Genomic DNA, 72,089 nt, shown 5'->3' on the forward strand with positions numbered 1-72,089 from the left:
GAACAATATGTAGGTCGACATTGGTCAATTTTCAACCAACACATTTGGTAAATTAATAATTAAAAAAACTAAAGCTTATTCTAATTTTTATCTTCTAAAAACAAAATATAATTTAATCAACCTAAATTGTATCACTTGAAAATCAAAATTGATAATTGTATTATTAGAAGTCTACACATTTTTAATTGGATCAGGAGACCCTTTGTTAAAATTTCATTTTAAAAACTACTAATATATAATTTTCAGATGCATATAAGACTTCTTTAAATGCATGAATTAATGTAATATTAGAGACAAATGCTAAAATCAAACATATGATACTGACTATCGAGTGGAGTTTCATATTCTCGTCTATTTTTTGAGATTATAAAGAATTAGGGATATAAATCGATTTTTTCTCTTATATTGTATTTACATTTAAATCTAATCTTTCTTATACATCTTCCATTAGACAATATAAAAGTTACATGTGCAAAATCTACCATCAATAAGTTAGGTTGGATTTTATATATCACATTGAGCGAGAACTTTTGTGACATCCCAATTTTAACTTTTTTTATGTAAATTAATTCTAGTTATTTTGTATTCTTTAAGGATTATTTTAGATTTTTTTAAGGTTAAATTGAATTGTTGTCAAAGGATAATTCAATTTAAATATTTGGTTTGAGAAGGATTTTTGAATTTAAATTTGATTAAAGCAAAATTTGGGATTCATGTCAAATTGTTTCAATTTTAATTTAATTTTGAAAATTGAATTAAAATTGGGAGTTTGGAAATTCTTTTTAGTTTTATTTTTGGAGAAGATAATTGAATTAAATCGATTAATTGTGATAATTGGTTTAAAGTATTTCTTTTTCTAAAAGGATTGGGTTTTTAAATTAAAAAAAAAAAGTATTTGGATATTTGGATTTTTAGAAGGAAAAGGAAAGGGTTTAAGTTGCTATGAATAGGTGATTTGGGTTGAGGTTTTATTTGTGAGTTTGAAGGAAAAAGAAAAGAGAAATTAGGAAAGAAAGGAAAAAAGGAAATTAAAGTTTTTTTTCTCTCTCCTCTTCACGCACGCGCACCGGATGAACCGACACGCCGTAGCAAGTCGTCGCCAGTCGTCGATCAGTGCTGCTGCCACTGCCTTGGTCCTTATCAGAATCTTGAATTTTTTTTTTTGTAAGATTTGTTTTCTTTGGATATTGAGGAGTTTGATTTGGGTTAAATGAGTAACCTCTCTTTGCTTTGGAATTTAGATTCAAGATTTAGGAGTTTTAGGGATGTCGTTCATCGAAATAGAGACCATTCTTTTCGACAAAAAATTGTTGAAGTTTGGTAATTTTTGTGTAAGTTGTTGGTTGGTTATCTTTTGAATTTAGACCCCTAAGGATTAATTTAAATCTTGGACCCACTATTTTAGACTATAGTTGCTAAACTAAACTTGTGATTAATTTCATAGGACTGATTCAAGGTTATCCAAAGGTTTTTAAGAAGATTAATTGTCTGGACTTTTTGTAACCAATTTGAGGTAAGTGATACCATTATTGGTGCCAAGTGATACCATTATTGGTGCCTTCGTGCCAAGCACCTAGAAGCTAGATTTGGAAGTTGTCATACCTTCTTGTTGTATGAATATTTTTTAGGAGTTTGAGCATGTCTGAATTGTTATGATATGAGCTATGAGATTACTCATGAAATTTATGTATGTGATGCATGATTAAACCAGTAGGGGCTAACTAAAACATGCTCCTACAATAATAAGAGGGTTTGAAGAAATACCTTTGTAGAACCTTTAGAATATCGATTCTCAGCTGCAAACTTCTCGAAATCTAGCTGTGAACCACCTCAAGATCTTCCCCACTATTCTCTTGAGCTATAGATTGAGTTGTGGGACTCAAAATAAGCTCGAATGAAGGGAACTTGGAAGAACTCACTGCAACAACCCACTTGAAGAACACTTTTTTAACACGATTTTTTTCAGCAAAAACTCTATTGTTGCATGCTTCAATTCCACTCTAATCTTCTCTATTTATTGCAAGAATCTCATGCTTGTAGTATTGAACCTTGAGTCAACTGGGTTATGAAAGAGCAACATCATGATAGTGGAGAAATCCTATTTCTCCAATTTGTGTTTTTTCAATTTCAATTTCAATTTTGTTTTGTAAATTGATTTCTAAAATTAGTTTTTAGTTTTTCAAAATTAAAACTTTATTAATTTCATAAATTAATTGTTCTAAATAAAAATAAAAAATAAAAAAATAAATTAAATAATTTAATTAATTCTAATTAATTTAATATCAAATATTAAATTAATTTTACACAACTTCCACCTTCATGAATTTAATATTTAAAGCATATTTAAATATTAATTAATTCTCCAATTACGTTTAATTCTAAAATTAAACGTGTAATTATAACACATATAATTACTAATTCCCTTAATTCTAATTTGAACGTTTCAAATTAACTTATCACGCTATTCTAAAGCTAATCCATTTACGAACTAGTGGGGGACCTCGCGGACCTACAGATCATGGGCTCTAATGATCCGAGATTAATTGGCTAAACTCATTACACCGAATTAACTCCCATTTGTTAACTAATGGGTCACTCCACTAAAGCCCATAGTCCATAGTTGAACTCCTCTCACTATAGATATATTATGTCCACTCGATATAATTATGATTAGTAAGTTAATCTTTCACAGGTTATTCGTAATAACGACTGGTTCAAATGTCTATTTTACCCTCGAGATTACCTCTTGTTCCTTAAGTCCCATTGATCCTTTAACGAACAATTGATTTGTGATCTGATCAACAAATCAAGTCCCCCTCGGACCAACGAGAGGGTAGAGCCCATTGTTCAAGACCTGGAGTCAACACTTAAGGGAACAACCTCTCTACTATCCCTGAAAGCGGGTAGAAGTGAATTCCTTCTTGCACCCTATATCCCCAGCTATCTACCCAGTCTTACCCCTGAAATAGAGGTTTATTGAGTCGGTGCTATTGAGCCAACCTTCAACTTTGCAAATCTAAGGATAATACCGAATAAACAGGAGTTCATAGTTAGCTCAGGATTAAGGTCAAGTTACCTAGGTCATCGCTTTGAAATAGTCAGTCTTAAATAGTAAACAACGTTATAAAGTAAGGGTGACTGATTTCGTGGTCCGATCTTGTACAAACCTATTTGAACAGGATGCCCCCTTTCCTCATGTCATAACATGTATGAATTAGGATCACATCGTTTGTAGCACTTTACAACTCTTTGTAACAACTACAGAGTAGGCCGCATCCCATAGTGTTACCAGAATAAGGCACTCAACCTCATTCATATACTATAGATCATTTTGACTATTTACTCGAACACTTTTATGTCTCCACATAAAGTTCAAGTACTCATGTAATAGTCATGAGTCTTTTTAGTTTATTGGATTTCTAATAAGCAATCCATTTATTCAATAATAACTTATTGAATTTTAGAATAAGTATTATTGTTTACAAACCACAAGTTTTAGGACATAAAACCCAACACTCGTCTAGATGCTTTTTTAGTTATAGGGGACTGATGAGTCCAGTTTCATGTTTGATGGTAAGCCTTTGGGCCGCTAGACATGTATGAATCGATAGGTTCATGTTCATGTTACTTTTCTATGTTTGATGGTGTGCCTTTAGGCTGATAAATATGCATGAACCGATAGGTACATGTTCATGTTACTTTCCTCATGATTGACGATGTGCCATCAGGTCACTAGACATGCGAGTTAATGCGAGTAAGGTTATCCCCTTAGTTAGTCATTTAGGAATAGCTTCATTATGTATGTCCCACTAACCTCAGGCATTCACTACATATGAATGCACAACTTGATCCCGGTAATAAGATCACTTACTGAGTATTTTATATTTATCCTTTATGTCTACATATTTTTCAGGTAAGGGCAAGGATACTCGAGCGACTGACAAGAGGAATCCGTGATAGTGCCAATGGAACTAGAAAACGCTTCCGCATTTGAGTTTATATGTCTTCTCAAGTTTTACAGTTTCTTTTCATGAACTTTTTCTTGACCTAGTCTAGGTGTTAGAGATTTTTTTTTCCAGTTAATATTTTCTTTTATTTTTAAACTTATGCTTTAAGGGTACCCCGATTCAAATGGATTGGAATCTTGAGTTGAAATTTGGATAAATTCAATTTTTTTTTTTTAAAAGAAGCAATCCAATTTTCTTATTTTCAATGTAAACATTTATGCATGCATGTAGTAATGACTCTATTAGCTGTCTTAGAAAGTCGGGTCGTTACAATTGGTATCAGAGCCCATGTTTTAGGTTATGTAGACTAACTTACTATGTAAGTCCTTGTAGTTCCTTTGGCCATTAATGAATTCTTTGTCATCGCCAGGTATGCCCTTTAAGAAAAGTATTTAGGATAACATGCATCAGGTTATGTAGTACTTATGATCGTATTTGACATGTTTTACTGGTAAGGAAAGTTGTTAAAGGTTGATTACGAACAATTTCTAGGAAATGGTACCTGTTAGGGGAAGAGGCAGTCACAGGATTACCAGAAAAGGGGTGCGTTCCCGAGGGGCAGAATCCGATGGTTCAAGATCAAGACCCACATGATGAGGATCCACAAATTGAAGGTTCACAAGTTTAGGATCCTTCAATACCAGAGGATCCTTTGCTGCCTAGAGACCCCTCAAGGTTAGGGTGGCAGAGAACCCAGACATGGAGTCGAGCCTAACACACAGCTACGCCCTCACAGACACAGGCACCCTCAGTCGTCCCAGCGGAGTTCACTGATTGGGCAACAACTTTAAGGGAAGCAATCACATCAACAGTGCTGAATAAGGTGACGGACATGCTGGATGAGCGAATGGCTAGTTTGCCTAGTCCCAACAATTACCACTGCCGTAGGTTCAGATGTCGCAAGTTCAAACTTAGAATATAGTGGAGGCCAAACACTTGCGAGATTTCAGGAAGTACAACCCCAACACCTTCAACGGGTCACTGAAGGACCCTACCAATGCAGAATTATGGATGTTGACTATTGAAACGATTTTTCATTATATGAAATGCCCAGAAGATCAGAAAGTGCAGTATATCGTCTTGATGCTCACTGATAAAGCACAAATTTGGTGGCAGTCGACGAAAAGGATGTTAGGTGCGAGAGGAGAACTCGTGACATAGAAGCAGTTTAAGGAGAATTTCTATGCAAAGTACTTCTCTGTCAACCTGAGGTATAATAAGCAGAAGGAGTTCTTGGAGCTGAGGCAGGGACAAATGTCGGTGGAGAAGTATAACTAGAAGTTTGACACCCTGTCCCGTTTTGCTCCATAATTAGTTGCTATGGAGGCTATGAGAGCAGAGAAGTTCGCTTAGGGTCTAAAAGACAGTATAGGGGTATTGTGTGAGTCTTCAAACTGGCTACTCACGCTGAAGCACTTCGCTTGGCAGCTGAGATGGACTTACAATCGGAGGACGAGCACTCAAGGGCAATTGGATTAGGACATTCCTCGGGTCAGAAGACAAAGGCTGATCAGAAGGCTTTCGAGCCTCGTCCTCATCAAAAGAGTCAAAGCTCAGTCAGACCACTTCGACACTTTAAGCAACAAGCCGTCGAGTTGGGTATGGTAGAAAGAATTCCGCTAGTGTGTAACTCTTGTGCACTGGGGACAATGTTTAGCTGGGTCCGGGGTCTGTTTTCATTGTAAGCAGGAGGGGCACTTGATTGATAAATGCCCTAATAGAAATACATCAGGTTATGGGAACCAGTTTGTAAGCCATAAATAGAGGAATTCGAGTAGACCTCAGCAATAGAAATGGCTTGTTTACTCAACCACCCGACAGGAGGCCGAGAAGTCAGGCATTGTTGTGACAAGTACGATCCTAAACTTAGGACACTATGCGTTGGTATTGTTTGATTCTAGATCATCACATTCATTCATATTATTAATATTTGTTAAGCATGCCATGTTAGAATTAGAGCCTTTGTACTATGTATTATCGGTATCTACCCCGCCTGGAGAAATTATGTTAGCGAAAGAAAAGATAAAAGCATGTCAGATTGAAGTAGCGAGTCATACACTAGATGTGACTTTAATAGTCTTGGACATGCGTGATTTTGATGTGATTTTGAGCATGGATTGGCTAGCTGCTAATCATGCCAGTATAGACTGCTCCCGCAAGAAGGTGATTTTTAATCCTCTTGCAGAAGCCAGCTTTAAGTTTAAAGGGACTGGGACCGTGGTTCTACCCAAAGTAATTTTAGCTACGAAAGCCAATAGGTTACTTAACGAAGGTACCTAGAGTATCTTGGCTAGTTTTGTTGATGTTAGAATTAGAAAACATGCAACGGAAGAAAAATGGATCATTAGACATTCTAATTCATTAGTTTTGGCTTTAAATTAAGCATGCTCATAAACTAACAAGAGGGTTTCATACTAACCTTTAAAGATCTACTTGAATCTCGAATTCCATTTGCAATTCTTCTCCAAATCTTGTTGTGGGTCACCACAAGATCTTCCCTATTATCCTCTTGGTATCTTGGATTGAGTTGTGGGACTCAAGATAAGTTTAAATTGAGGGAATAAGGAGGAAAGGTTCTAGTTTTCCAACTGAAAACCTATCTTCACCTTTGAAGTTTTTCAACTTATTCCACCCAAAATGCATGCTAAATTCCACTCGGTTTTTTCAATAGATATTTCATGACAATCATGCAAGTTTAATTGCTGCATGAATTGCAGCTCATACTTAGATTAATGACTGAATTGGGAAGGTGGAAAGTGAGTAAGCAAGTTGGAAAATGGAAGTGGGAAAATCCCAACTTTTCCATTTCCATTTTTCTTCTTTTTTTCTTTTAACTTAAAAATTTTCAAATTAAAACTTAATTTATGTTTTTAATTCAATAATTAAAACTAAAATTATATTTAATTTTACAAAAAATTAATTCAAAATTAATTTTTCTAATAAAATTAATAATTAATTAATTAATTCAATTAATTTAATATCAAATATTAAATTAATATAACACTAATTCCACCATCATGAATCCCTATTTCTAAATTAATATTTAAATCATATTTAAATATTAATTGATTTTCCAATTTCGTTTAATTCCAAAATTAAATGCGTAATTATATCACATATAATTACTAATTCCCTTAGTTCTTATTTGAACGCTTCAAATCAACTTATCACTCTACTTTAAGACTAATCTGTTTGTGAACTAGTAGGGGGACCTTGTGGACCTACAGATCATGAGCTCCAACGATCCGAGATTAATTGGCTAAACTCTTTACACCGAATCAACCCTCATTGGTTAACTACTGGGTCATTCCACTAAAGCCTAGAGTTGCACTCCCATCACTGTAGATATATTGTGTCCACTCAATATAACCATGATTAGTAAGTTAACCCTTCACAAGTTGTTCGTAATAAAAAATGGATCAAATGGTTGTTTTACTTCGATATTACCTCTTATTCCTTAAGTCCCACTGATCCTCTAATGAACAATTAGTTTGTGATCTGATCATCAAACCGAGTCCCTCTCGGGCCAATGAGAGAGTGAGGCCCCTTGTTCAAGACCTGAAGTCAGCACTTAAGAGAACAATCTCTCTACTATCCCTAAAAGAGTAGAAGTGAATTCCATCTTTCACCCTATGTCCCCAGCTATCTACCTGGTTTTACCTTTGAAATGGGAGGTTTATTGAGTCGGCACTCTTAACCCAACCCTCACCTATGCAAATATAAGCATAATCCTGAATAAACAGGAGTTCATAGTTAGCTCAGGATTAAGGTCAAGTTACCTAGGTCATCGCTTTGAAATAGTCAGTCTTAAACAATAAACAACGTTATAAAGTAAGGTAACTTATTTCGTGGTCCGATTTTGTACAAATTCATTGCATAGGACACCCACACTCCTCATGTCATTACATATACGAATCAGGATCACTTCATCTGTATCACTTTACAACTCCTTGTAACAACTATAGAGTGGGCCACATCCAATATGTTGGGGTTTGTTCCCTAAAGTCTCGTGTCTAGTAGTTTGTAAACAATTTTGTGATGTATAATATAAATGATATTTACTTCACTACTTGACTTTGCACATTTTGATGTTTTTTATTTTACCACAAACCAATAAACTTAATATCCTTGTTTATCTGTATGTAACTTAAGCTTGTATGTGGTGACATACAAGTGGATCATGTCTTGAGTGATAACCAAAATGGTCTGTAGTATATGGATATAGGAGGGAAACCTTATCTTGGTAACGCTACGGATGTGGTCTGCTTTATGGAATGGTCACAAGTGTTGTGACTTGTCACAGATGGTCTGATCCTGATCATTCGTGTAAGGGACATGCGAGCGGGGGCATCCTATACAAAGAGTTTGTATAAGACCTGACCATGAAGTGTTAACGTCTCGTTATAGAATACCGTTCATGGCTGAGACTTCACTTCACTAGGATGACCATAGGTAACATGACATCAATCCTGAGTGTGTTGGGAACTCCTGCCATTGAGGGCGGTCTCTTGATTTTCATGGGTGTGAGTGGCCAGAATGCCGACTAAAACCTACCATTTTAGGGATTCGTCTGATTTGGGAGTTGGGAACTTAGCTTCACAAGATGGAGTTCACCCTTTCCCCAAAGTAGGGGTAAGTAGATAGATTGCTCTCTTAAGGGCTGATCTCAGGGCTTGAGCGATGTGGTGCCACGCACCTTCTCATGGCTCGAAAGGTGTTCACATATAGTAGAACTATGTTGTATTGTTCATTAGAGGGATCAGAGGTACATAAGGATGAAGATGTAATTATAGGGGCAAAACGGTAAATTAGCCTGCTATAATTATGAGCATCTGTGAAGGGTCATCGTACTGATGATTGGTTATATCCAATGGACATAGAAATATATCTGTGGCAAGAAGAGTTCAACTGTCGGTCTTTAGTTGAATGCTTGGCAGTTAACGGATGGTGGATATCGTGACTAAAGAGTTTAGTAAGCTATTCACGTACCGTTGGAGCTTCGAGCCATAGGTCCATAAGGTCCTCTTGGTAGCTTGGATACAAATTGAGAGTCAGTTTTTGGGTCAATTTGAAATGTTCAAATTGACAAGAGGGAGTTCGATTATATATGATATAATTGAACGAGTTAATTAGTTATGATATAATTAACTTTATGTATGAGATACATTAATTTGGAGGAAATTGGATATAAATATGATTTATATCTAGTAGAGGAAAATATTATAATTAATATATGATATTAATTTATATGTTATGAATATAATAAGATTACATTCATTGGATGGTTATAAAGGAAATGGGAAGGCGCCTCTTCTGTTCTAACTAATGGATGAATGCATTATAAATAGCAGACGGTGTGTTGATCTCGGAGTGCGTGAAAATTGTGAAAATTGTGAAAAGATAGTGTCATCGTTTAGAAAATCAGTGCCTATACGATAGTGACTGCACGATCGCTTACGTATATGATATTGCTAAGTGATCGCATACCGATTACACCGTCGCGCGCTATTATCTAAACGATTGTTTACTTTTTTCCTAAGCGATCGTTTAGCTCCCGGTATTTACTAAACGATCGTATAGACGATCGCTTAGTTTTTCCTACGTGATCGTTTGGACGATCGCTCACCCTTTTCCTACACGATCGTTTACCTTTTTCTACACGATTGTTTAGACGATCGCTTACTTTTTCTATACGATCGTATACTTCACCTAAACGATCAAGCATTTTGTCTATGCAATAGACGACTGCATCTCCCACTTGCTGGATCGTTGTGTACGGTCTCTCTTCCTCATTCCCTCTACCAAATTCGAACAAAGCCCACACTTTGGATTCTCACTCCAAGAATACCGAGGGCTCTGGGTGGTATTGTCTTCTCCGTTTCCTTTTGTCCGAGTGGTGATTGTTCGAGGGTTGGGCTTCAGACTAACTGTGAAGAAGAAATCTTCATCTGGTATGATTTCTTGATCTCTTTAGCATTATGAAGGTATGTTTGAATGTATATGCGGTAATTCTGTCACAATGAATTGGAAAGATCCACTTCCGCTCATAGGTACTCTTGAATAAGAGTTCCTTCAATTGGTATCAGAGCACTCGGTTTTCTGATATTTCAATTCATTGCTGCAAAAGAATTGCAAATACGTTCCTGTGGATGCATTTCTACACTATTTAATCATTAAATTGCTCTGGATGTGCGGATTTATGGATGTTTTCATGGATGTTAGCCTTAGTTTGATTTAATGCTTTTACTTTTGTGGTTGTTTGTAAAGGCCCCTGCGTTTTTTGGGCATCAATAATCATTATCGATTCTTTATTAAAAGTCTATTTGAGTTGAATCATTCGCGAAGAAGATCGGAGCAAGCGTTGTGGTTCTTCGAGGAAGGAGATGATCAAGTGTTGATCGAATCGTGCAGTCGATGGAGTATGCGATTGCTGTTGATCACATCCGTTAGATGATAGAGTACGCAATTTCTGTTGATCGCATTGGTTAGACGATGGGGTATGCGATCAAGGGTTGACTGCATTGTGTAGATGATCGGGTAAGCAATCAAGGGTTGATCGCATCGTGTTGATGATCGGTTATGCGATCGCTGAGTATTAGGTCGTGTATACGATGGGATACTCGCGTATCACTTAACGCGCGCATGCACTAGACGATCATTTTGGTCAACAAGCTTCATCGCTTAGTAACTAACTAAACGATCGTTTAATAATGCAAGGTTAATCGTTTATCAATCACCGCGTTAAGTGATTGTACTAGACGATCGTTTTGGTCAGCAAGCTTCATCGCTTAGTAACTGACTAAACGATCGCTTAGTAACGCAAGGTAAATCGTTTACCTGTCGCCAGGTTAAGTGATCGCATAGACGATCGTTTTGGTCAACAAGCTTCATCGTTTAGTAACTGACTAAATAGTCACTTAGTAACGCAAGGTAAATCGTTTACCTGTCGCCGCGTTAAGTGATTGCACAGACGATCGTTTTGGTCAGCAAGCTTCATCGTTTAGTTACTGACTAAACAATCGCTTAGTCATGCAAGGTAAATCGTTTAGCTGTCATCGCGTTAAGTAATCGCATAGACGATCGTTTTAGTCAACAAGCTTCATCGCTTAGTAATTGACTAAACGATCGCTTAGTAACGCAAGGTAAATCGTTTACCTGTCACCGCGTTGAGCGATCGTGTAGACGATCAAGCTTTGTTGCCTCGTTTTCGTCTACGCGATCGTTTAATTTTGATTCTATCGTCTAGTTCACGCTGAACAATCTTCTACCTATGGCGTGTTCTACATGATGGAGTCCTCTTGAAGGAACCGGTTTGCTCGATGAAAAATGTAATAGATAAGGTTATTTCATTCTGATTTTTGTAAATGCTTATCCCGATCCATTAATCTTTTATTTATTACATGTGATGTATGTTTTTAATATGCCATATGGTATGCACATATAGATAAATCCCACCTTAGGTCATGCATACTCTCTTTATTATAAGTGTTATTATTTAGAGAAGCATGTTTTAATTTACATAAGTGCATGCTTATGCATCATATAATATAAGGGTTTTATTTATGTATGTTTTTTTTTTTACATTATATTTATAAGCTTTATAAATACTTCGTTATGTGGGATGAGTGTTTTAGTTGCTTATTTTATAAATGGTTATAAAATGAAATTAGAACTAAAATAATTAGTAAAAGATTAATATGTGGCAAGTCTATCTATAGTAGACCTTTTGTCGAAGACGGGTTCTATCTAGGCTAGGGTATTTAAGATGACGACAACGGAACAACCCTACTTAGAAACCTACCTGGAAAGGTAATTTAGATAGATTTGATGCATGCATTCAAATTAAGGCCAGTCCATTAAAGAGTTTAATGCGACTACTTGGATATATATATATTTTTTTAATTTCCAAAGACAAAAGTTGTTTTTGAGCAAACTTTATAAATGACTTAGATCATAATCATTAGCCAGATTGTTTAGGTTAATAACCCCTAGGTAGAACATTCAGTGGGAGGTTCTTGGGCATTTGATACTTCATTTTCACCTCTCGCATTTCTCCCTCATAGTCCACACTGTGAGATCTACCCTCGGCCTCGAGGAACCTTTGGTGTGTCCCCCCAACGGATGGTGTTTGGGTAGGTCAATATCAAGGTGGATGGAGAGAGTGTTCATAGTAAGTGGGAGCGAAAAGTGCGACAACATATCCCTCGGTCTCTCTCATTAGATTTAATAAAGTTTTTGCACATCGCATCGTGGCATCCTGGGTGTGTCCCCCTATAGGATAGCTATTTTGTGCGTTTCTTTATTTGATCTCCTGTAAGAGGATAAGGTTACTTAGTCTCTTTTCTTAATCTTTCTTTTCCTTACGATGAGTGCATTAGGGCGGGACTCTAGGCCGAAAACGAGGGGTTACACTTACGCAGGATTGTTAATGGTTAACTATTTTGGGCCGAACAAATGGTGGCTATTAGGTTTAGTTCCAAGAGTTGGTTCTGCCTAATGGTTGAGAATGTCTCATCCCAGTGAAGGGCCATTCGATCACCCCACCGGTGACATTTGTCCTGCCTCACTAGGGCATAATTGCAAAATAGAAGTCTTTTCACTTAGGGTACTTGGAATCTGTTTCGCTAAAAAATTAATTAGTTGTTTAAAAAATGTGGTTTTTGCAAAGTCTTATAAAAAGGTTATTCATTTTTTTTTCAGCAATGGTTTTTAATGGCATCAACCACTATCAATTTGCTTAGCGCTGAAAAACTGAATGGCCAAAACTATTCAAGTTAGAAACATATGCTCACGACGATACTCATCATCGAGGATTTGAAGTTTGTCTTTACGGAGGAATGTCCTTCTATTCCACCTCAGAACGCTACTTAAAATATTCGGGCAGTATACGAGCGATGGACACGGACAAACGAGAAGGCTCGAGTCTATATTTTTGCCAGTCTTAGTGACGTGTTGGTCAAGAAACACGAGTCCAAGGTCTCAGCTCGTGAGATCATGGAGTCCTTGGGGGGAATGTTCGGACAACTGTCTGGATAGTTCAAGCATGAGGCACACAAACACATCTTCAGCTCCAAAATGGAGGAAGGCACCTCTGTTCGTGAACACATGCTGAATATGATGATCCACTTTAACGTGGCGGAGATGAATAGGTCTAAAATCGATGAGGGCAGTCAGGTTAGCATTATCCTACATTCATTGCCGGAGAGCTTCCTCCACTTTGTTAGCAATTTAATTCTTAACAAAGTGGAATACTCCCTTACCACTCTCCTTAACGAGTTGCAGACTTACCAATCTTTGCTGAAAAGTAAAGAGAAAAAGGGAGGTGAGGAAAATGTTGTCTCGTCCTCTACAAAGTTTTATCGAGGTTCGACCTCAGGAACAAAGTCTGCACCTTCAACTTCTAACTCTGGAAAAAGGAAGAAGAAGAAGGGTGGTAAAGGAAAAGGGAATGCGCCTGCTAACCTGCCATCTGTCGCCCAGAAGAAGTGTCCACTGTCGGTTGAAAAAGGAAAATGTTTCCATTGTAACCAAGACGGACATTGGAAGAGGAATGTCCTCGATATCTGAAGGAAAAGAAGGCTTCCAAGGCTAAGGCCAAGGCAGACAAAGGGGATTAGATCCTGGTGACAGTTGAAGGCTGGTGAGATGACGTTGCGAGTAGGCACCGAGCACGTCGTCTCAGCTGTGGCAGTGGGAGACATCCAATTTACTTTACAGAATAGGTTTCTTATGTTAAAAGATGTCTTTGTAGTTCCTGAACTATAAAAGAACTTTATTTCTGTAAAGTGTATGTTACAATACAATTACTCTATTGAATACAGCGTTTATTAGTAAGGATGGTGTTGAATTTTGTACAGCTAAACTGAAAAAAAACTTGTATGTGCTAAGACCTTTAGTCTTAAGTTCCCTTTATAACATAGAGATGTTTAAATCTGTCGTAACTCAATCTAAATGGCAACGAGTTTCTCCAGAACCTTGTTGGACATGGTTCATTCGAAGATGAGTTACACTTCCTTACCGGACTCGTTTTGGGGTTTCACAGTGGAGACTGTAGTATACATTATCATCTGTGTTCATTCTAAGAGTTTTGCAAGAACACCTCTGGAGTTGTGGAACGAGTGTAAAGCTAGTTTACGTCACTTCCGCATATGGGGTTGTCCAACACATGTGCTTGAGGCAAATCCCAAGAAGTTGGAATCACATCGAGGTTGTGCCTCTTTGGAGGCTACCCCAAAGGTACACGAGGAGGTTACTTTTATGATCCGTCCGAAAATAAGGTGTTTGTTTCCATGAACGCTACTTTCCTGGAGGAGGATCATATCAGGGAGCACAATCCACATAGTAAAGTCGTGTTAAGTGAGCTTTCCAAAGAAACTACTGAAACTTTAACAAGAGTTGTTGAAGGACCCATTTCATCAACCAGAATTGTTGATGATAGTTCATCTGGTATGTGATAATGGGCAGAAATGCACGTTATTACAATGCTAAGTTATTAAACAATGAAGGTTTGCATTGATAAAATATGTTAGATTGCATCCAAAAAGCATTAAGTTCATAACATTGCGATCGCATGCGTTCATCGTATAGAAATAACTAATTTTTATATTTTTATGTAGAATATGCGTTGACGCAAGGTGGAAAGTGCAATCACAAGAAATCAATGGTCGAGCGCAACATTACCGCAAGGCTTTTTGGTGATTTGTGCTCGCAAACATCTGCTCAAGAAGGATTGCCGCATAGAGCCGACACAAATTGGTGGGCGCATCTAGGTGAAAGGCATAATTAAACACGATGGGACAGAAAGCTGATGACGGTCGAATCCGAATTAAGTTGACAAACCATTAACGATAACAAGTACACTCAGATTTTCGGTGACAAATATTCGGCGCATCAGTCAGAGAATTAAAGTCATCCCATCTGTGCAATCATAAGAGAGAAGTCGCCTTTCACCCCAAAGCTCTATAAATATCTAAGGCAACCTGCAGAAGAGGAGTTCAGAGAGTTAGAGAATTTTTCCTTAGATAGTTTAGCCTTGTTGTTAGATTTTCTTTTATTTTAAGACGGAAGCGAGAGAAGCGAGATTTTGCCAACAGATCGTTCCGGTGAACTTGGGAGAGTGCCGAAAGCTTCAAGATCAGAGAGAGAGCCAGCTCCTGCGGAAGCAGGAATATCTTTTGAACCGAATAGAATTGACAGTGTAAAGGCCTTGGGAAGCAAGGGATTACTACTAGGCTCTCTATCCTTATCTTCCATTGACGTTTTGTACTCAAACTTATTTATAGAAATGGAATTTACTTCTTTATATTTGTTCACTCTCTGTTTATTATGCACGAGTAGCTAAATTTGTTGAATGGGTTGAGAAATACTTAGCTAGCATAACTGGGATCTTCATTCTATGCGTTTATCTATTATTATGTATGCTTCATTCGTTCGTTAGAGATACTTGAGAGGGTAGTCTAAGGACAAGATCTAGGCTTGGAAAAGTCAGTTTAGAATCTAGGCTCGGGAGAGTCAGATTAGAACGCATAATCAAGAGATAAGAGCTTAGGAATAAACACGGTCTGCTATTAACACATCACATGCATGCTAGAGATATGATATGATTGTGTGCAGTCTTCTTGTCTTTGTGTGCATCTTGCATCATTGCATAGGAAAAGAGTAGATACTTAGGAATAAGCTCTATGGACATTGTTGCATTCAACACATGCATCCTAGACTTAGGAGCACTGCATTTGCATTGGAAAATGATTTGCTGTTGCATGAGTGTAGCATGATCGCATAGTTTGACGCATTCCTAGGAAACGCTAGCTAAAGACCTTCTCAACCCGTTCCTTCGCATACTCAGTGCATCTATCGCATAATCAAACTTTTCTCAAATCTGTCGCATTTATTTATTTTATCACCGCAAACAACAACCCAAACAACTACTGATTTATTTGGTTACTGCAAGGTCTTCTGAGATATTACCACCGCATATTGTTTTCCCAAGTCCCTGAGTTCGACCCTGAACTTACCAGGAAACTCAGTGGGGTTTATACTTGGATTCCATTAAGAAAACTTGTTGCTCAATGAAATTCCATCACCGCATCTCATTCCATATTTTCATCACATAAAATAATGCATCAGTAGGTTGGTTCCACCTCAAGAGTTGAGGGAACCTCGACGCAGTGGGAGGGTTACGAACCTGCCTCATCGCTATCTGGGTTTCACGAAAATGCTAGCTATGGTGACAGATGGCGACGTTGAGAATTCGTTGTAGATAGATGTTGACCAGGATGAATGGGTCAAAGCCATGAATATCGAGATAGAGTCGATGTACTTCAACTCGGTATGGGATCTTGTAGATCAGCCTGATGGGGTAAGACCTATAGGTTGTAAATGGATCTACAAGCGCAAACAGGGTGCTGATGGGAAGGTGCAAACCTTCAAGGCTCGAATTGTCACAAAGGATTATACCCAGGTGGAGGGAGTCGACTATGAGGAGGTTTTCTCACCTATTGCCATGTTAAAGTCAATCTACATGATAGTCCATCAAGAAGACGTGATCGTCACGAAAATCGCCTCGGAAGAAAACGTTGCTGATTAGTTTACAAAGGCTCTCATGACTACAGTGTTTGAAGGTCACCTTCAGAGCATGGGTCTGCGGGACCACCTGTGGCCGGACTAGGGCAAGTGGGAGATTTTGTTGCACTGGGTTTTTATGCCCTTGTTTATTGTTTTGTGCCTGTTTACTTGTACTCCCCAGTTCTCTTTAGGACAAGTTGGAGATTGTTAGGGTTTGTGCCCTAAAGTCTCGTGTCCAGTAGTTTGTAAACAATTTTGTGATGTATAGTATAAATGATATTTACTTCACTATTTGACTTTGCAGATTTTGATGTTTTTTATTTTACCACAAACCAATAAACTTAATATCCTTGGTTATTTGTATGTAACTTAAGCATGTATGTGGTGACATACAAGTGGATCATGTCTTGAGTGATAACCAAAATGGTCTGTAGTATATGGATATAGGAGGAAAACCTTATCTTGGTAACGCTACGGATGTGGTCCGCTTTATGGAATGGTCACAAGTGTTGTGACTTGTCACAGATGGTCTGATCCTGATCATTCGTGTAAGGGACATGCGAGCAGGGGCGCCCTATACAAAGAGTTTGTATAAGACCTGACCATGAAGTGTTAACGTCTCGTATAACACCGTTCATGACTGAGACTTCAGTTCACTAGGATGACCATAGGTAACATGACATCAATCCTGAGTGAGTTGGGAACTCCTACCATTGAGGGCGGTCCTTTGATTTACATGGGTGCGAGTGGCCAGAACGCTGACTAAAACCTACCATTTTGAGGATTCGTTTGATTTGGGAGCTGGGAACTCAGCTTCATAAGATGAAGTTCACTCCTTCCCCAAAGTAGGGGTAAGTAGATAGATTGCTCTCTTAAGGGCTGATCCCAGGGCTTGAGCGATGTGGTGCCACGCACCTTCTCATGGCTTGAGAGATGTTCACACATTGTAGAACTATGTTGTATTGTTCATTAGAGGGATCAATGGTACATAAGGAGGAAGATGTAATTACAGGGGCAGAACGGTAAATTGGCCTGCTTTATTATGAGCATCTGTGAAGGGTCATCGTACTGATGATTGGTTAAATCCAATGAACATAGAAATATATCTAAGGCAAGAAGAGTTCAACTATCAGTCTTTAGTAAAATGTCTGACAGTTAACGGATGGTGGATATCGTGACTAAAGAGTTTAGTCAGCTATTCACGTACCATTGGAGTTTCGAGCCTCAATTTTTAGGTCAATTTGAAATGTTCAAATTGACAAGAGGGAGTTCGATTATATATGATATAATTGAACGAGTTAATTAAATATGATATAATTAATTTTATGTATGAGATACATTAATTTGGAGAAAATTGGATATAAATATGATTTATTTCTAATAGAGAAAATTATTATAATTAATTTATATGTTATGAATATGATAAGATCACATTTATTGGACGGTTATAAAGGAAATGGGAAGGCGCCTATTCTGTTCTAAATAACGGATGAGTGGATTATAAATAGTAGATGGTGTGTTGATCTTGGAGTGCACAGACATTGTGAAAAGATAGTGTCATCATTTAGAAAATCAGTGTATATACAATAGTGACTGCATGATCGCTTACATATACGATATTGCTAAGCGATCGCATACCGATTACACCGACGTGGGCTATTATCTAAACGATCGTTTACCTTTTTCCTAAGCGATAGTTTAACTCCCGGTATTTACTAAACGATTGTGTAGACGATTGCTTAGTTTTTCCTACGCGATCGTTTGGACGATCGCTCACCCTTTTCCTACACGATTGTTTAGACGATTGTTTACCTTTTCCTACGCGATCGTTTAAACGATCGCTTACTTTTCCTACATGATCGTATACTTCACCTAAACGATTAAGCATATTTTCTATGTGATAGACGACCACATCTGCCACTTGCTTGATCATTGTGTACGGTCTATCTTCCTCCTTCCCTCTACCAAATTCGAAGAAAGCTCACATTTTGGATTCTCACTCCAAGAATACTGAGGGCTCTAAGTGGTGTTTTCTTCTTCGTGTCCTTCTATCCGAGTGGTGATTATTTGAGGTAGACGGTTAGGCTTTAGACTGGCTGTGTAGAAGAAATCTTCATCTGGTATGATTTCTTGATCTCTTTAACATTATGAAAGTATGTTTGAATGTAAATGCGGTAATTCTGTCACAATGAATTGGAAAGATCCGCTTCCGCTTGTAGGTACTCTTGAATAAGAATTCCTTCACAATAGTGTTACCAGAATAAGGCACCCAACCTTATTCATATACTATAGATCATTTTGACTATTTACTCGAACTTGATCCACTTTTATATCTCTACATAAAGTTCAAGTATTCATGTAATAGTCATGTATTTTAGTTTATTGTATTTATTTCTAAAACTAAATAAGCAATTAATAGATTTAATAATAGCTTATTGAATTTTCAGAATAAGTTTAATGTTTACAAACCACGAGTTTTAGGACATAAAACCCAACTTCCATCCTCAATTTGGCATTCGCGAGACCCAGACTGCCTCCTCTGTTCGGTGGTTGCGAGACTCAGTGCTGCTTAGGCCGATTGTCATCTACACGTGCGAGTTCCCAGCCACGCTCAGCCACAAACCGACACACCGTCGCCAGTCGTTGATTAGTGATATCGCAACTGCCTTGGTTCTTGCCAGAATCTTGAAAATTTTTGGGTAAGATTTGTTTTCTTTGGATAATGAGGAGTTTAATTTACCCATTTGGTTTTGGGTTAAATTGGTAACCTCTATTTGGTTTGGAATTTAGATTCAAGATTTAGGAATTATAGGGACGTCGTTCATAGACCATTCTTTTCGACAGAAAATTGTTGAAGTTTTGTAAGTTTTGGATAAGTTGTTGGTTGGTTATCTTTTGGATTTAGTCCCTGAAGGATTAATTTAAATCTTGGACTCACTATTTTAGTCCATAATTGCTAAACTAATCTTGTGATTAATGTCATAGGACTGATTCAAGGTTGTCCAAAGGTTTTTAAGAAGATTAATTGCGTGGACTGTTTGTAACCAATTTGAGGTAAGTGATACTAGTATTGGTGCCTTTGTGCCAGACGTCTTAATTTAGATTTATCAAGTTACTTAATGCCTAGAAGCTAGATTTGGAAGTTGTCATACCTTCTTGTTGTATGAATATTTTTAGGAGTTTGAGTATGTCTAAATCTGTATGTTATGTTATGATATGTTATATATGTGATGCTTAGACCAATAGGGCCGATATACTGTCTTGTCTCAACGCATGTTTATTTATAGGGGACCGATGAGTCCAGTTTCATGTTTGACCATGAGCCTTTGGGCCACTAGACATGTATGAATCGATAGGTTCATGTTCATATTACTTTTTCATGTTTGACGGTGTTTCTTCAGGCCAGTAGACATGCTTGAACTGACAGGTACACGATCCTGTTACTTTCTCCATGATTGACGGTGTGCCATCACGCCACTAGACATGCGAGTTAATGCAAGTAAGTTTATCCCCTTAGCTAATCATTCAAGAACAACTTCATTATGTATGTACCACTAACCCCAGGCATTCACTGCATGTGAATGCACAACCCAGTCCCGGTAATGGGATCACTTAGTATTTTATACTTATCCTTTATGTCTACATGTTCTTCAAGTAAGGGAAAAAATGCTTCGGGAAACTGATAAGAGGAATATGTGATAGTGCCAATGGAACTAGAAAATGCTTCTGCATTTGAGTTTATATGTCTTTTCATGTTTTACAGTTTCTTTTCATGAACTTTTTCTTAACCGTGTCTAGGTGTTAGAGATTTTCTTTTTCAGTTAATATTTTCTTTTATTTTTAAACTTATGCTTTAAGGGGTGATAAAATAGCTATTCAATTTTCAATATATGTAATTTTTCCGTTTCTCCTCCTTTTCATTTTTTATTGTTTTTCTGTTAACAATTTATTGTCTCTCTCTTGGTTGTTATTGGTTTCCTATCAGTGTGTGACAAATGGCATATATACATTAATAAATATTAGCATAGGGGCTCCAATCATTGTGGTCGAGCCTTTTCATTTTCCACAGACTTTTCTTCTTCCTTTTCTTTCTTACATGTTATCAGAGCTATAAGCATCCTCCTCCTTCGCTTCTATGGCATCAAGCTCGGGAACATCAGAAGAAGACTCAGCTCAGCTGGTGACATCGATTCCAAGTATTCAATCGACCAACCCACCTCCAACTAATACTTCTATATCCTCACCGTTGTTCACTCCACCAATTACTTAACAAATCCCACCCCCTCCTATTCGAAATCCAATCTTACCTCCCCAATATGGTCCTCCACTGCCGCATTTTCATCCACAGTATGCCGATTTTCTTGCCCATCACTCCTTTCCAACCTAAGTACTACAGAATCCCTTCTCCACCTTTCCTCCTTGCAATCACCGGTAGCAAATTTTCTTCACATGTCTTAATTCCTCACTGTCAAACTCAACGATTCCAACTACCTCATCTGGAAAAACTAGCTTCTCAACTTGATCATGGGCTATGACCTTGAAAGATTCATTGACGACACCTATCCTCAACCTCCATAGTATCTCGACCATCAGCAAACACACATAAACCCTCATTTCTCTTATTGGCAAAAATGTAATCGCACCATTATGAGTTGGTTCCACTCCCTATTAAATGAAGATAAAATGGGCGAAATCGTTGGCTATGAATCAGCATTGGAAATTTAGGAAGCCCTTCGCACAGTCTACGAATTATCCTCAATAGCCTGAATCATGGGACTCAGATCTCAACTGCAAAGAATAAAGAAGGATGGCCTCACCATGTCTCAATACTTAGCTCAAATCAAAGACGTTGTTGATAAGTTTGTTGCCATCGGTGAACCTCTGTCTTATCGCGACCACCTCGGCTATATCCTTGAAGAATTGTGTAATGAATACAATCCCTTTGTAACTTCTATTCAAAATAGAAATGATCTCCCTTCTATTGCTAATGTTCGCAGCCTCCTCATTGCATATGATTCTCATTTGGAAAAACAAACTGCCATAGATCAGCTCCAAATTGTCCAAGCCAATGTCGCCCACCTTCTCTCCACTCTTAGAATCAACATCCAAAATGGCAACAAAACAGCAAACCACCTTTCAGGCTCCTTCTCTCCCCCCTCTCCCAGGTATTCTCCCTAATCCACTTTTTTCCCCTACTACTTTGGACTATACTTTCACTCGACCCCATGCTCGAAATCAGCAATATCATCTCCTAACCAACCACCCAACTCCTCCAATCGCCCTCAATGTTACAACATTGACAACCCCAAATACAGAACTATTCACCCTCCTTAAGCTCATCTCGCTCAAATTGTTCTAACCACCAGCCAACTTTTGTCCTATGTAACTTCATCCCCTGCACCCAAAACCAACCATCCTGATGAAGGCTGGTACATGGATTTCGGAGCCACTCACCACATGACCCCTGATCTGTCCAACATACAAAAGTATACTCCATACTATGGTTATGAATAGGTTGTGATAGGCAATGGTAAGTCACTTCCCATTTCTCACACTGGCTCTTCCCGTTTTCTCTCACCCCTTTCCAACACCCCTATACATCTCCACTCTATCTTCTACACTCTTTCCATCTCTCGAAATCTTATTAGCATTGGTCGTTTATGTTATGACAATCATTCTTATGTCGAATTTTTCCACGACTCATTTGTTGTGAAGGATCTTCGAACCAAGAATCCACTCATCTGGGGCATATTTGATTGTGGACTCTACAAACTCTCTATTAATCCAGCCGCTCCATGTTCATCTAATTCCTCCTTCCATCCTACAACTCTTGTTTCAACACTCATTGATGTCTCCCTATGGCATCGCCGCTTGGGCACCCTTCCATTCCAGTCGTTCAATCAGTTTCGTCTAAATGTAGTCTGAAGTACAAAAATAACACTACTATGTCCGTTTATAAACACTGTCAAATGGCTAAAAGCCATCATTTACCATTTTATGCATCTGCCTCTCGTCCCTCCTCCCCCTTTGAAATTGTGTATGCTGATGTATGGGGCCCTTCCCCTTTAAGTTCAGTGAATGGAGACAAATATTTTCTTCTGTTTATTGATGCTTTCTCTCGTTTCACTTGGATATACACAATAAAAGCAAAATCTTAAGTCCTCCCCTGTTTCACTAAGTTTCAAGCTATGGTATCTACCCAATTTTCTACCCTTATAAAAGCAATTCAAACTAATGGAGGAGGTGAATTCCGAGCTCTCTCATCTGTCCAAGACACCCTCGGCATCCTCCATCGTCTATCTTGCCCCTACACCCCCCAATAAAATGGTAATGTTGAAAGAAAGAACTGACATGTTGTCGAGGTAGGACTGTCTACACTAGCTCACTCCTCTGTCCCATACACATTTTGGCCATTTGCTTTCCACACAACCACCTATCTTATAAACCGACACTTACATCTGTTTTTGAAAACAAGTCTCCCTATGAAGTCCTCTATAATAAACTCCCAAATTACCATCTTCTTAAAGTCTTTGGTTGTGCTTGTTTCCCCTTTCTTTGTCCGTTTAATGATAATAAGCTTCAATACCGATCCCATGAATGCATCTTCTTAGGCTACACTTCCTTATACAAAGGATATCTTTGTCTTCACCCAGCCTCTAGTCGCATCTATGTTTCTAGGCATGTTATATTCAATGAAGCCATTTTTCCCTTTGCAACCAATCTCTTAACACAAAATCCTTCACAATCGTTCTCCCCTTCTGTCATTTCCATTCCTATAACAATCACCCTCCTTTCTCCTCCCCATTTAGCCCTTTTACTACCAGCCCTCATCACAATGATGTTCACCACCTTGATTCCCCCCATCCATCCTCCATTCTCCCACTCTCCAACCCCTCCACCTCCCCCCGTCCACCTCCCACCAACCTACACCAACCAACCAATATATTGCCTTTGACCTCCATTCCCTTGCTCCTGCCACCACTCACCTAATTCCCCTATTCCCTCACCTCCACCAGCACTAACCCATGCCTCTGGCTCCTCAACTCACTCTCCTTCACCATCCCCAACCATCTCCAACATTCCCGACCTACCACACCCTCTCCCCCTCACCACCAATGCCCATCCTATGATCACACGCTCCAAAATGGGCATTTTTAAACCCAAGGCATGGCTGTCTGTTGTCATTGACTTGGACAAGGCTGAACCACACTCTCATAAGGAAGCTTTCCCTCATCCCAAATGGCGTTGTGCTATGTGATAACGGGCAGAAATGCACGTTATTATAGTGCTAAGTTATTAAATAATGAAGGTTTGCGTTGATAAAATATATAAAATTGCATCCAAAAAACATTAAGTTCATAACATTGTGGTCGCATGCGTTCATCGCATGAAAACAGTTAACTTTTGTATTTTTGTGTAGAATATGCGTTGACACAAAGCGAAGAATATGATCACAAAAAAAAAAGCAATGGTCGAGTGCAACGTTACCGTAAGGTTTGTAGTGATTTGTGCTCGCAAATATCTACTCAAGAAGGATTTTCTCATAGAGCCGGTGCAATTTGGTAGGTGCATCTGGGTGAAAAGTATATTAAATCACGATGGGACAGAAAGCTGATGACGGTCGAGTCCGAATAAAGTTGACAAGCCGCTAATGAACTACTGTAGCAAGTACACTCAACTTTTCAGTGATTTTCAGTGACAAATATTCAACGCATCAGACAGAGAATTAATGCCATCCCATCAGTGCAATCATAAGAGAGAAGATTCCTTTCACCCCAAAGCTCTATAAATACCAAAGGCAAACTTTAGAGAATGGGTTCGTTCGGTTCGTCGAGTTCGGATAATTAGAGAATTTTCCCGTAGATAGAATAGCCTTGTTCATAGTTTCCCTTTTTATTTAAAAGGAGGAGCGAGAGAAAGGAAGAGACGCCGGAAGATCGCTCTGGACAGCTCGAGAGAGAATCTAGAGGTGTGGAAAAGCAGAGAGAGGGCCAACTCTCGCGAGAGCGAGACTATCTTTTGAACAGAGTAGAAAAGAACAGTGTAAAAGCCTTGGGAAGCAAAAGATTGCTACCAGACTCTTTATTCTCATTTCGCATTGTTATTTTGTATTTCAACTCTATATCTATAAAATGGAACTTGCTTATCTATATCTGTTCACTCTCTTAAAAGCATGCATGAGTAGTTAAATATATCGAATGGGTTGAGAAGAACTAAACTAACATGACCTAGGATCTTCATTGCATGCGATTATCTTGTCTTATGTTGTGCCCAACATCCCTTTAAAGCTACTCGAGAGAGAGTCTAAAGAAAGAACCTGAGACTTGAGAGAGGTATGTTAGAATCTAGACTCGAGAGAGCGAGATTAGATCTGTATAAGCGAGAGATAGGGACTTAGAGATAAGCTCTGTTTGCCAACATGCATCGCATGCACCCTAGAGATAGGTTATGATATTATGTGGTTGCCTTGTATGTGTGAATGTCAATTGTCACCGCATAAACAAGAATAGATGCTTGTGTGTAGGTCCTATAGACTTATCGCATATATCGCATGTGTTCTAGAATTAGAAGCCATAGCATTTGCATTGAGAGATGATTTGCTATTGTATGTGTTTAATTGCATAACATGAACGCAATCCTATGAAGTATTAGCTGAACCCCTTTTTAACCCGTTCCCCTACATATTCATCGCATCTTCCGTATTATCAACTCTTTTCGTAACTTCGCCGCATACATTTATTTTATACCACAAACAAAAACCCAAAACAACTATTTGATTTATTGGTTACCGCAAAGTCTTCTTAAAAATTATCACCGCATACCGTTTTCCTTAATCCCTGAGTTCGACCCTAGACTTGCAGGAAACTCAGTAGTATTTATACTTGGATTCTGCTGAGAAAATTTGTTGCTCAACGCATTTCCATCGCCGCATTTCATTCCATTATTCCATCACATAAAATAATGCATCAAATTTTTTTGCGTCGTTTTTGGGGACTTCAACAAAACAGTGTGCTAATGGTAATTTTTCGGATTTCTTTATAGCTCTCAATCTCTAGCGAATTATGACCCGGAGATTGAGAGAACGTTCTGACAAAGATTGAGAGATAGTCGCCAGCAACAACAACCAGATAAAGACGAAATGGTGGAGCAGCCTCAAAATGGAGTACCAAATGAGAACAATGTCATGGCGAATCCAATCCTACTGGCAAACGATCGCAATAGGCCGCCAATTCGGGACTATTCATTGCCAAACCTCTACGATTTCTCCCTAGGAATCATGAAGCCTGCCCTTGATGGATCTCGATTCGAAATGAAACTAGTGATGTTGCAAATGATCCAGACTACTGGACAATTTGGAGGACAGCGTGGCGAGGACCCACAAGTCCACCTCTGGAGCTTCATAGAAATCTGCAACACTTTTGTGTTCCCGAATAGCTCTATTGAAGAAGTTCGACTAACTTTGTTCCCATTTTCTTTGTGTGATCAGGCACGAAAATGGGCGTACTCTCTCGAACCGGGGGAGATCACTTCATGGGAACAAGTCGTAGAGAAGTTTATGAAGAAATATTTCCCACCAACTGAGAATGCCAGGAGAAGAAAATTAATAACCAATTTTCAACAGGACATAGACGAATCGCTTAGCGATGCCTGGGTGAGGTTTAAGAGGCTGTTAAGTGACTATCCACGCAACAGATTACCAGACTGCTTACAAATGGAGATCTTTTATCACGGATTAAATCTCGCTTCGCAGACCGCTGCCAATGTGGAAGCCACTGGTGGTATGCTAGACAAAACCTATGATGAGGCTAAGAACATCCTGGATCGTATCTTAAAAAATCACGAGGACTGGAGAGAGAACAATTAGGAATTGAGAATAAAGGATAATGACGCAAACAATGGTGCTATCGTATCGCTTCAGAGTCGGATGACTGTGATGATGAACTTAATATAGGGAATTGCAATCAACAGCCCAACACCGCATAGTGGGCAAGTAAACGCAATTAATCAGACTGCCGCAAGGTGTATGACTTACAGTGAAGGACACACAATGGAGGAATGCCCGCAAAATCCACAGTTTATTTATTTTGTGAAGAATAATCCATTCTTGAACACCTACAACCCCGAGTGGAGAAATCACCCCAACTTTGCGTGGAAAAATCAGCAGCAAAATTTCCAACCAAAGGCGCAAAAAGAAGGGCCACCTGGATTTTTCTCGTGAAATAACGGTCAGACGAGTAGTCAAGCCAGCAGTTCGCAACTGCCACAATCTTCCTCCTTGGAAAGTTTGCTAAAGCAATATATCGAGAAAAACAAAACTGTGCTTCAAAACCAGGCGACGTCTATCCGCAACCTAGAACTACAGATGGGCCACATTGCGAGCGAACTCAAGAACAAACTGCAAGGGGCCCTACTGAGTTCAACAGAACTCCCACGAACCCGGGGGAATGGGTAAAGAGCAATGTCAAGCTGTGACATTGCGGAGTGGAAAGACTATGGTAGGGGACCTAACCGGACTACTTCTATTGCGCTAGAACCTGAGATTGTGGTGACTCGAGAAGAAGAAAGAGAAAAAGAAGCGATAGAGCTAGAGATTGTGTCCACCTCAGAGCCAAGAGAACAGGCGACCGTGAGAGTACAGTTGCCACCTTTCCCACAGAGACTCATAAAGAAGAAGAATGACGAGGTACAGTACTAACGCTTCATGACTATGTTAAAACAATTGCATATTAATATTCCATTCATTGAAGCGATTGAGGAGATGCCCGCATATGCGAAGTTTCTTAAGGATATGGTGACCAAGAAGAGAGGTACTGGTAAGTTTGCCATGGTGGCTTTGACGCAGAGCTTGAATCTATAATCCCACCGAAGATGAGTGATCTTGGGAGTTTTACTATACTGTGCTCCATTGGAGGATTGTACATCGGGCAAGCGTTGTGTGATCTTGGAGCCAGCATCAACTTGATGCCTCTGTTGATTTTTAAGCAGCTGAACGTGGGGCAACTTGGGCCCACGATCGTGACTCTCCAACTAGTAGATAGATCTCTGGTGCATCTAGAGGGGAAGGTGAAGGACGTGCTGGTTACAATCAACAAATTTATATTACTAGCCAACTTCATCATCTTAGATTACGAAGCCGACAAGGATGTGCCCATCATCGTGGGGCGACCATTTTTATCAACAGGTCGTGCCTAGATTGATGTGCACAAAGGAGAGATCACCTTGAGCATGAATGGACAGAAGCTTAAGTTCGACATCATCCGTGCCATGAAGTTTCCTAACGAAGAAGACCTAAATGAATCTGAAGACAATCAGAGTTTGAATGAAGAAGAAAAGCCTGACGATGAAAACGAAGATGAGGATGCGATCGCATCCATTGTTGCATGCAATGCGATCATAGAAAAAACAAACAAGGAAGACGAGATGATCGTAACCCAAGAAGAAAAGCCAACAGTAAATGAAGAAAGAAAAACAACGCAACCGTCCTTAAAACAACCACCAATAATAGAGCTGAAGACCCTGCCTAACCACCTAAAGTATGCATTTCTGGGGCAGAATGAAAAGCTTCCGGTAATTATTTCCTCTGAACTTAATGAAGACCAAGAGAATGTGCTGCTCAACATTCTAAGAAAATATGTGCGAGCGATTGGTTGGACACTCGCAGACATTCGAGGAATTAGTCCTGCATACTGCATGAATCAAATTTGTCTCGAAGAAAACCATAAAGGATCGATCGAACATCAGCACAGACTCAACCCTATGATGAAAGAAGTCATTAAGAAGGAGATAATCAAGTGGTTAGATGTGGGCATCATTTATCCGATAGCAGATAGCACGTGGGTCAGCCCCGTGTAGTGTGTGCCGAAAAAAGGTTAGTCCCCAATACAAATAATGAGCTGATACTACAAAAAACTGTCACCGGATGGCATATTTGCATGGATTACCACAAGCTGAATGCGGCAATGAAGAAAGATCATTTCCCTTTACCTTTCATTGACTAAATATTGGATCGACTAGCTGGAAATGACTTCTACTGCTTTCTGGATGAGTATGCCGGTTATAATCAGATTATGATTGCTCCTGAAGATCAGGATAAGACCACATTCACCTATGGAACTTTCGCTTTTTGCTGCATGCTGTTCGACCTCTACAATGCGCTGAGCACGTTCCAAAGGTGCATGATGGCCATCTTTTCAGAATATCTTGAAGACTCTGTTGAAATATTCATGGACGACTTCTCTGTATATGGGCAGACATACGAAGTCTGTCTTGCCAACTTAGAGAAGATATTGAAAAAATGTGAGGAGACGAATCTCGTACTTAACTGGGAAAATGCCATTATGGTAAAGGAGGGCATTGTGTTGGGGCATAAGGTGTCTAGAGATGGGTTGGAGGTGGACAAGGCAAAAATTGAAGCAACTGAAAAACTCCCACCTTCAACAAGTGTAAAAGCTATAAGAAGTTTCTTGGGGCATGCCGGATTTTACTGACGTTTTGTCAAGAACTTTTCAAAAATAGCACAACCGCTAAGTGCGTTGATGGAGGCTGACAGAAAATTTGGCTTTGATGACAATTGTCTTAATGCATTCAGAATTTTGAAGAATGCATTAATGACCGCGCCCGTGTTGATCGCACCAGATTGGACACTTCCCTTTGAATTAATGTGTGATGCGAACGGGTATGCGATGAGAGCAGTTCTGGCACAGAAGAGAAAAACAATATTACATCCCATCGCATATGCGAGTAAGACTTCGAATCCTGCTCAGACTAATTACACCACCACAGAAAAAGAGCTGTTTGCGGTGATTTTTGCGTTGGAGAAATTTAGAGCATATTTGCTGGGAACAAAAGTACTCATCCACACTGATCACTCGACGACAAAATATTTGATGACAAAAAAGGACGCGAAGCCGAGGTTGATCAGATGAGTTCTCCTCCTCCAGGAATTTGACATAGAAATAATTGATCGCAAGGGGATGGAGAACCAAGTTGCGAATCACTTATCCAAATTGAAAAATCCAGAGGTTGACTGCAATCAGTCAGAAGTGAGTGCAGTGTTCCCAGACGAGCAACTATTTCATATTGAAGAATTGCCATGGTACATAGACGTGGTAAATTATCTGGTTTGTGAGCAATTCCCTGAAGATTATATCGACCACCAAAAGAGGAGGCTCAGGCATGAATGCATATCATATTTTTGGGATGAGCCGAATCTGTATAAGAAGGGGGCAGACTAGATTCTACGACTATGTGTACCGAATACTGCTCAACAACGCATATTATCGCAATGTCATGATTCATCATATGGCGGGCACTTTGGAGGACAGCACACCGCAGCTAAAGTATTGCAAAGTGGATACTATTGGCCAACACTGTTTAAGGATGCAAATGACTACATGATGAAGTGTGACCGGTGCCAGCGCATAGGTAACATTTCATGGAAACATGCGATGCCTATGAACACCATTTTGGAACTAGAGTTATTCGACGTCTAGGGTATTGATTTCATGGACCATTCCCACCATCAAATGGTCAAAATTATATTTTGCTAGCCGTCGACTACATGTACAAGTGGGTAGAAGCAGTGGCATGCGCCGCAAGTGATGTGGCGGTAGTCTCTAAATTCCTAAAGAAAAACATTTTCACTCGTTTTGGCACTCCGCGTGCCATAATAAGTGATGAAGGCTCCCACTTTGTCAATCACACTGTTAAAGAATTGCTGTGCAAATATAATATCCTCCATAAAGTGGCCATCGCATACCATCCACAGACGAATGGTCAGGCCGAAGTGTCCAACCGAGAGATCAAGCTAATACTGGAGAAGGTGGTAAAGCCTTCGCGAAAGGATTGGGCAACAAAGCTGGACGATGCGTTGTGGGCATATCGGTCTGCCTATAAGAAACTCATAGGCATGTCTTCGTATGCGTTGGTATTTGGTAAAGCATGTCATTTACCATTGGAGCTGGAGCACAAAGTGCTGTGGGCGGTGAAAAAGCTAAACTTTGATTTAAAGACAGCAGAAGAAGCGAGAAAACTTCAATTGGTTGAGCTGGAGGAATGGAGAATTAACGCATATGAGAACACAAAGATCTACAAGGAGCGCGCAAAGCGCTGGCACGACAAACAGATATGCGGCAAGAACCTTCAAATCGGGCAGAAGGTCTTACTATTTAACTCACGACTACGTCTCTTCCCTGGGAAATTAAAGTCACGTTGGTCCAGACCATTCATAGTTAGAAAGGTATTCCCGCATGGCGCGATCGAGTTATCTAATGATGACGGAACCAACATATTCAAAGTTAATGGGCAAAGAGTGAAAGTATATCGCGTAGAAGGCTGGCATCGCCAAGACGACTCCATGGATCCGATAAATTCTGAATGAGAAAGAAGTGGGTGGTCTCTGCACTATCAGGCGATTTAAATCCATCTGGGACACAAGTTTTGTGAAGTATCCATTGAACTCCAGAAATCTTAAACTTATCTCTACTCCTTAGTATTTTCATTCCACTATCTTTTTGCTTATCTAAAAAAAAAAAGTAATAATGCGATCGTGCTGAACGATTGCGGTGAACAATTTTGTTCACTCTATTTTTTTTTTATTTGACCCTCTCAATGTTTTTCTCGCAACGATCGTGCTTTGCGGAGGCGCCAGACGAAGACGCAACTACTTTATTCCTCACCGCAATCCAAAGGAAGTAGTCGCTGCAAAGCAGGATGCGTCAACAAATAATGCGGGCGAAAGCGCAAATTTGGGGGTTGTATCTTTCCTTGACTTTATTCCAATTTTGCACTATCGCATCGCATTTTAATTTTGAAAATTTTATCACCGTATCCTCTTTGATTACCGCAATCATTTAACATTGATAAATTTAGTAAGTCACCGCATGATTTCTTTTTGCCAATTATGATTTCAACGATGAAACCCATGCTTCTATTTTTTCGTATACACTAGAGTCAACTTAATTTTAGGACAGTCACCTCATGAAATATTTCTAGAAGTTAGTGGTCTGCTAGCTTTTTTCAAACTGACCCCTTACCAAACTTCCTAAGAGCATCGCATGACTTCTTTCAACCTTTTGGCAATGAAGACATTGCCACATTTTAAATTTGGGGGTGAGGTATTCATTTTCGACCTTGCTATTTTAGCTCTTAAAAAAAAGAAAATCATAACGTTGCGATCGGATCTTACTCGTAGTTGGATGTCCACATGACACACATGGGGACAAGCCAAAACGAAGGTAGGAATCGTGATCAACGCATAAAAAAAATGATCGCAACTCCGCTGCCAAATAGGTATGAGTTAGTCGGAGAAAGAGCGCCTTGCTCGTAGTTGGATGTCCGCATGACACACGTGGGAGCAAGCCAAAATGAAGGCGAGACACTTGGATCAGCGCAAGGTCAGAGAAAAAATAATAATGTAAAAAATATACAAGGATAAAAATCATTTAACACCCCAGTGAAAAAGTTTTATTGAAATAAATCATGCAATGTCTTGGAATCTAGTAAAGTCTTTTTGAAGGTCAAACTTGCGGTCTCTAGATTTTAGAAATATTTTAAGAAGAGACTTGAAAAAGAGTTAAGGAAATTTTGGTGTAGAGGATTTGAATGAGGTATCCTTGAGAAATCTAGGAAAAGGGATTGCGGTCGACTTTCTAAAGGAAATCTTTAGCTTATGCTTGAGGACAAGCATTTTTAAATTTGAGGGTGTGATAACGGGCAGAAATGCACGTTATTACAGTGCTAAGTTATTAAACAATGAAGGTTTACGTTGATAAAATATATAAAATTGCGTAAAAAAAGCATTAAGTTCATAACATTGCGGTCGCATGCGTTCATCGCGTGAAAATAGTTAACTTTTGTATTTTTGTGCAGAATATGTGTTGATGCAAGGTGAAGAATGCGATCACAAAAAAAAGCAACGGTCGAGCGCAGTGTTATCGCAAGGCTTTGCGGTGATTGTGCTCGCAAATATCTGCTCAAGAAGGACTGCCGCATAGAGCCGGCGCAACTTGGTGGGCACATCTGGGTAAAAAGCTTAATAAATTACGATGGGACAGAAAGCTAATGACGATTGAGTCCAAATTAATTTGACAAGCCGCTAACGAACTACTGTAGCAAGTACACTCAACTTTTCGGAGAGAAATATTCGGTGCATTAGATAGAGAATTAATGTCATCCCATCAATGCAATCATAAGAGAGAAGACGCCTTTCACCCCGAAGCTTTATAAATATCAAAGGCAACCTTCAGAGAAGGGGTTCGTTTGGTTTGTCGAGTTTGGATAATTAGAGAATTTTCCCGTAGATAGAATAGCCTTGTTCATAGTTTCCCTTTTTATTTAGAAGGCGGAGCGAGAGAAGGGAAGAGACGCCGGAAGATCGCTCTGGTTAGCTCGAGAGAGAACTCAAAGGCGTGGAAAAGCAGAGAGAGGGCCAACTCTCGTAAGAGCGAGACTATCTTTTGAACAGAGTAGAAAAGATCAGTGTATGGTTACCTATTTGAAGAGGTATACATATTTGAAGAGGTATACATCAAGCAACCACCAGGCTTTATCAATGATCAATATCCAGATCATGTCCTGCTCCTTCACAAAGCATTGTATGGTCTCAAACAAAGCCCCCGTGCGTGGTTCTCTAAGCTTAGCACATGTCTGATGCAGTGGGGTTTTTCAAATGTAAGATCTAATGCGTCCATGTTCATCTTCCGCAGTAATCATTCCAAAATAATTTTTCTCATCTATGTTGATGATGGCAACAACCCTTCCCTCACCCAACACTTTATCAGATGTTTACATACTCAGTTTGCACTCAAGGACCTTGGTGATTTCTCCTTCTTTCTTGGCATTTAGGTAGCCTGCTCATCCAATCTTTTACACTTATCTCAAACTAAATACATTCACAGCCTGTTGGATCGTGCAAGCCTCTCTGACTGTAAGCCCACTCATTCCCCTATGGCCTTTGGTACTACCCTGTCTCTCATTGATGGACTCCCTCTGGACAATCCTTCTGAGTACAGGAGTTTAGTAAGAGCTCTCCAATACTACACTCTAACCAGGCCTGATATCAGCTTTAGTGTCAACAAGCTATGTCAGTTCATGCATGCCCAACTTCCTCACACCTTCAAGTAGCAAAAAGGCTTATTCGTTACCTTAAAGGCACTGCCAATCATGGTATCCTACTGTCCAAATCCCCTGTTCTAGCCTTAACTACTACACTGGTGCTGATTAGGCTAGTTACCCAGACGATCGACGAAGCACAAGTGGCTTTTGTGTCTTCTTAGGTTCAAGCCTCATCTCATGGTCTTCCTCCAAGCAAAAGGTAGTCTCTCGGTCCAGTGCTGAATCAGAGTACCGTGGCCTCTCCAATGCCGCTGCCGAAGTGCTCTGGATCCAATCAGTCCTGACTGAAATTGGCATTGGCCCAATCTCAACCCCTCTTCTACTCTGCGACATCTAAGTGCCACCTACATGGCTGCCAACCCTGTCTTACATAATCGCACCAAACACCTTGAGATTGACCTTCACTTCCTTAGAGAAAATGTGGCTACTAAACAACTTTCAGTCAGATTTGTTCCTTTCAAAGACCAACTTGCAGACATCATGACCAAGGCCAAGACCAAGCTCACAGTCGCGGCAGCTCCTCGTTTGCTTGCGGGGGGATGATAAAATAACTATTCAATTTTCAATATATGTAATTTTTTCGTTTCTCCTCCCTTTCATTTTTCACTGTTTTTCTGTTAACAATTTATTGTCTCTCTCTTGGTTGTTATTGGTTTCCTATCAGTGTGTGACAAATGGCATATATACATTAATAAATATTAGCATAGGGGCTCCAATCACTACGAGCCTTTTCATTTTCCACAGACTTTTCTTCTTCCTTTTCTTTCTTACAAGGGGTACCTTGATTCAAATGGATTGAAATCTTGAGTTGAAATTTGGATAAATTCAATTTTTTAAATTTATTTTAAAGAAGCTGACCAATTTTCTTATTTTCAATGTAAACATTTATGCATGCATGTAATAACGACTCTATTAGCTGTCTTAGAAAGTTGGGTCGTTACAACTTCAACCTATTAAGACACACCAGTAACATTACTTATCATTCCCCTTATTTAAATGAAAAAACTTAAAAGGTTGAATGCAAAATTTAGAAGTATCAATATGATTATATTGTATATATATGTCGTCATAGTCCAAAGAAAAACAAAGATCAATTAAAAAGAAAACACGACTTATATCATCAAATGAGAGCTTTTTAAAAACTAAAACTTGTATTACTATCCTGCTCCTTTAATTCGATTCAAATTACGTGTCCATAAACCCAGACTTCATAAACCCGTGCAATTATATATGTTAGCTAATCTAGCTCCAAGGCTCTTGCAAATTCTTAACAAAGTTGTCAATATAACTATCCAAGAAACCTGGTTTTGTCAATAAATCCTTCCATTTTGCATGATTTTTCTTAACCATCTCACCAACCCCACTTCCATTATTTGCATCTTCCATCACTAATTCAATGGCCTGTCTCACACTTTGCCTTGTAAAACTTCCATCTTCTTCCCTCTTGACCTCCACTCCCACTTTGAGCTCTTGAGCCAACAGCCTAGTGTTCAAAATTTGATCCCCAAGTGTTGGAATCAATACAATTTGAGAATCACTCATTAATGATTCCCACATTGAACCAAACCCACAATGGCTCACAAAACAACCAACTGATGAATGTTTAAGAATCAATGGTTGTTGAACCCAACCTCCATAAACAATACCTCTTTCTTTAACCCTTTCTTCAAAACCCTTTGGTAATGTCTCTTCCATTGAATTACACCCCATTGGAGGCTTTAGAGCTACCAAAAATGGCAGCCCTGTTTGTTCAATTCCCAAGACTAGTTCTTCTAGTTGGTGTTTTTCTAGGATCACTTGGCTTCCAAATGCACAAAAGATTACTGTTTTTGGTTGGAACTGGCTTAGCCATTTCTCCCATTTCTCATCTAAAATGGTTGTGTTGGTCGTCGTCGTCTTGTTCTCGGACGCCCACGATGATGCCATGAGTGGCCCTGTTAGTAAAATCTTCTTGTGGAATTGGTTTGATAAGTAGTTGCAAAAATCTCCTTCGATTTCTTGGCATGTTCTCATGGCTATGGCGTCGCTTTTCTTGTAAGACGTCATAAGTCGCTCGTGAAATGTTATGCCTGGTTACAATATAGTCAATAAAAATAACAGTTAAATATACTAATTATCTTTTATGTTCTAATACCTAAAATATTTTTAGTGTAATTGAATTCTTATCTCAAAGGCTGATGATTCATGTTGATTCTCGTTTCATAATTATTGAACTTAAAAAAAGAAAATTCTTATAATATTGTTAATGTAAGATTCAATGTCTACGACATGTCAGATAATATTAATTATTAGAGAAAACAATTTTTAAGAATAGGTGCATTTAATTCCTAAAGTTTCAATTTAACTAATTTAGTCCACCAATTTTGAAAAATATGTTTAAAAGGTTCTTGTTTCAATTACATACTTCCTCTCGTTTATTATTTAGCAAGATGTTACAATTTATTTTTTGAAAAAAAGCAAAAATTTCTTGTCCTGTAATAATTTTTAACTAGAGAACTTTTATGCTACACAAAATAGGTGCATCCGTGCTAACACCAAAATAAAATTCATTACAAAAAGGCTATATATCAAAAAAGTCTAGTCACCAATTTTAATTTCATGATTCCATTGTGTATCAACTACTAACCTACCAATAGAAACTATATATATATAATCTAAAAAACTAAATATATAAATAAAATGGATCTTTTTAAATATAAAAAAATATTTAAATATATTTATACTTAATAGTAAAAAATTTCAAAAGTACGACCACTTTTAGAACTTTTTAATATAAAGTCTAAACATTTTTGAGACTTTTATATTTATAAAAATTTCCCCAAATTAGAAATTCGAAGAGAAATGGTTAGAATTAATCATCAAATCTTATATTACAAAATATTACAAAATTTTATCCCAAATCTTATATGCTTTTCAAATTTTCTATTTTTATCAAATATTAAAAATTAAGATTTGGAAAATATATAGATTTAATCATCAATGACAAAGCTATATGGAATCTATTAATCTCACGAAAATCCGAAAACAATTCATGGATATGATAAAAAAAAGTTAACTTTTTATCTAAATCTCGATAGCCGATCTCTCGGTCAAGATGACAATTTTTTTTTTTAAAAAAAACAATGCTAATTTTGAAATATAAAAACATTTGAGGGTTATTTTGACAATTTTCCAAATTAAAACCTCCCTTGCATTTCAAACAAAAAGAAAATTAAAAAAAAAAATTATTTTCTTAAAAAAATGTTAAGAGTTCAATTCTTTAATTTTTTTCCCAAGCAGTACTTTACAAATTAAAATATAGTCAAAATGAATAATGAATAATAAATAATAATAATATTATTAATACCTTGGCCAAAGGGCATGGACAAGAAGAGGAGGGAGCGAGACTCACGGGAGCCATGGAAAACGACGGTGGAGGATGGGTAACCAGGTGGCGGCTCCCGGAAATCCTCCTCCGTAAGAGGTTGATCAATACTAACCGTCCTACCAGAGAAGACAGTCACCGCAATAGACGCGGCACTAACGACAGTAAAACAAAGAGATCTGATCCGGAGCGGAGCAGTGATATCGGGAATCCAATGAGCGAAATCGAAGAAGACGAGATCGGGACGGGAGGAGTGGATGATATCGGCGACCTGAGGGCGAGTGAGATCGAAGGCAGAGGCAAGGAGAGGAGTGAGAGAGATTGGGATGTCGGAGGCGGTTTGGGCGGCAGAAGGGAGGCCGGGGACGGAGGGAAGAGACAAGAAATGGAAGGAAATGAGATTAGGGTAGAGATTTAGAGATTGGAAATGAGGGAAAGGATTATCGGGCAAAAGGAAGGTGATTCTATGGCGTCTGGAAGCTAGTTCGTTGGAGATGTGAAGAAATGGAGTAATGTGACCAGTCGCAAACCATGGGAACATCAATATATGAAGATTTCCGGTTTTCCCTTTTTCAATTTCTCCCATTTTTTTTTCATCCAATTTTGAAGGTGGGGGAAGGAAGGAGGAAGAAGAAGAGGACATGGAGTTTCTATTTTACCAATACTTACCCCCTCTTCTCTCTATATATATATTAGAAAAAAGAAAACTTAATAAACGTAAAAAATCGTCCCATCAACTCTCGAGGAACCATTTAGAACTTTGGAATCTAATTTCCATCTGTTTCATGAAACTATAGTCTATAGTAAACCATCGTTTATACTACATTTATTTCATGAAAATAAAGTAATTAAGAATATAAGTATTTGAAGTCGAGGTAGAGCTAACACTTGGAGGGAGACTCAATGTTCCTGTTCGAAGGAATCTTAAACACATGCATAAGATAGAATATTTGTGGAAGTGTGAGGATCTCAGAACATTCAGACTATGAAGTATATACTTCATGTGAGGCAAATAATTTGTATTAGACATGTATACTTTTAGATACTTCTCAAATACGTATCTGACACGCAATTTGACGTTCTATTTCTATGTGTACTTTTTTTAAAGAAAAAAGACAAACAACTCATCTAATCTTTCTTGATTTAAAACTAGGCTACTATTTAAAAAGCTCACTACTCGAGTCCAAAACTAAAAAAATAAATAAATGAAAGACCAAACCTTAGAATCATCTAATCTTCATCTTCACATTTGAGTTCCCACAAAGTCCACCAAAATATAAACTATTTGGACATCTTCAACAATTCAATAAGGAAGTTCTTCGTTTATCTTCATACTTCTCCCTCTAATTTTCTTATTCTTTGTAATATGACTCACTTTTCTATTGCATTTTATTACGATAATTTGTCTATATCCTAGATTTTTTTAAGAAAAAGAAAATGTATCTTCAATGTATTAGTATCCTAATTTTTTACATATATATATATTTAAAAAATATAAAAAAAATGATGTATCCTTAGACGTATCCGTATCTTAGTTTTTTTAGAAATTGACGAATCGTCATATCTGATCGTATCCATATCGTGTAATTGTATCTATGTATTGTTGAACTATTTCATTTAGTGAAGTTTCTTTTCACTGGACAATCTGTCCCCATATGTATATGATTTTGCATCGAATTGGATTATACCAACTCTTATGCCTTATCATGTTGTTTACTTTTGTGCTGCATTCTGTCATTCTGTTATACCTCGCACTAAAAAATTATACTTTACACGAACCAAACTCTAGTACATGAAACCTAAGTGCGGAAGTAGTAATTCGTCCAAATGGCCAGGTCACGGATCTCTCTAGTCATGTGCCGGTCTATCTTTACCCTTACCTTACCTGAAAAATATGAAAGGAAAATGATGAGTATAAAGGATGAGTATAAAAGTATACTTAAGCAACCCACTACTGGGCCCATGATTTGTTAATGTGGCATACATAGGCATAAAGGGCGAACCCGAAGGCACACTTTCATAAGTAGTGACCCCAGAGGGCATAATCATAAACATAAGTGGTGGTCCCAAAAGGACACCATACATAAGCATAGGGTGTGGACCCGAAGGCTTGGCAACACTCACTGTAATCTCATCTCATATAGAGACAAGCATTCATCCAACATCATAAATCATGCAAAGACTACATAACTGTTCACAATTCATCCATCTATATACAGACATATCAAGATATTTCATTCCAAACAGAACCAGTGGTAAGCATGCTTAAGTCCGAGGGCAAACTGTTAATAAACCACTTACCTAAGTTTGACACAACGAGGAAAATCCAAAACAAGCACGAAAACAACGAAACCCATACACATGAATGATCTCCTAACACTCCAAATAAACTGTCCAACCTGGCCACACAATTATAACACAGTAGCATAACCCAACCTACAAAAGCATTGAAACTACATCCACTTACCTAAGGATATCGAACTGCCCCAACAGACTTTCACTTTGTCTGGCAGCTTCCTTCACCACTACTAGATTCTGAAATCAACCACCAAAAGAAGAAAATTTCAGGTGTAAGGAGAGCTTTGGCCCAAAACAACTGATGACAAAGGGTTACCAAAAGAACCTGAAACTCACCCCAAACTAGAAGGTCAGACGGAACCAATCCCGATCTGGCAACAATCGAAATTGTCCACGTCAGGACTGGCGGACGACGCTTGGATTGGGTTGGCGGCTGGTGAACTCGGCAAGGTGTGACTGGAGGAGACGGAAGTCGAGTGACGAGTGGCGCTATCCTGCGCGGGCAAGCGGCTGGGACCTATAGTGGAATGTACGAAACTAAGGGGAGGAAGCGGCCTGATGCGCGACGGTTGTCGAACGAACGGAGGCACAACTGTGAGCGGCTGGACCTATGGCAGACGTCGGACGAAACCGAAGCACGGTTGGGACCTGCAGTAGGCTCCTCGTTCGACTGGAAGAAGAAGAACGAATGGGAAAAAAAAACTTGGAGAGGCGGCGTCGGTTGGGAGAAGGAGAAGAAGAAGATTCTTTTTTTTTTTTTCTCTACTACACCTTCCCGAGGTCCCCCTTTTGAAAAATAACCAAACCCTTAACCGTATTTCTTTTTAGGAAAAGGAAAAACAAACAAAAATAAATAAAAACAAAACAAATAAACAAATATAACAACCCCCAATTCCTTTTCCTAAAAAAACTCAAACCACTAATAAAATATTTAATTCCTAAATTTTGGCCTTTAATTAAAAGAAACGATTAATTGCACGAATTAATTTATATCTTACCTAGATTTCGGGACATTACATACGTAGTTTGATATTTACACATTTTTTTAGTTTTGAAATAATTTTTTTTTTACTAAATATTTACTTCAGTTTTTGGCGTTAATGCCTATTAATTAATTTAAAAAAATTATGACGTGAGATTTAAAAATTAATTTTAATAATGATAAAAGAAATAGTGAAACTTAATCAAGTATAATACTTTAAATTAAGGGTTTAGTTTTCAAATATAAAAAAAATAAACCAACTTATTTAACACTTATAAATGATAGATGTCTATTAGGGACCGTTTGTTTGTTTGTTTATTATTTTTTTTAATGTAGATAACCAGAATCTTAGATGTCTGACATTATATATATTAGGAATTGTAGATATCCGACATCTTTAGATTACCATGTTTATTTTGTAGGAATATTTTTGTAGATATCTGAAAAATATTTTGATAACTGTATTTGTTTTTGTAGAATTTCTACTCGGGAATAAGTTAAATTTACATAAAGTTTCAAGAATGTCATTACGACAATTTATTACTTTATAACTAATTTGATATAATTTGAACTTATATAACACACTTGTTTTTATCAATTTAAATTTCTTTTAAAATTAATACAATTTATATTATTTTTATATGTTATTTTTCTCAACAAAATAATATATCATAATTTAAGATTTTTTTTATAAAATAAATATTCATTAAAATTTGAATTTGAATATGTTGCTAAAAAATAATAAGAATTACGATATAACTAAAAATATATGATACACATTGTTGAATGAGGAATTTTGGACTAATCACAAGTTGCCACGTCGTTTACCAAATTAATGAAGAATTTCTAAATCATTAAATTTGGGTCCAATTAGAAGTTGACATATGTCCCGAATTGAAGAAAAATTTCGATGACGCCACACGGTTGAATCAGATGAGATTAAAATTGGTCTAATTTGATATTATTATTTGGGTTCAAAGTCCAAACTACAAAAAAAAAAAAAAAAAAAAAAAAAAAAATGATTTTGCCCCAAATTTCAAATCAGGCCCAAAACTAACTAATTGGGCCTAAGGGCTAGGCCCATGGATCAACCAAGCCTAAGTCAAACTAATTGGCCCAAGGGCCAGGCCCACCGACTAAGCCCAAGCCAATGAAGCCCACTTGAGAACTCTATAAATAGAAAAGTTCTCTTCATTTGTGGGGGTGACATTTTCTACATTCAGAGAGCCTAGAGAGAATTCATCAACAAGCAGAAGACTCCCAAGACTCCTGAAGCTGCACTCTTAGAAGACAGAAGACCCTTGAAGACACAAAGACTCTTCCAAGACTTCTACTTCAAGAATGTTCGGTGCTTTTCTTCTTCAAGTCAAGCACATTCACCCAATTGAGAGAGAATCAGAGGATCAAGTATTAGAGATCGAACCACATCGCATCAAATCAACACCAACTCAAGTTCAACGCCACGAAACAAGTTTCTCCGGAAACCTCAAGCAAATAAGTGCTTCTCAACCCATTCGACAGATTTAGCTATTCATGCGTAATGTACAGAGAATGGATAAATATAAAGATGCAAATTCCATTTTTATAAATAAGTTCAGATTACAAAATGAATGGAAATAAGGGTAGAGAGCCTGGTAGCAATTCCTTGCTTTCCAAGGCTTTTACACTGTGTTCTTTATTCCGCCGAAAAGATGTTCTTGCTTCCGTAAGAGTTGGCTCTATCTCTGATTTCGATGCTCCCCGAAACTCTTTCGAGTTCACCGTGATGATATCTCGGTGTAATTTCCCTTCTCTCGCTTCCACCTTCTAAGTAAAAGAAAAACTATGAATAAGGCTACTTCTATCTATAAGAAAATTCTATAAAACTGAGCTAACTTTAACAACTGGTCGAACACCTTCACTGAAGATGGCCTCTGGTATTTATAGGGCTTTAGGGTGAAAAGCTTTTTCTCTCTTATGATTGCACAGATGGGATGACATTAATTCTCTGTCACCGAAAAGTTGAGTGTACTTGCTATAGTAGGTCGTTAATGGCTTGTCAACTTAATTTGGAATCGACCGTCATCAGCTTTTTGATCCATCGTGATTTATTAAGCGCCCACCTTGATGCGCCGGCTCTATGTAGCCACCTTCTTTAGCAGATTTTCGCGAGCACAAATGATCGCATAGTCGCGGTCGCAATCTCTTAATGCGCTCGGACGTTAATTTCTTTGGATCGCATTTCCGCCTTGTGCCAACACATTTTCCACACAAAAGTACATAAGTTAGCTGTTTTAATGCGATGGATGCATGCGATCGAAATGTTGTGAACTTAATGCTTTTGGACGCAATGTTGTATATTTTTACCATTGCAATCCTGCATTGTTTTATAATTTTTGCATTGTAATAACGTGTATTTCTGCCCGTTATTAGCATGTCTCTATTTTTTCGTATATACTAGAGTCAACTTAATTTTAGGATAGTCATCTCATGAAATATTTCTAGAAGTTAGTGGTCTGCCAGCTTTCTTTCAAACTGACTTTTTACGAAACTTTCTAAGAGCATCACATGACTTCTTCAATCTTTCAGCAATGGGGACATTACTGCGTTTTAAATTTGGGGGTGCAATATTCTTTTTCAAACTTTAGGCATTACAAAAAAAAAAAAAAAAAAGCATAACGTTGCGATCAGATCCTACTCGTAGTTGGATGTCGCATGACACACATGGGGGCAAGCCAAAAGGAAAGTAGGAATCGTGATCAATGCATAAATAAATGACCGCAACTCCACTGCCAGATGGGCATGAGTTTAGACTGAGGAAGAGCATTTTGCTCATAGTTGGATGTCCGCATGACACACGTAGGGGCAAGCCAAAACGAAGGCTAGGCACTCGGATCAGCGCAAGGTCATATATATATATATATGTCTATAATACGCAAGGATAAAAATCATTTGAAACACCCTAGTTGGAAAAGTTCTTTTTATGAAATAAATCATGCGATGCCCTGGAAGCTAGTAAAGTCTTTTGAAGGTTAAACTTGCGGTCCCTAAATTTTAGAAATATTTTAAGAGGCCTGGATAAAAATTAAGGAGATTTTGGTGCATAGGATTTGAATAAGGCATCGTTGAGAAATCTAGGAAAGAGAAGGTAGTCGCTTTCTAAAGAAAATCTTTAGCTTATGCTTGAGGACAAGCATTATTTAAATTTAGGAGTGTGATAACGAGTAGAAGTGCACGTTATTACAACGCAAAAATATAAAATAATGCAAGATTGCGATGGTAAAAATATACAATATTGCGTCCAAAAGCATTAAATTCACAACATTGCGATCGCATGCGTCCATCCATGAAAACAGCTAACTTATGTATTTTTGTGCAGAAAATGCGTTGGCGCAAGGCGGAAATGCGATCCAAAGAAATTAACGTACGAGCGCATTAAGAGATTGCGACTGCAAGGCTATGCGATCGTTTGCGCTCGCGAAAATCTACTCAAGAAGGTGGCGCATAGAGCCGGCACATCAAGGTGGGCGCATCTAGGTGAAAGCTTAATAAATCACGATGGGATAAAAAGCTGATAACGGTCGATTCCGAATTATGTTGACAAGTCGTTAACGACCTATTGTAGCAAGGACACTCAATTTTTCGGTGAAAATTATTCGGCGCATCAGACAGAGAATTAATGTCATCTCATCAGTGCAATCATAAGAGAGAATAAGCTTTTCACCCTGAAGCTCTATAAATACTGAATGGCACCTTCACTGAAGTTAGTTCGCTCAGTTTACAGAATTCACCATATAGATAGAAGTTAGGCTTGTTCATAGTTTTTCTTTTACTTAGGAGGCGGAAGCGGGTGAAGGGAGATTACACCGAGAGATCATCCCGGTGAGCTCAAAAGAGTGCCAGGAAGTGTAGAAAACAGAGAGAGGGCCAAGTCTTGCAGAAGCAAGAACATTGTTTGGGCAGAATAGAGATAACGTAGTGGAAAAGCCTTGGGAAGCAAGATATTGCTACCAGGCTCTCTACCCTTATTTTCCATTGTCATTTTGTACTCTGAATCTATTTATAAAATGAAAATTGCATCTTTATATCTGTCCACTCTCTGTACATTACGCATGAGTAGCTAAATCTGTCGAATGGGTTGAGAAGCACTTAGCTAACATAACCTGAGAACTTCATTCTATACGATTATCTTGTATTATGTATGCGTCATTCGTCCATTAGGGATACTCGGAAAGGTAGTCTAAGGATAGAATCTAGGCTTGGAAAAGTCTGATTAGAATCTAGGCTCGGGAGAGTCAGATTAGAACCGCATAACCAAGAGATAGAAGCTTAGGAATAAGCTCTGTTTGCTATTAACGCATCCCATGCATCCTAGAGATAGGTTATGATTGTATGCGGTCACCTTGTGCTTGTGTGCGTCTTTCGTCATCGCATAGGCAAGAAGTAGAGACTTAGGAATAAGCTCTATAGTCATTATCGCAGTCATCGCATACATCCTAAAATTAAGAGCTACCGCATTTGCATTGGAAAATGAACTGCTGTCGCATGAGTGTAGCATGATCGCATAGCTTAAACGCATTCTCAGGGAACGCTAGCTAAAGATCTTCTCAACCCGTTCCTCCGCATACTCAGTGTATCTGTCACATAATTACTCTTCCCTCAAATCCACCGCATACATTTTATTCCTTAAACAACAAACCAACCAACGCTTCGATTTATTTGTTATCGCAAAGTGATCTAAAATTACCATCGCATACTGTTTTCCTTAGTCCCTATGTTCGACCCTGGGCTTACCAGGAAACTTAGTAGGATTTAACTTGGTTATTGCTGAGAAAACTTGCTTGCACAACGCATATTCCATCGTCGCATTCTACACCATTATTTCATTGCATAAAATAACGCATCAAGATTTTGGCACCGTTGTTGGGGACTTCAGCAATACATTGTGCTAATGGTAGTTTTTTTTTATTTTCTTTACAGCTTTCAATCTCTGGCGAATTACGACCCAGAGATTGAAAGAACGTTCCGACGAAGATTGAGAGACAGCCGCCAACAACAACAACAAGAGAAAGATAACATGGCGGAACAACCAGGAAATGGAGCACCAAATGAAAATAATATCATGGCGAATCTCATCCTATTGGCGAACGATCGCAAGAGACCCATTCAGGACTATGCATCGCCTAACCTCCATAATTTCTCAACAGGAATCATGAGGCACGCTCTTGACGAATCAAGGTTCGAAATGAAACTGATGATGCTGTAGATGATCCAAACTACTGGACAGTTTGGTGGTAGGCATGGCGAGGATCTGCACGCCCACCTCCGGAGTTTCATTGAGATCTGCAACACTTTTATATTATATTCCCAAACATCTCCATTGAGGAGGTTCGATTAATTTGTTTCATTGAGATCGCACTCATATCATTTATCGGTACAGTATTCCCCATCGAATCGTGATGGATAATGGGAGACAATTCTCCAACAGTTTGATGGACAGGCTGTGTGAAAAATTTAAATTCAAGCAATACAAGTCATCTATAGATAACGCCGCCGCAAATGGGTTGACTGAGGCATTTAACAAGACATTGTGCAACCTGCTGAAGAAAATTGTTTCTAAGTCGAAGAGATATTGGCAGGAGAAGATCGGTGAAGCGTTGTGGGCTTATCGTACCACTCACTGTACCCCTACAGGAGTCACCTTGTACTCTCTCGTTTATGGGGTAGAAGCTGTCCTTCCTTTGGAAAGAGAAATTCCAACGCTAAAAATGGCGGTGCAAGAAGGGCTAACTACAGAGGACAATGCCAAACTGCGGCTCCAAGAGTTGAAAGCACTAGATGAAAAAGATTAGAAGCTCAACAAACGTTGGAATGTTACCAGCGCGAATGTCTAAAGCCTTCGATAAGCATGTAAAGCCTCAGTCCTTTCAAGTTGGTGATCTAGTGCTCGCCGTAAGGAGACCAATTATCATGATAAGACGTACGGGGAATAAGTTTACACCTACATGGGATGGGCCCTATGTCGTCAAAGAAGTCTACACAAACAGAGCATACAAGATAGTTGATCAAGATGGCTAAGAATTGGCCCAATCAACGGCAAGTTTCTCAAGAAGTTTTATGTTTTAAAAAAAAAACCTTTGTAGGAACTACGTTACGACTTGATTCCTGTCATTATAAAGGGTACGTAGGAAATTTAAAGAAATTTAAGTTCAGTCGCACATAAAAAAAACATTCTTTTTGAACTATATTATGACTTGATCCCTATCATTAAGAAGGGTATGTAGGCAGCTTGAAAGAAACTTCAAGTTCACTAGTTAAGAAAAAAAAAAACTTGAACTACGTCATGATTTGATCCATTTCTTTAAAGGTACGAAGGAAACTTAAAGAAATTTAAGTTTAGTCCATCAGAAAAGGTACCACAACCACCTAAGTATGATACTAAAAGATTGATGTTGATCATCCCCGTTAAAGAATGACACTCCAGATTGAAGATCTTCAACCCTATTGGGGGTAACACAATAGATTGTGGATGTTCATCCCTCGTAAGAAGCCAACACAATAAATAAAAGGCACACACTTGGAGTGCGCTTCATCTTTAAAATCAAACTTAGATGCTCTTCCATCTTTAAGTTTAGAGGCTTCGTCGATGCTCTTTAATCTTCAAGTTCAAAGGCTTCATCGATGCTCCTCCATCTTCAAGTCTAGAGGCTTCATCGATGCTTCATCTTCATGCTCAAGTTTGGAGGTTTTGCAATGCCATCTTCATGCTCAAAGTCGCGAAGTTGAGCTCAATGTGAAGATTCATCGATGCTTTGTCAAACTCAAGTGCGGAGGATTCGCTGATGCTTCAAGCTCAAATGCGAAGGATTCATCGATTCTTCAAACTCAAATGCGGAGGATTTACCGATGCTTTGTCAAACTCAAACGCAAAGGTCTCGTCGATGCTTTTCCATCTTAAAGTTCAAAGACTCCATCAAATTTGTTCCATCTTCAAGTTCAAGATTGGCATGCATGGCCCCACTTCCATCTTCAAGTTCAAGGTCGGTGCGCATGACTCCGCTCCATCTTCAGGCTCAAAGGTCGGTGTGCATGGATATGCTTGATCTTCAAGTTCATGGTTGGTGTGCATGGCTTGGCTCCATCTTTAATGACTCAGTCTACAAAATCATGACGCAGCTTCGCTTCATCTCCAAAGTCTGGCGTGGTTCGCTTCATCTCCAAACTGATGATGTGGCTTCACTTTATCTTCAAAGTCGTGGCGTGGCTTCGCTTCATCTCCAAACGGATAACGCGAATTCACTTCATCTCCAAAATTTTGGTGCAATTTCACTTTATCTCCAAAGCCTGGAATCGTTTGCATCATCTCCAAATTTGTGGTGGGGCTTCGCTTCATCTCCAAACTAATGACGCGACTTCGCTTCATCTTCAAAATCGTGGTACGGTTTCGTTTCCTCTCCAAAATGCTGGCGCGGCTTCGCTTCATCTTCAAAGTCATGGCGTGGCTTTGTTTCATCTCCGAACTGATGGCGCGGTTTCACTTCATCTCCAAATTGATGACGCGGCTTCACTCCATCTTCAAAGTCATGGTGCGATTTCGTTTCCTCTCCAAAATATTGGTACAACTTCACCCCTTCTCCAAAATGTTGGTGTAGCTTCGCTTCCTCTCCAAAAAAGTGGGTGTGGTTCCACCTCATATGTGAGATCAAGTTTGGTTTGCCTAGCTCTACCTCATATGCGAGAATAACTCTGGTCCATCCGGCTTCACCTTATACGCGAGAACAACTCTGGTCCATCCGACTCCATCTTGTATGCGAGATCAACTCTGGCCAACCTGACTCCGCTCAAAAGTTTGATGACATATTCTTTTCATCTTCAAAGTTTGATGGCATATCTGCCTCATCTTCAATACTCGATGGCATATTTCCCTTATCTTCAAATTTTGATCAAGGAGTAACATAACAAAGTAGGCCTTATCGGGATCCTCCCTAGGGTGAAAGCATGGGAGAGCTGTAAGCCTTGGTGGGGCCCCTCCCACGACGATCAGGATATGCGAACAGTGCTACAAGGTAGACCTTATCAGGATCCTCCCTAAGGTGAGAGCATGAGAGAGTTGTAAGCTTTGGCGAGGCCTCTCCCACGATGATCAAGATATGCGAACGGTGCTACAAGGTAGACCTTATCGGGATCTTCCCTAGTGTGAAAGCATGGGAGAGTTATAAGCCTTGGCGGGGCCCCTCCTACGACGATCAGGATATGCAAACGGTGTTAGAAGGTAGACTTTATCGGGATCCTCCCTAGGGTTAAAGCATGGAGAGCTGTAAGCCTTGGCGGAGCCTCTCCCACGACGATGGATATACAAATGGTGCTACAAGGTAGACCTTATCGGGATCTTCCATAGGGTGAAAGCATGAGAGAGCTGTAAGCCTTGGGGGGCCCTCCCATGACTATCAGGATATACAAACGGTGCTACAAGGTAGACCTTATCAGGATCCTTCCTAGGATGAAAGCATGGGAGAGCCGTAAGCCTTGGCGGGGTTCCTCCCACGACGATCAGGATATGCGAATGGGCGGTTGTACTCCCTTGAGTTGTGCTTTAACTCTCCTATAAAAGAGTATAAGGGGGACAAGTTAGTAAACCTACGCAAAAAAAAAAAAAAAAAAAGTAAGGGGACAAGTAAAAAAAAATAAAAGAAAAAAGAAAAAAAATATACAAAATTTTCTTTAAAAAAAGAAAAAAAAGGGGAAAGAAAATTAAAAAATAATAATGAAAAAAAAGGGAAGAAAGAAAGGAAAAAAAATTGAAAAAAGAAAATGAAAAAGAGAGAAAGAAAAGATTAGAAGAAGAGGAGGGGATGAGGATAATGGAAGGGTTTGGGGTCCTATTTATAGAGGTTTCTAGGTTTCATAACAAATTAGGAAATCCAAATCAAATAAAGATTTGATTCAAAATATTATATTTTTTTATTAGATTTCCTAATTTGATTCTATCCTAATGTCAAATTAAATTAAACAAATTCCTTATCTAATTTGATTTTATTAGATTTTGTCCTTAAATTAACTTTTAACTAAGATTTGGACCTATTCCAAATTTTATTTAAAATCAAATTAAATTGTGGATAAAATCACAAATTAAAATTTGACCATATTCCAAATTTTATTCAAAATCAAATTGTTCAACATTGAGATTAAATTGTAAATAAAATCTCAAATTAAAATTTCAATGACACCACGCGATTGAATCAGATGAGATTAAATTGACCCAATTTGATATTATTATTTGGGTTTAAAGTCCAAACTACAAAAAAACTGAATTGAACCCAAATTTCAAATCAGGCTCAAAACCAACTGGGCCCAAGGGCCAGGCCCATGGATCAACTAAGCTCAAGTCCAACTAATTAGACCTAAGGGCCAGGCCCATGGACCAACCAAGCCCAAGCCCAAGCCCATAAAACCCACTTGAAAACTCTATAATTAGAGAAGTTCTCTTCATTTGTGGGGTGACATTTTCTACCTTCAGAGAGCCCAGAGAGAATTCATCAACAAGCAAAAGACTCCCAAGACTTCTGAAGCTACACTCTTAGAAGACAGAAGACCCTTGAAGACACAAAGACTCTTCCAAGATGTTCGGTGCTTTTCTTCTTCAAGTCAAGCACATTCACCCAACTGAGAGAGTCTCAGAGGATCAAGTATTAGAGATCGAACCACATCGCATCAAATCAACATCAACATCAACACCAACTCAAGTTCAACACCATGAAACAAGTTTCTCCAGAAACCTTGTGTGAACACACATACTTGACAGTATTTATATATTAATTATATAACGCAAATGAAGATTAGTATATATATGTAAAATAAAAGAAAAGTGAAGAACAAAAAAGTAAAATGAGGATGCCTTTAACTCGGAAATCTGGAAAACTCATGTTTCAGGAAGACATCCAAAACTCTCCACTTGTCGGATGTCCGGGAATCTTTAAATGCTGGGGCATCTTACAATATCACAAAACAAACACTGTAATCCAAATGCCCGCACACAAATGATCCCTTAGTGTCTATTAGTATCTTTTGTTGTCTATCACTAATAGATAGTGATATTTTGCTTTGAAAATATTTTTAGTAATTTACCATTTAAAGTAATTATCCTTAAAATTAATTAATAAATATTGACACTAACCATTAAAAGTGAGTTTTTAGTAAAAATTAAGATTAAAAATATAAAATTTGAAAGCTAATTTATATCTATAATATATTAAAAAGACTATAATGGCCTTTGTCAAATTTTAAATTAACCCAGCATGCCACCTACTAATAATTATTAAATCAGATATTAAAATTTAATTCACATAATAATATTTAATGAGTCCGAATATAAAAAAAAAAAAAAAAAATTAAAATCTTGGGATAAATGCTGGAATATGAATTTTTTTTCCTCAAAATTTAACTTTTACATATTTTTCTTGAAATTTATATCCTTTCTTATTTTTATTAATTAGTAATTTATTTTAAAATTACCTTAAACTCGAGTAAACAACTGAAAAATAACTATTATGTTAATTTTATCAAAAAAGAATAATTACTGTATTTGTGACATATTAAATCATTACATAAATGTTATAGATTATTGTATTAAATAGTTACCGTTACATTACATAGTCATTATTATTGAAATGAGATTTTTTTAATATATACCAACAAAAATAGGGTAAGATGGAAACTTTTTCTGAGAATAGGTGTTTGACGAAACTATTGACAAAATTAGGATAGTGAAATCGTGTACGGAGTACACGATTGTCATGTGGCAAACTCGTGTACCCGGTACACGAGTACCATTTAATCCAGTTAGCACCATATCGGCTGACTGGTTGACCGGTCAGATTCAAACTCGTGGATCAGATCCACGATTTGCTTTTTTTTTTCAAAAAAAAAAAGTGTTGACTAATTTTTTTTAATTGGAGATGTACAACAATATTAAGACCTTAGGAATGGGTCCCAAATTCCTTCATTATTAAACTTAATTATATATTTAATCTACAATGAAAACATAATTATCTTGCACTCATTAAAAAAAATGTCATGATATTAAAGAATATTTACAATTAATTCTTTAATTTACAATTTGAAAATGAAAGTTTACATGAAATTTAAAAACGACCCCCCTGGCCTTTACCCCTCATGGGGGTTGTTTTCGTGTTCCTCTAAATTAGGTTCACCTTGTTGCCACTGTCGTCTACGACGAATACGTCTTCGATCGTTGTCAGCAACATTGAGTTGTCTTGTTTGTTGAATAATACCTTCTACATTGACCAATGTTTGCTGACACATTGAACCCAAGTTTGGTAAGTTGTTCTGCACTGAATATTGTTGAACATTGTCGATAAAATTATTCTGTAGAATCAAAAACATAAATATTAAACAATATTTATACCATATATATGGAAAATGTCTGATTTTAAATCTCTTACCATGTAGTAATAGTAAGCGTCGTCAGGTGTGATAAATCGCCTCGTGATTGAATTGTACCAGGAAAAGTAGTCGTCTGATACACCTGACCCATTTGTTAATTCTCCCTGTGCACAACGATCATGTCTTCCATGCCAATAGGATAAATATTCTACATGGATTCGACGCTAGTTTTGGTCGTGCTTACCTCTCAAATCGATTTGGTGTAATGTTGGGAGTGTATAGGACAACAAAGGTATCGTTTGTCGCAGACTAAACTATTTTAACACACGATCTGGATGATGCCACTCTAACAGTCAACCAGAGTCTTCACCACCACGACAATAATCAGGTAAGAATGACCAAATATATTGTGTATGGTGTCCAAATAATCTGACAAAATATATATATATATATACATCTAAAATTTTTTAAATATTCATTTATATATACATTTGCTACCTGATTGTGCATCAGCATGTCAAATATTTTTCTGTACCCGGGCAACATATTTGCTGACTGTTCAGAGGCAGCTAATACACCACTCCATTTAAAATTATAAAAATACAATTAATTTATATTCTTACATAAAATGGTAATGAAATAAATATATAAATGAAATAATACCTAACACTAAGTGGACGATGATCTAGGGCCTGTGGCTAAACTTGTGGTGCTATAATTGGAAATCTGTCATAAGCCCATACTTGTAGTAGTATCAGTGGCCCCGCTATTTTCAATGCTTATGCATTGGAAGCCCGACAAAGTTCTCAATACAACCATGCAAGACATGCACCACCCCATGAGTACATACCAGTGTGCTCGAAATCAGACAATAGTGGGAGGAACATGAGATACACTAGAGTATTTGACTTGTCAGCAAACAAAAATCCTCCAATAAGTTGTATGATGTATGCTCGTGCATACCTACGTACGCTGATGTCGTCAACATCGGGAGGTAATTTTGGAAACTGGGATGCCAATCAGGGGATACTCAATCTTGATCCTTTTAGATCATCTGGTAGAACGTCTAAGAGCTCTTCACAAACGTTCTTTCAGTCATACTGTAGTGAACCTGTCAATGGTTGTCCGTCCACTCGTAACCCAAATTGTATGGCAACATCCTGCAGCGTAATAGTACATTCCCACAAGGCAGGTGAAATGTGTGGGTTTCTGGTTTCCAACGCTCAATAAAGCAATAATAAGATGTCAATCAAGCTGGATAAAACTAATTTGTGCAACCCAAGAAAACCTGTCTGCTGAACATAGGGAATAATGCGGTGATCAAATAGGATAGTATGTTGTGCAGTCGCCTCCCTTCTCCGAAAACTCAACACTACAGTGGAAGAACTATCTCATACTCATTGTGAACAATGCATATTTTGTTGGTATAATTGTACAGGATTAGAAAGACCAGACTCCATTACCTAAGAATTTCAAATTACATTACATAAAAAAATCCATGACATAAAAGATACATAAAAAGTACATAAAAAGATACAATTACATAAAATAAATTCATTACATAAAAAATACATGTACATAAAATATACAATTACATAAAAAGTATAAGTACATAAAAGATACAATTACATGAAAAATATAAGTACATAAAAGATACAATTACATAAAATATACAGTTACATGAAAATATAAGTACATAAAAAATACAAGTACATAAAATATAAAATTACATAAAAAATACAAGTAAAAAAAATACACCTAATGACCTGAAGACGAAGCACCTAATGTACGTTGTGGACAAGTGTGTTTTTTATGCCCTTTTCTCTTGCAAATTGTATAGCGCACTTTTTGGCTTGCCTCTCTCCAATCCATTTCATTATGAATGTGCGTACTTTTTGGCCAACCTTGTTCTCTTAGTAAGTCCGCATTTAGACGAATTTTTGTAAATGATAATTCTGGTCAATAATCTGGGTGTTGAATTGTATAGAAACGACTTTCATAATAACGCTTGAAATTGGAGAATATGTAGCATTCATCCATAAGTGTTATGTATGTCATACGCATGTAATTACAAACTGCAATTACATGAGAGCATGGAATCTTGAATGACTGCCACTTATTGCAAGAACATGTTCCTTTTTTCAAACTCAAAACTTGGGTGTGTTGTCCTTTATAGGGAGAAATCATACTTATGCAAGTTTGCACTTCAAAAGTTTGACTTTCCCCGTCAATAGATGTCACCGTATGTGCAGATGCTTGTTTTTCCCACCTCTTAAGTTTTTTTAGGGCATATTCTGTATACATGTCCCCACGATCTTGATTTGATTTTCCCTTTCAAGCTCAAGATCTTGATTTGATTCCACTACAACAATTTCGTAGTGTTTTGTCACACAATATTTTTTTTTACAGCAAGTTGTAAATCTTCTTTGATATTAAACAACATTCATTTTTGTATTAAACTATAGTTATCTACACCTATATTTCTTTCTTCTAAAGTAGACTCTAGTTCACACGTTGAATTTATAATTTCTCAATCTATTTGGGTGAACATATTTGATGGTACCACTACTGTCGTTTCCAAATAATTCATCAACCCAACAAAATCCAATTTCTAAATTTAACATATAAGATCTAAATATTGTAGATTTAAATCAGCCCAAATCTAAGATTCATAAACTATAGCCCAAATAAAAATAAAACAATATATCCATGAATCATACATTTAATTCAGCCAAAATGCAAACAAAATAATATATATGAACCAATCTTCATTTTTATAAACATATACATATATTTCTACATTCAACCCAACAAATACATACTCATCCAACGAATTAATCATAAAAAAAAATAGCCCAACAAATAGACAAACATAATCATCCAAAAAAATAGCCCAACAAAATCAGCCCAACAAAATCTAATTTCTAAGTTCATAAACTACATTAGACGAAATCAGTTCAACAAATACACAAATATATACATATATTTCTAGATTCAACCCAACAAATAAATCATGGATCCATAAACTACACATTATGTTCAGCCCAAATGCAAATAAAATGATATATATAGGAAGATTATATATTGGAAAACAACGTAGGGAAAGAATTTTACCACATAAGCCTTCGGATGATTTTGGACGGACGAACAAATGGAGGATGATTTCGAACAATTTTGGACGGGCGAACAAATGGAGGCAAAATGATACGTTTGGATGCACAAGACGGAAGCAAAATAAGGAAGATTTCGGATGATTTTGGATGGAGAAGACGAAACAAACACTAGACGGAGGAAAAGGCAGAAGCGCTTGGATGAGGAAGAAGAAGAGGCGCAGCGTGGTTTAATGGAGGAGGAAGTCGTGTACCGGGTACACGACTTAAGGTAATTGTGTATCGGAGACACGATTACCTCAGTCAACGCTGCATGACTGCCACGGAAGACTGCGCGTGCCAGATCGACAGGAACTCGTGTATTCAGTACACAATTTAGTGTTAATCGTGTACCGGGTACAGATTAAGGTGTAATCCTGTATTGCGATTTAAAAACCTATTTTTGATAATACTTTTACTCCTACCCTATTTTTGTCATTATATATTAAAAAAATATTATTTTTAAAAAAAATTCTTGAAATGGTAACATATACTTAATAAAATTATACCTGAATTTTATAAATATAATAAAATTAAAATATCATTGTTGTTCCTATATTTTTATGGTTGTTTCATTTTAGTCATTGTATTTTGAATATCCAATAAAGCTTAAAAATGGTCTCTCCAACCCAATTAAAAATAAAAACAGTTGTTAAACAAAAATAATTATAAAAAAATTATAAAATATGATGTACCATTTAAAATTAACAGATTTGGGTTAAAATTGGGATGGAGCGATTTTGTCGAAAGTACCGGGATCAAATACACACTCAAAATCCAATTAGTCAAGAAGCTATAATTTAGGGACCAAAATTGAGTAACCAAAGATTAATATTAAAGTATGGGATGAGAGAATCGAATCTCAACTCTCGAAGTCGATAGTATGAGCCACATAATTTTGAAGGATGTGTCAAATTAATATCATGATGGAAGGTGAAAAGAGTTTGAGAATAAAAGGATTAGGCTTCTGGAAAAATATAAGCCATAATTTTTATATATAAAAAAAACAGTTTCTTTAATTTTTTTATACCCTAAAAATATTGGAGGAAACTTTTTTTTTTTTTTTTTTTTTTTTTTTTTTTTTGTCTTCTATGAAATGTCTTTTTAGGAAACGCATTCAATCATATTTTTTCAATTTTTTTATTTCGGTCATTATGGAAGTTTGCTTTTTTTTAAAAAAAAAAAGAAAAAAAAAATTTATCCAACTGTTTTTAATATTGGTGCAATATTTTTAAAAGACCATGATAATACTTTTAGTACTAAATTTTTTTGAAAACTTCATTTCTAATTTTTCTAGATGAAGAATGAAGTTATAATGTTACATTGAGATTCAGTTTTAAATAACAATAATAAAAAACTTAGCAAAACTTTGATAGGTATACTCTTTTAAATTCATAAAATTGCATTCATTTAAAATTATTTCTTATTCATATTGTTTGAAGGAATGTCATTTGTGTATTACCTAAATTCATTTATATCATTTATTAATTTGTATTAAAATTATTAAATTTAGTTTAAGTTAATTATTTTATTTTATATTGATAACTTAGATGTTTCTTGATATACATTACATAGAAATTGAATTAGATTCTTTCTGATGTGTAGCTGGACCTTGTTGAGTTATCTATTGCCGGAAGTAGAGAAAAATGAGGGAATGAGAGAATTGTCGGAAGTAAGAAGAATGGAGGAAAGTAAGGAGTTGGAGGTGGGGAGATGGAAAATAAGAGCAGTGTTGTGGTGGAGGAGATAATTTTTTGAAGAAAATCAGCGGGCAATGGAGTGGCAGTGCAGTGAAAGTGGAGTAAAATGGGTGGGAATTTATTGCACCATGAATTCTTTTCTTACAACAAACGAATTCAATCCATCTGTCGGTCTTCATCGGTTTTGTCAGTCCCACCGTTGATCGTCGCTCCATGCATTCATCCGTCAGTCAGGCGCTGATCGTTTAAATTAACTATAGGTTATGTTTATTATCTATATATACACACACACAACCTATGGTTAACCTATTCTATTTATCAATAAAAGTATCATTGAGTATTTTTTTAATAAATTGTTATTGATATTACATTCTATTATAAAAATCCAATAAACGAATCCATGGTTACAATATGAATACTTTAACTTTATGTGGCGACATAAATGGTCTATAAGTATATAGATGAGATTGGGTACCACATCTTGATAACACTATTGGATGCGGCCTATTTTGTATATTGATACAAATGATGTGATCCCAAAATCATTCATATGGAGACATGTGAGTGGGGGCATCATATGCAATGAGTTTGCATAAGATCGGACCTCGAAATAGCCACTTTTTTTTTATAACCACCGTTTACTGTTAAAACTTACTATTTCAAATTCAATGACCTAGACTAACTCGATCTTAATCCTAAGCTAACTATGAACACCTGTCTATTTGGGATTATCCTTTGATCTGCATATATGAGAGTAGTCCATCAACACTGCTCAATAAGCCTCCCATTTTGGGGATAAATCTGGATAGATAGCTGGGGACATAATTCTGCAAGATGGAATTCGCTCCTACCTGATTTAGGGTTAGAAGATAGGTTGTTCTCTTAAGCACTGATTCCTGGTCTTCAACAATGGGGCCCCGTCCTCTCATGATCGAGAGGGACATTGTTTATAAGTTGGACTATAAACCAAATTGTTCAATAGAGGATCAGTAGGAGCTTAAGGAGCAAAATGTATTTATATGGGTAAAACGATAATTTTGACCTATCTGAAAGTACGAACAATCGATGAATGATTGACTTACTCATTATGGTTAAAATGGACAAAAATATATCTATAGTGAGAAGAGTGCAACTATCGAGCTATAGTGGTGTGTCTCGGTAGTTAATGAATATTGATTAATTTGGTATAAAAGAGTTTGACCAATTAATCTCAAATTGTTAGAACTCACGATCTGTAGGTCCATAAGGTCCCTCTACTAGCTCGTAAGATTATATCTTGGATTAGTGAATTTAGCGGATTTGAAATATTAAAATTCGAAATTAAGGTTTTGAATTTGAAGTGTTCAAATTCAATTAGGGTTTTAATTAATTGTATTTGATGCAATTAAAACGTTTAACTTTGTGAAAATTGAACAAAATTGGAGAGTTTAAAACATTTAAATGTTGATTTAAATATTAAAATTACATAAATAAGATTCATGTCTAATTAGAAGATTGATTAATTTAATATTTGATATTAAATTATTAATTAATTAATTAAATTTCAAATTTAGATTTGAATTTACAATAAATAAAAAATATATATATACACACACATATATTTAAGTAAGTGTTAAAATTGATAAATAAGTTGAATTTCAACTTTGATTCATTCATGCTGCTGGAAAATATAAAACTCTCTCTCCATCTCTCAAATCCTTTCCAACCCTTCACATAATTGGCTCCAATTATGAGTTCCACTTCTCAAATCCAAGTTAGAGGATAGTAGAGAAGCTCTTTGTGGTGGTCCACTGAAGTTTTGGAGTTCAAATTCACGAAGAGAAGCAAGCATCAAAGGTAATTATACTATTGAAACCTACTTTAGCGGAAAACTATTTTGCATGCTTTTAAAACTCAAATTAAATGTAATTAGAGTGCTTATCGATTCTAATTTCTTCTACTGCATATTAATTTACTCTTTCAATTAGTATTAGAGCATGATTAAGTACTCAATTAACGTTAATTTGAGTATGGTGGATGAAATGTTATAATTGCATGTTTGGTTGACTGATATGGTGAAAATTCAGTTTTGGCATTAGAATTCTCTTTAATTATGAAGTTTAATTTGTAATTTGCTCTTGTTTGATGAGCTTAAATGTATGCTCTAGAGTCTGTAATTTTATTAGAGTCAATAGAGTCCAAACTAGGCTGTAATTGAAGAGAAAAGCAAGCAAGGTCGAGCTGTAGTTTTCAGAATTCGAGCTTCTTCCCAATAGCGTCAAGACGCTGTTCATCAAGTGTTGCAATGCTTTTCATCATTTCCATAAGTGTTGCAACACTGGGATGCAGCATCGCAACGCTGTTCATCTCAGTCCAGAAAGGCACGTGTTCGCAAATCGGTTTGCGTGAGAGGATATCCGGTTTGACCGCTTCAGTCTTCATCCGGTCTGGTTCAACAACATCTGGTCCGATTCAGCCTCATTTGGAGTATTTGGAGGCCGGTTCGGATCGGGTCAAGCGGTCTAGACCTTTTTTGAAGCTATTTTTGGGTTGATTTTGTAATAATTAGTAACTTTGCTTGTTTAGGATGCCAAAGTTGAACCATATTGGTGTTGTTTAATTATTTTAATTATTTTATATATGTGATGTATATTATATCTGAATTAAACATGTTTGTGCATATAGTATGCCATTTAGATTTAAAATCTCACCGTAGGAAAGCATATTGCATGCATAATATTATGTTATAAGTTAGTTATAATATACAGTATGCATGTTTAGGGGTTCTTAAAATTAATATAAGTATTATGTTAATTTTGAATGCCTTTGATATATGTTATAGTTTGAAAATATGTCTATTGTTTTATAAGGTATTATAAAATTGGATTAGACACTAAACTCCATAAAAAAGTTAAACGACATGCTCACTTAGGTTAACAACTTGTTTTAATAGTTAAAATAGGTCATCATCTTATAAAATTCGGTTACAAACTCAATCGGTTTATAATCATGTCTAAGACTGTAGGTACTTAAGTTGACGGTTTAAGTAATACCTCATATTTGGGGATTATGACCGAATTGTTGAGCGTTATTAACCGATTTTATGAGCTTGCATGAGTGGTGTGAGGTTTAAAATTGGTTTAACACCTAGACATCATAGGTTAAAATCCAAATATAAACGTTATACTTGGATAAATCATATAGACTTAGGTTGTTTAAAATTAGCTAGAATATACCTAAGTAAAAGAATACTCAAATATTTAGAACACTTCAGTCAGAGATTAACAATATATTCGATATATCGTTTTTTAGCTCTCACATCCATTTAGGTATCCAACCTTATTCATTTACTACAAAGCTTTTAGGTTATCACTTAAACATGATCCACCTATATGTCTCCACATAGATGTTTTAGTTACAACTGATAACCTTGGATCTAACCGATTTTATGAGCTTGCATGAGTGGTGTGAGGTTTAAAATTGGTTTAACACCTAGACATCATAGGTTAAAATCCAAATATAAACGTTATACTTGGATAAATCATATAGACTTAGGTTGTTTAAAATTAGCTAGAATATACCTAAGTAAAAGAATACTCAAATATTTAGAACACTTCAGTCAGAGATTAACAATATATTCGATATATCGTTTTTTAGCTCTCACATCCATTTAGGTATCCAACCTTATTCATTTACTACAAAGCTTTTAGGTTATCACTTAAACATGATCCACCTATATGTCTCCACATAGATGTTTTAGTTACAACTGATAACCTTGGATCTTAGTTTATTGGTTTTCGTGGGTTAATGCAACTAAATATCAAATAAAATACCTCTTATTTTATTAGATAAATAATTTTTTTTTTGTAGAAATACAATTACATACAAGAGACCACGAGATTTAGGACATCAACCTTACCAATCTTCCACTTGTCCTAAAACTAGTGGGGTGTATATTTAAAAGTCAAACTAGCACAACAGTATACAAAAACAAGAAACTAAGGCATATAATACGCTACTAGTAAAATCTCCCACTTACCCTAGACTAGATGCGAACTGTCTCGTAGACTTAGACTCTCCATGTGACCTTCAAACACCTTAGCCGTGAAGGCCTTTGTGAACGGATCAACAACGTTGTGTCTCAAAGAGATCTTCATGACGATCATATCCCCTTGATGCACAATCTCCCGAATCATGTGATGCTTACGCTCAATATGCTTTCCACATTTATGGCTTCTAGGCTCTCTAGAATTAGCTACAACACCGCTTTTATCACAATAAAGGGTGATGAGCTTTGACATGTCTGGAAAAACTTCCAGACTAATTAAGAATTTCCTAAGCCATACAGTCTCCTTGGTAGCTTCACAAGCTACTACATATTCTGCCTCCATAGTGGATAGCGATGCACCCATTCTTGGTGTTCTCCAAACTATAACTCCTCCATTAAGAGTGAATAATGATTCTGAAGTGGATTTCATAAAATCCCTATTAGTCTGAAAAATCAGAGCCAATGTATCCTGTAAGGATCAAATCTTTAGACCCATACACAAACATATAGTTCCTTGTTCTTGTAAGATACTTGAGGATAGTTTTAATGGTTGTCTAGTGATCTATTCTTGAATTAGATTGATATCTACTGACTATCCCCACCATAGGTCTAGTACATAACATTGCAAACATCAGACTGCCTACAACTGATGCATAGGGGATCCATCTCATCTCCTCAACTTCTTGAGGTGTCTTAGGACACTGTTCCTTAGACAAGATAACTTCGTACCTGAAAAAGTAGCAAACCTATGTTGAAGTTCTACATCGAATATTTAACAAGCATTTGTCAATGTATGATGCTTGAGACAAAGCTAGCGATTTGCTCTTACAATATGTCACACCCCGCCCCCAGATCACCCTCTTAGCATAGAGAAGGGCGTGACTGCAGCAGTTATCAACCCTTAAGCTTACACTTACTGCCTAAAAACTCTTGTGGAATAACTCTGATACCAAATACAAATTATATGCAACAGGACGGTTGTAGGCCCACAATTTATTAACTTAGAAACTTAATATGTTTAGAGTCATTACAACACTAGATTTACAAGTCCCAAAACCCACAACCCTAGTCCCTATATGAACAATAGTAACATGTGTACAATATTAACAGTAACCACCTAGAAAACGGTTACAAGTCTTTTCGTCCTTTAGTGGCAGAGCAGATACTGAGCTGTCTTCAGAGGATTTCGCCGCTACCTGGGGGGGGGGGGGGACAAAAAACATTTGAAAACGGGGTGAGCTTACGCCCAGTGAGTGACCGAGAAAACATAGTAAATTCTCATGCATAATTTCAGAAGATAGTTTTATCTGAAATATAATTTAATGCAGCATAAACAATTTCCAAGCGTAATGTATATAAAACTGTTTTAAACATAAAACAGTAAAATCATTTCTCAAATCAAAGTACTGTATAACTGGTAAAATAATCCCAACACCAACTACTAGTCCAGAGAGAACCCTTTTGCTCAATCTCTGACTTTATTCACCTGTGGCCACATTAGGTACTACTACTCAGATACCTTCTCCTTGTACTTCAGTATCGAGCTACTAGGATACCTTCTCCAACGTACTTCAGTATCCCGTTGGCTTGGTACCTTCTCAAACGTACTTTAGTACCAATAGATACCTTCTTCTTGTACTTCAGTATCTAGTTGGGTGGATGTCTTCTCCTTGTACTTCGGCATCGCATTTTACCAAAATCATTTATAAACAACTTTTCTCTTTAAAACATGTACAGTATAACACATATACAACATGGCTTTAAAGATGATAATGCATGTTGGATAAAATCAATACATATACATATGTAAATAGTTTTTCAACAATATGCATGCGTTCAAATCACAATTCAAACTTGCTTGGAAACCACTTTATAGAACTAGTAGGCATGAGAATATTTTCGCAAACATGCTTTCTGTAAAACATTTGTATTCAAACCAGTTTAAAACGTTTTAGTTCGAAAATATTTTAGCCACTCACCTTGATATCTTAGGAACTTTTCACTCTAGTAGCTCCTTGGGTCCCTTTTTCACCCCTAGATCCAGATTCAACTTACAACTTAGATTATTCATAGTTTCGAACCTTACTTGGAAATACTTTCTTATACAAACTTATTCTAAAATGTCTTAGAAATCTTACCCTAAACTTTCAGCTTAGAATTTCTCGTGGTTTGGCCGGAATCTTAAAATCTTCAAGACTAGCCCAAACTGATCTGATAGTCTGACCCTTCTGCCTTCTTCTCAACCTCTAGCCCAGTTCCTTTGAGCCTTTTCCTCCGAAAGCCTACTCTAAAAACTAGACTTCCAGAGTTTCAGATGGATTTGGAATCACTCCAAACTCACGAGCAGATTGGAAGATCTCCTCATTCAAAATTGACACATTCCTCTGAACCCTCACTGCCCTCTACTTTCTCTACGAAATTTATGATTTTTGTGTGATTTGAAAATGAAATCCAAACTCCCTATTTATAGGCGTTCAAATTGCTTGTGGGATTGACAGCACCTACTTGGCTACATAGCCAAATGTTTAATCCTTTCTTTATCAACATAAGCTGACTTCACCTTGGTTCAATGTGTTCTTCCCAAACGCATCCAACACAATTTTTTAGGGTTTAAGAATTTCTCTTAATCGGACACCTAGATTTTAATTAACGTTTGCCCTTACATCTTCGAGCTTTATTTTAAATGCATAATCCACCCCAATGCATCCAAATACATCGCCCAGAAGCTTGCTCGGCCGTTCAATGCATAGTCGAGGCGTGGGCGTGACGTTCGAATCGGACAAAGCAAGGCTAACGCATAGGCGCTCTCGCTCTTTCCGCTCTCAGCAGTGTCGCTCTCTCCACTCTCGGAAGTGTCGCTCTTTCCCACTTTCTCGCTGGTCTCGCTCTCTTCACTCTCGCTCTCTTCAGCAATCTCGCTGGTCTTGCTCTCTCCAATCTCGCTCTCTCCAGCTTTCTCTCCAACTTTTCTCTCCACTCTCGCTCTCTCCAGCTTTCTCGCTGGTCTCGCTCTCTCCCATTTTCTATCCAATCTCGCTTTCTCCCATTTCCTCTCCAATCTCGCTGGTCTCGATCTCAATGATCTCGCTCTCAACGATCTCGCTGATCTCACACTCAACAATCTCGCTCTTAGCTATTGCGAATTGTTTGTCTCCGTGAAACTTCTACACGTTTTTTCCAGATTTTCCCCAAAATAATTTCCCATATTTTTCTCAGTTCCTCAATCTTTTCTTCATCCATAACGCATTTCACATAACTTCTCTATACTTAGCTGAAATTTCCCAAACTCAATTTCCATATTTTTTCTTTTTCAAATCCCCATTCCTTCTTCACCATTCCACACTAACTTTCTCATCAACCTACTTATTATTCAAATTTCATTATAATTTTACCAATTAAAGCTCAACTTAAATTATTCAAGGAAAATCTATTTAACACATAGAAATTTCCCTCCCCTTAACTTAGGATTTAACTTTCACTTAGTTAATTCCTTTTATCAATTGCTTAAGTAAGGAAAATAGAAATCTGGGTTTCACATTTACTTCCCCTTTAAGAAAATTTCGTCCTCGAAATTTACTCAAACTAACTCTGGTTTAAGGTTTCACAACAACCACTGTTGTAACCTCCTATAACCTTGTCTATTACCACGCTTCCACTGCGCTACTTTGATATCAATTCCTTAGTTTATCCAATGATACCTCACCTAGCTATCTCTAAGCTAGATGTTGAACCAAACTATCTACCACATAACAATTCTATATCAAACTTTAAATGAGAATAACTCAAATTCATACTTGCTTCCCTTGGTAGATCTTTAGGTATGAATATTCTACCTTCTTTTAATAGCATTTTATCAGCTCCTAATTGGTAATCCGTCCTCAATCCTTTATCCACTTCTTCAGCTAACTTCTTCATATCAGAATCCTTTAATTGTTCACGTAGAATATTTTCTACAAGAGTAGGACACACTTGAAATAAAACTAGTAATCCTCCTTTTTCGACCGATTGATAATGCTGCCCTAGCATTATACAACTCATAGATCAATCTACCCTTCACTGAATTAATACTAGCTTTAGCTAATCTAGTTTTTTGACTTAAGGCACCAACTACCACATTTGCTTTACCTGGGTGATAGTCAATTGTACAGTCATAATATTTAATCAATTCAAGCCATCTTCTTTGTCTTAGGTTTAGTTCCTTTTGATCAAAGATATGCTTTAGACTCTTATGGTCTGTAAATATATGACATCGCTCACCAAACAGTTAATGTCTCCATAATTTTAGAGCTAACACAACTGCTGCTAATTCTAAGTCGTGTGTAGGGTAATTACATTCATGCTTCTTTAACTATCGCGAGGCATAGGCTACTACTTTTCCCTCCTGCATCAGCATGTATCCTAACCCTTGTCGGGGCATCACAATAAACTTCAAACCCCTTACCTGGTGTAGGTAGGTTAATATTGGTGCTGATACTAATCTTTGTTTCAGCACTTGGAAACTATGCTCGCATTCTGGCGACCATTCAAACTTCGCATCTTTTCTGGTCAGGTTTGTCAATGGAAGGGCTATCTTAGAGGAACCCTCCACGAATCTCCTATAATAACCTGCTAAACCTAGAAAACTGCGTACTTCGGTTACATTCAGGGTCATTCTCAATTAACTATTGCTTCTATCTTTTGGGAATCAACACTAACTCCGTCAGCTGAAACTATATGCCCAAGAAATATGACTTGATTTAAACAAAAATCACACTTACTAAATTTGGCATATAACTTCTTTTCTCTTAAAGTTTGTAATACCATCCTTAGATGTTCTTTGTGTTTTTCCGCACTACTGGAATACACTAGTATGTCATCTATGAATACTATCACAAACTGATCCAGATAAGAATGGAATATCCTATTCATCAAGTCCATAAATACCACATGAGCATTTGTCAATCCAAATGGCATTACTAGGAACTCAAAATGTCCATATCTAGTTCTGAATGTAGTCTTTGGAACATCTGTGTCTTTCACCTTCAACTCGTGATAGCCTAATCTCAAATCTATCTTAGAGAACACCGTTGCTCCCTTTAACTGATCGAAGAGATCATCTATACGAGGCAGTGGGTACTTATTCTTAATGGTCACCTTATATAGCTGTCTATAGTCTATGCATAATCTAAGAGTACTGTCTTTCTTCTTAACAAACAAGACTAGCGCTCCCCAAGGTGATACACTAGGTCGAATGTACCCCTTATCCACAAGTTCCTATAATTGAATTTTTAACTCTTTCAACTCCGTTGGGGCCATCCTATATGGTGCTTGGGATATAGGTGCAGTACCAGGAATTAACTCAATAGTAAATTCCACTTCCCTATTAGGCGGTAAGCCTAGTAATTCTTCAGGGAACACATCTAAGAATTCTCATAGTCAACTCCTTAAACCTGAGTACAACTCTTTACCACAAGTCTTGCTTTAAAGGTTTGCACCTTACCACTTACACCCTATTTCGAGATTCAAGCTTTGATCCATTCATCTTTATCCAAATCCTCCATCGCCTATTTATTGGACAATAAATCCTTAGATATGACGATCAAGGTTTCTGTTAAACCTATATAATGAATAGACGGGTTCGTGTTGCATTTTTAATCTTTGTATGCGTTTGTGCCATTTTCTAACTTAATTTGAGATTATGCCTTAGGAGATAAAGATTAATTTTTCATGCAAAGCTCTTAGTTGCGTACAAGTTTTCTTGAGTTAGATCCAAGTATAAACCTAGCCCAAGTATTCTGGCAAGCCCAGGGTCGAACACAGGGATTAGTTAGTGTTAACGTAAGATGGTGAGATGATCTTTTGCAGTGTTATCTAAGTATAGATATATGTGTTGAGATTCTAAACTAAACTAAGCCAGCATACATGCAAGAGTAAGAGTTAGAGAAATGGGATGTGTTGACAAAATATGTAATGTGTTGGAATGCAATGTGATGATTCCTCAGTAACAGACAACGAGTTTGTATGAAATGAATGAAATGAAGTGGGGTTGGAAAAACTATATGGTAATCTCTAAGTATACATGTGTGATGCATCCAGGTTCTGTTCTCTACTTAAGTCTTTTAACATCTCTCGATGCGTTTTCCATACTTATCTTATCTATAACGTTTATTAATATGAAAGATCAATATGACTAACTTTATCTCTAAAGCTACTCAACATTCTTACTTGATGCATTCCATAATTACTTACTCTCTCAAGTAGTTAACTATTTCTACTCAAATCGATTGATCAGATGGCTTTAAGCATAAATCGTTAGTATACATCAAGCAAGCTGGACGCACATACATGTGACTTAGCATATTAACATTTAGTTCCACCTAACCCACAATGGATTTAGCTACTCATGATGAAAGAAAGAAAGAAAATGGATGTGGAGATTGATGAAATCATGATTAAAGTAATATTAATGAAATAATTCTACAGAATCCCAACTCGATCAAGACAAATAATGGAAGAAAATGCTACATAAGGGAAAGAAAAGTGTGTCAAGTCGCCAAGGTCAATCTCTTACTCCCTTTGACTTGATTTTAGGTGCTTGCTGCTATGACTGGGGTGAAGACGTGTTAAAGGTCGTCTCTCCCGATCTCTAACTTTGGCAAAACCTCCGTAATCAGTGGTGGAAATGGTGGCCGGACTTGTTTTCTGCTTACAAGCGGTTGAAGAACTAGCTTTGTATAGAGATGCTATTGCCTGCTTCTAAGTGTCTAACTTTTTTACTTTCTAACTAACTATTTTTCAGGTGGGCAACATCTTCTTTTATAGCCGCTGGATTCAACAACTTGTGATGTGATAGCATTAAGTTCCATATGCTGTTGTAGCAACTTGCCATTCTAATCTGCTCAGACGTAGCCTGTCAAGTTGCCCATACTGCAAGTTCAGATTTGACGTTAAGTGCACGAGTGAAATGTATCTTCTTGAGTTCGCTTGGTTCCAATGCATACTTCCTGAAGAAAATCGGATTCGAGATTTCCATGAGCATCAGAAACAAGATTATTCCAAATCACAATTATAAATGAACATAACATTTACAGTCAACTTCAAACAAGCGGTTATACAATTCATACAGAAATTACAGCATGAAAAACTCAAATGCACAAAGGAAAAAACTGTATAAACAATGGAAGATGCGTCTCCATGGTCCTTTACGCACGACCGCTCGAACAATAGCAACCTCGAACGCTCGATCTACATGGCCACAACATAGCATGAACTCTTCACACTCGTCCTTAACGATCGCCTCGGCTACGAACTCCTCATCAACAGCACGAACGGCCTCCAGAAAACCTCGACGGTGTCGAGTTGAGTTTGACACCACCAACAAGGTTACCTTGGTATTCTCATTGTGAGAATTCAAAGGGTGGGCTCTGTTTAGATTTGGTATGAGGCAGACGAAGGAGGAAATACCGATCGCGTACACGACTGGGCAAGTGGGAGATGGTGGAGACCTATCATATAGGTCGATGCCCAATCGTTTAGATAAAGCTATGCGATCGTCTAACAAAGCATAGGTCGATACCCAATCATTTATATAAAGCTATGCGATCGTCTAGCAAAAGCTATGCGATCGTTTAGCTCGGCCTGTCGCTATAGACACTACACGATCGTTTACTTTGGGCACGCGATCGTCTAACAAAACTATACGATCGTTTGATAAATATTGCATGATTGTTTAGCTCGCCACTACATGTTTAGCTCGTCCAGTTGTCGTTTAGTAAATCCGTATTTACTTGACGACTACGTGAGTTTCTTTTGCGCGAGAGAGAAAACTTAAAAAACTTTTTACAAAAACTTTTCAACGTTTGTAAATCCTACTAAAATTAGGAAAACCATTTTTCTTTTAAACTCACAGTTACTATGAATCCAATAACCACCCACTCAATTGGTTATTTAAAGAAAAAGAATTAATTATCCAATAATTAATATTATTATAAATATAAATCATAACCAACTTATCATACTATATTTATAACCTATAAATTTAATATTTCATCTCATGAAACATATAAACCATAGTTCTTTTTCTATTCCATGGTACTTAATGTAAATCTCAATTACATCAATCCTCCACTAGATGTATCTCATACATCATCCTGATTATATCATATATAATCAAAATATCTCTTGTCAATTTGAACCTTTCAAATTAACACCAAGAACTGATCCTTAACTGAATCCATTGAGCTACCAAGGGGACCTCATGGACCTGTAGCTTGAAACTCCAACGGTACGTGAATAACTGACTAAACTCTTTAGTCACAGGATCCACCATTCGTTAACTGCCAGGCACTCCACTAAAGATCGTCAGTTGAACTCTCCTTACCACAAATATATTATATGTCCATCTTAACCAATCAGCAATGCGACAACCCTTCACAGATTGCTTGTAAGTACAGCTGGGTCAATAACCGTTATGCCCTTGTAGTTACATTAAATTGGACCATCATGTCCAGGACATGTTCCCGAAAAGATGTGCCCTTATCCATGCGACAGTTGTAAATGTATTTGAGGGTATCATGGTGGAGCTGATAGGACAGTTTTCCAAACATCTCCTAGAGAGATTCCATAATCTCCCTCGCAATTACCATGACCTCAAGCTTCTAGGACAGAACTTCAGATAAGCTCGCCAAGATGTAGACATGGGTCTTTTCATTGGCCTTTATCCACTGGTCATAAGCATCGTTCATAGTCTGGGATAAATTATGAGCAGGGGTAGGAGAACAATCCTCTGATAAGATGAACCACAAATCATCAACAATAAGAATCTTATTCAAGTTGGACTTCCACATAGAGTAATTATCGCTGGTTAGTTTTTCATTTTTAAGTACCGCAATTATTGAGGAAGAAATTGCTGAAAATAAAAAACAAATATTGACTGTATTAGTTATCTTTTCCTTAACCCATCACACAAGAAAAAAAAATTGCAAATTATTCAATCATAGCAAAAAACAAACAATTATAGAACCATAATAAACTATTTATTTAGTTTTTGTAATGATGCTTCAGGGGTTTAGAGCTACAGCCACCGTAGGGTGATCAACCACTTCTCATCTAAAATGAGATAACCTAGACAAAACTGTTGGTAATTAACCTAAGAGACCCTATCCTTTTCAAGAGTTCACTGTGTTCCGAATCCTATGATCAAGCCCTCCAAAGGATGGTTGCTCCAAGATAAAACGCAAGCAGATCATGAGAATCTCACAATGTGACCTAGGGGTGGAAACCGAAGGATACGTTGACACGTGTCCCCCTCCCACTTGCTATAGACACTTCCCCATTCACCTTGTTATTGACCCATGCAAGCATTTTTCGTAGGGAGGTCGCGCCCAAGACGACATGAAGCCAAGCATGAATCTCACGTTATGAACATACAGGGACATAGAGCAAAACTTGATATAAATATCTTGTTTTGTATTTTTCCTCCCACTAAAGTGTCCTATCGTAGTTTAGGGTTATTTAACTTGGATAAATCCGACTAAGTCAATCTATCGAAGTTTATGCCTATTATAACTCTTATAACAAGGTTTTTACACTATTTAGGTGAATTAAACCCTTTTAATTAACCAAGTGATATTACATGCTAACATTAAACTATGATTAATTTAACTCAAGTTCAAGGTCAGTTCCCAAGTAGGAGGTGTTCCGTAAATCGTCAACTTAAAAACCTCCAGCCTAGACAGAACCTAACCAGTAGAGTTCCCTTATAATCATTGTAATGTTTTTTCTACTAAGTTTATTAAAACTATTAGGGGTGGAATTCGTTCAGCTCGGTTCGTTTGGAGGTCAAACCGAACCGAACCGAATTCATTTATATATAAAATCAAACCGTATCGTTTGTGCGGTTCGAACCGAACCAAACCGAATCAAATATATTTGGCTCGGTTCGGTTTCGTAAATAGGTTTCTTTTTTTTTTCCTATTTTTAAACTTTTTTTTTTTTGTTCTTCTGCCTTTTATTTTCCTTCTTCCTTCCACTTTCTCTTGCCTTTAATTTTCCTTCTTCCTTTTTTTGAAATTTGTATATTCTCTTTTTTTATTTTATAAAATTTTCTAAACATAATTTAAATATCAATCCCCAATAAGAACAGGTCCAAATGACTACAATAAAAAGTTAAAAACTAAAAAGTTCTACAAAGTACACAATACACAAATTTCAAACAACTACCTTCAAAGTTTAAGTCACGTAAAAGAAAATAACAAGCCAAACACTTAATAATAACATAGTAACATATTCCAAAAGTCCATTCAATACAAACAAATTTGTTCGCTTGTCAATCATTATTCTCTTTCTCTTTGTTTTTTGTATTTACCGCTTCATTCAATCTCGTTATGAAGACTAAGCAACAAATTATAAACTTGTTAGTAGTTACTACAATAAATATATGAATAAATATTTTAAAAAAATATATAAATATGTTTAGAATATGTGAACCTTCCTCTTCATCTTCAATTTCCTCCAAGTATTTTCATAAACCAATGCTAATTTGTTCAGAACGTAACCAGTTTTGTGCACATACAAGTACCTCAACAGTGGTTGGAGATAATGAGGTACGAAAATGATCAATTACTCTCCCACTAATGCTGAATGTGGACTCAGAAGCAACTGTGGATACCAGAACTACTAAAAGATCTCATGCAATTTTGCTAAGAATCTTATATCTAGAAGAATTCCCTTTCCACCAATCTAAGATATCAAAGTTATCCTCACATTTAACACGAGGCACCAGAAAGTAAATATCCACTTCTGAATCCACACTTTGCAAATCATCTTCATCCAAATCTTCAAAATCAAAATGGAAAACCTCTGAAGCACTTGTATTTGTAGTTTTAAATGGAGAACTTTTAATGATACATGAAGATTGACCCTTATTAGCAACTGACAGTGACAAATTGTATTCATTGAATAATGCTCTCAAAACAACCTCTACCTTACTTCCTACGATTTTTGCCACATCAACATCAAATAATTGATTTAGGAAATACAAAAGAAATTTCATCTTATAACGAGGGTCCAAAACAAAGGCAACATACAAGAATAAATTTGTTCTATCTTTTTTTTCCCCAATACTTATCAAACTTTTCTTGCATTTTCGTTGCCATTTCTTGCAAAAACACATCAATAGGACCAGTTGCACTTGAATATTTTTTTATGCAATTATGAACAATACTAATCTCATGGAAGACTGTATTGGAAGGAATATACAAAGACCTTAAAAGTGTAATAGTTACTTCATAGAACACTGACAAGAATTTGGTAAATATTCTCGCAATTTCCCAATCCTTAGTGGTTGGTTTTTCCTCCTCATTCATGTAGACTGTGTTGTAGTCTTCTAACCTCTCAAATGCCTTTACAAATTTTATAGCTGCCTTAAACATCAAATAGGTAGAATTCCATCTAGTTGGAGCATCAAGACACAACATACTTTTACTATCTATGTTCTGATCTTTGATAAACTTCTTAAATGT

The 72,089-nt window shown here is 37.3% G+C and overlaps 2 protein-coding genes and 1 long non-coding RNA gene across 3 annotated transcripts; 1 reads left to right on the plus strand and 2 right to left on the minus strand.

Moving 5' to 3' along the window:
- Positions 1–34,754: 34,754 nt before the first annotated feature.
- On the minus strand, positions 34,755–37,761 carry LOC120076823 (UDP-Glycosyltransferase superfamily protein). Its single transcript, XM_039030759.2, has 2 exons — positions 37,033–37,761; positions 34,755–35,755 (listed from the first exon to the last, which is right to left on the minus strand). Exons 1-2 carry the CDS (start codon positions 37,691–37,693, stop codon positions 34,929–34,931), a joined length of 1,488 nt encoding a protein of 495 aa, XP_038886687.1. The 5' UTR covers positions 37,694–37,761; the 3' UTR covers positions 34,755–34,928.
- Positions 37,762–38,791: 1,030 nt separating this feature from the next.
- LOC120083433 (uncharacterized) lies at positions 38,792–40,118 on the minus strand. Its single transcript, XR_005483429.2, has 3 exons — positions 39,685–40,118; positions 39,518–39,585; positions 38,792–38,935 (listed from the first exon to the last, which is right to left on the minus strand). It is a non-coding gene; the product is annotated as an uncharacterized LOC120083433 (long non-coding RNA).
- Positions 40,119–45,768: 5,650 nt separating this feature from the next.
- LOC120076831 (uncharacterized) lies at positions 45,769–46,161 on the plus strand. The gene has a single exon (XM_039030772.2). It carries the CDS (start codon positions 45,769–45,771, stop codon positions 46,159–46,161), a length of 393 nt encoding a protein of 130 aa, XP_038886700.2.
- Positions 46,162–72,089: the final 25,928 nt, after the last annotated feature.

Source organism: Benincasa hispida, chromosome 1, assembly GCF_027475165.1.
Source record: "Benincasa hispida cultivar pf3 chromosome 1, pf3_genome.v1.1, whole genome shotgun sequence".
Lineage (NCBI taxonomy): Eukaryota > Viridiplantae > Streptophyta > Magnoliopsida > Cucurbitales > Cucurbitaceae > Benincasa > Benincasa hispida.

What these genes read in the sequence shown, in the direction of transcription:
- LOC120076823 (XM_039030759.2), bottom strand. Translation starts at nt 37,693, where the DNA reads ATGTCCTCTTCTTCTTCCTCCTTCCTTCCCCCACCTTCAAAATTGGAT. An exon ending in GTCCATGCCCTTTGGCCAAG is followed by an intron (nt 35,756 to 37,032) that starts GTATTAATAATA and finishes TATTGTAACCAG; the next exon opens with GCATAACATTTCACGAGCGA.
- LOC120076831 (XM_039030772.2), top strand. Translation starts at nt 45,769, where the DNA reads ATGGATAATGGGAGACAATTCTCCAACAGTTTGATGGACAGGCTGTGT.